The 72,089-nt window shown below is 39.1% G+C and overlaps 1 protein-coding gene and 1 non-coding gene across 2 annotated transcripts; both read right to left on the bottom strand.

Moving 5' to 3' along the window:
* Positions 1-25,151: 25,151 nt before the first annotated feature.
* LOC141647828 (protein FAR1-RELATED SEQUENCE 5-like) lies at positions 25,152-26,159 on the bottom strand. The gene has a single exon (XM_074456179.1). It carries the CDS (start codon positions 26,157-26,159, stop codon positions 25,152-25,154), a length of 1,008 nt encoding a protein of 335 aa, XP_074312280.1.
* Positions 26,160-55,994: 29,835 nt separating this feature from the next.
* LOC141624284 (small nucleolar RNA R71) lies at positions 55,995-56,101 on the bottom strand. Its single transcript, XR_012534096.1, has one exon. It is a non-coding gene; the product is annotated as a small nucleolar RNA R71 (small nucleolar RNA).
* Positions 56,102-72,089: the final 15,988 nt, after the last annotated feature.

The raw sequence follows: 72,089 nt of genomic DNA on the forward strand, positions 1-72,089 counted from the left end.
ACTTAAATGTAATCGGTTATATTTAATCAACAAGATGAATGTGTCATAGTGGTAATAGTGAGGGTACTCAAACCAAGAGGTTGTGGGATCGATCCTCACTAGATGACAATTTATTTAACACATTTTATACATTTTATACATTTTTGGAATAACCGAAAATAAGGAAATTATACTCTCTTATTTTCGGATATGGGCCGGAAATTAAAAAAGAAAAATCTACCCTAATTGCTCAACCTACACGGTTTATAGGAAGATTAGGAGTAGCTTTTTCTAACCTAATTTTTCAACTCATTCTTGCCTCTCATCTCAACAAAACACAAAAACCCTATTTTTACAGAAAATTTGAGGGATCGATTCTAGCAAAATCAAAGGGCATTTCTCATATCGTCTTGGGTGCAACTGATAGGAGAATATCATTGCGATATTGTTCATAGGCCATAAAAGCTAGGACCGAAGGTTATTTCTTAATCCTTTATGCTTTTGTTTATGCAATTTAGTTTTATGACTCGTAATCATCACTTTATAATTCGTTATAATCCTTAATTTAAAGGGATGCATAAAGATAAATCCCACAAGTGGTATCAGAGCCAAGGCCACGAATTTTATTTTGATGATTTTCATAAAATTGTATGTAAACACATATTGGGGTTTCGAAAAACAAAAAAAAAAATTTATTTTTTACACGGCTGAATTTTTTTTGCCGAATAAAATTTTTTTGCGCCGTGTTTTTGTTCTTGTTTTTGATGCGATATTTCCATTTTGATTTTTCATATTGTTCTTTTAATCAGTTAGAATGATTATATGAAGAATTGGTAGATGCTTTGATTTAATTCGGATTAAATTAAATTGTAAATGGAATCGTCATGTTGATGATATAAAAATTTGTTTTTGCTATATAGTTTTGGCATATAGAGTTAATCATGTTTCATTAATTCATATGCTAATCTCGTTATAATAGCATCTATAAACGATTTTTGTTCATCTTAATGTTTTTGTTTAGGGCATAATGCCGAATTAAAAAACTTGGGGCTGTTTTAATTTTCCAGCTGAGACACAAAAGGGAAAATAGGGTTTCTGTTATTTTGTTGTTTCGTTTTTTTCAGCCAGAATTAAAAAAAAAAAAAAATTTACTGTTCACGTCTCGGTTACTGTTCACGTCTGGACAGATAAAAAAAAAATAATAATTGTTTTGTTTTTTTTGGTTTTAGCTGTAAAACCGAGAAAAAAAAAGTCTTCTTATTGGGTTGTTTCGGTTTTTACCGAGATAATTTTTAAAGAAAATTTTTTTGTTTGATTTTGGCCAATTAATTATTGTGAAGCGGTTCATAATTAAAAGATACCTAATTATTTTAAAGCAGTTTAAAATATTGATGGAATAAATTCATATTACAAGTTTAATATGAATTAAGATTGAAATTAATGTGATTAATTGAGGAATTGTCACTTAATTTGATCATTTAAATATGTGGTTTGGATAAATTAATCAACATAATTAAGGAATTGTGTCATGTATGTTTAATTTATTTAGTTGATGCTTTTATTTTTGTTGAATAAATCGTTTGAATGGTTTAATTTACGTATTTTTGCAATCGGTTGTAATTTGTAATACTTAGTGTGGCCTTAGTCAAATTATGTTTTCGTAATGAAGAAAACATAATTTTTATGTAATTATGAGATCTCGAATCTCCTTTAATTTAATTTAGTTTTTGGGTTTTGAAATTAGAATGTAATAAACAGGTTTATTATGTAAATTTATTTATTGTAATTTTCAAAGAAGACTAAAGATGGAGACTGGAGCTCACTCCCGCTACATGGATCAGGATGGAACATCGAGACAAGCTTCTCGGGTCCAAGGATGGATTCCAAATTTGTATTTAATGTTCATTTTGATAGGATAGGCCACACTAGGACTTTTTATTGTTTTTACGTTTTTCATTCCTATTGCTTTTCATTCACATGCTAGTTATTGCATCATATTCCGCCTAAAACCAAACCACCTACTACCAAAATGCATGAAAATTGACACATATAGGTTGTATGTTAGTTTTCATAGACATACAGATGTCACATGTTTATTAAGCCATCATCTTAGTTTATTCATTCACACATGCTAGATATTAGTTCACTTAAAATGAATTAAAACAAAGTTGATGGGATCTTCCTCTAAAACGGAAATTGAGACTAGTCTTTATAAGGGCAAACAACTATGAATCCCTTCTTCGTCGGTAGGCATAATATGACCCCTTCTACGTTGGGTAAGTAGTTTGTGTTGACTTAGTTTATCTCAACATTATAGTCCGAAGAGTTTCTCGTGATTATGATGGACTAAAGATAGAATTTACAGAAATTTATCGACCAAGAATTCTAACGATAGAATTAGCTAAAAGGTTAGCTTATTAATTTACAGATAATTGAGTCTTGGGATCATTTATATAATTCTTGAGGAAGGTCAATTGTATAAATGTTTTGAGTCTTCGCGTTATGACACTAGTTCATTAGACTTAAATTAAAATCGATGCACATGCTTATTATTTATTCTTCTTTTCGCAGTGTAGAACACGTTTATATTACTGTTACAACAAATGGCTGGAAATAACGAAATCCCAATGCCGAGTGTCACACTTGGACGCGAGTCCTGGCTTAAAATTTTTATGGACAACATGAATCAGTTCACACGTCTGAAAAATGACGGGTCCAACTTTGCGGACTAGGAGGCAGCACTACGGAATGCTGCCATTGCTGACGGTAAGCTCAAGTACCTAACTGAGCCAATACCGCCAAACCCAGGCACAAATGCAAGAATCAACGATATTGATGCTTATAGTGACTTCGCTATGGAAGCGGGTGCGATAAAGAACGTACTCATCTTTGCAATGGAAACCAATTTGTAGAGACGCTTCATTGCCCAAGGTGCAAACAAGATTTTCACCACGCTCACTAACGAGTTCTCAAAAGCACCGAGAATCGTTACTTATGAGCATACATGTCGCTTCTTTGATGCGAAACTCCAGAAGGGCCAACCGGTTAGCCCACACATTCTTCACATGATTGAGAATGTCGAGAAGCTGGAGGCACTTAATTGCAAAATCAGTGAGAGCATTGTCATTGACCGAATGCTTCATTCTCCTCATGATGGTTTTGCCCTTTTCAGGACGAACTACTACATGATTGACTTGAAAAAGAGTCCTCATGAGCTACACTCCCTTCTCGTACAGACCGAGAAGGATATGAAATTGAGTGGGAGCATGAAGCAGGATGTTCTCACGATTTCCAACAAGGGTAAAGGTAAGGGCAAGGCTCGTGGCGACCTAGCTGTAGGTAAGTCAAAGTTTAAAAAGCCAGGAAACGGTAAGAGTGGGCCCGGTGAGACTAGTGGCTCACAGGGCAAGGCAAAGAGCAAGGGCGGTGACATTGAGTGCCACCATTGTCACAAGACTGGACATTGGAGGAGGAACTGTCCCGTGTACCGTGAGGACATTAAAGCAGGCCGCGTCGTTCCTGTTGGTATGTCATCTTATATTCATATGATTGAGATTAACCATGCAAGTTTCGGAACTTGGGTACTTGATACTGGATGTGGTTCTCATCTGTGTAATCATTTGCAGGGCCTAAAGAACATCATACCTCTCGGAAAGGGTGATGTGGACCTGCGAGTTGGAAATGGAGCACGAGTTGCTGCAGTCTCCAAAGGAACATCCAGCTCCCTAGTGGGTTTGAGTTATTTTTAAATAACTGTTACTATGTACCAAGTTTGTCTAAGAACATTATTTCAGTTTCCGTACTTGATAAAGACGGAATTCATTTTTAATAAAGGATAATAGCTGTATTTTCTCTTTCAATGAAATGATTTATGGCAAAGCGGTTTCCATGAATGGAATTTACATCTTAGATCAAACCACGGAAGTATTATACATGAATAATAAGAAATTAAAGGTTGGTGACAAAGATCAAACCTATCTATGGCATTGTTGAATGGGACACATAAATGAGAAACGCGTAAAGAAACTCGTCGATAATGGGACTATTCCCGTATTCGAATTTTCTGCATATGGCACGTGTGAATCATGTCTCATTGGCAAAATGACTCGAATTTCCTTCAAAGGTGTTGGAATGCGCGCTAGTGACCTATTAGGACTCATACATACAGATGTTTGTGGACCTATGTCAATTACCGCTAGAGATGGCTATAGATATTTTATCACTTTCACGGACAATTTGATTTGATACAGATATGTCTACTTAATGAAGCATAAAAGTGAGTCCTTTGAGAAATTCAAGGAATACCAGAACAGGGTTGAGAACCAACTGGATAGAAAGGTTAAAGCACTCCGTTCAGATCGGGGTGGCGAATATCTTTCAAATGAGTTTGTTCAACACCTTAAAGACTGTGGAATCGTTCTACAGTTAACTCCACCTGGAACATGTCAGTTAAATGGTGTGTCCGAACGGAGAAATCGAACCTTACTCGATATAGTTTGATCCATGATGAGTCACACGGTAGTGCCTGATTCATTATGAGGTTTTGCTCTTTTGTCAGCTGCTCTTATACTTAACCGAAGTCCGACTAAAGCTGTCGACAAGACTCCATATGAAATGTGGAAGGGAACAGTCCCTAACTTGTCCTTTATTCGGGTTTGGGGCTGCGAGGCTTATGTCAAGTGGAGACACGAGGATAAGCTCGGCCCGCGATCGGTCAAGACATTCTTTATAGGTTATCCAAAAGGAACATTTGGTCATTACTTCTATTCGCCTACCGAACATCGAGTTTTTGTTGCGGCTAGTGCGACGTTCTTAGAAAAAGAATTTCTCGAGAACAAGATGAGTAATAGAACCTTCGAGTTGTCGGAGATTCCAGAACCAACAACCGAGGAACAGATGGAGGAAGTTGTTCCTCCAACTGATGATACGGTTAATATTCCTGAGGAACCTAGGAGGTCGGGTAGAGTCTCTCATCCACCGGACAGATACATTGGTATGGTCGAGGAGAATGACGTTTTACTCCTAGAGAGTAATGAACCCACTACCTATAAAGGTGCTATGGCCTGTTCCGACTCAAAGCTATGGCTCGAAGGCATGCAATCCGAGATGGACTCCATGTATGAGAATAACGTATGGGATCTAGTTGATTTACCTAATAAGGTAAAACCTCTACAGTGTAAATGGCTTTACAAAATAAAGCATTTTGTAGACGCGCAACCAGATACCTATAAGGCACGACTTGTGGCAAAAGGTTTCACTCAAGTGCACGGATTGCATTATGATGAGATTTTTGCACCTGTAGTCATGCTACGTTCCATTCGGATAATCTTAGCGATTGCCGCTTTTCATGATTATGAAATTTGGCAAATGGATGTGAAAACCGCCTTCTTAAACGGTTATTTGGAGGAAGAGTTGTACATGGTGCAACCCGAAGGTTTCATAGATCCTGAACATCCTAAGAAAGTAAGCAAGCTTAAGCGTTCCATTTATGGACTTAAGCAAGCTTCTCGGAGTTGGAATCATCGTTTCGACCAGGTGATAAAAGAGTATGGTTTGACTCGATCGGTCGAGGCACCATGCTTATATATCAAGTCGAGTGGGAGAAAGATTGTTTTCTTGATATTGTATGTCGATGACATACTCTTGATTGGGAATGACATTCCTCTCTTATCTTCGGTTAAAGAATGGTTGAAGAACCATTTCCAGATGAAAGATCTGGGTGAGGCACAACGCATTTTGGGAATCCGTATCTACCAAGATAGATCATGACGGACGTTATCACTTAGTCAGGAGTCTTATTTGGATAAAATTCTTGAGAGGTTCAGCATGACCAACTCCAAGAAGGGGAACCTTCCAATGACGTCTGGGATGCAGTTGAGCAAGTCTCAGCCACCAACGACGCCTGAAGGGGTTGAACGCATGAGTCGGATTCCTTATGCATCTGCAATAGGATCGATCATGTATGCCATGATATGCACATGTCCAGACGTGGCATATGCATTGAGTATGACGAGTCGGTACCAAAAGAATCCATTTACCTACGGAGGACTAAGGATTGGGTATTGACTTATAGAGGAGATACTAAGCTATGCGCAATCGGTTACGCATATGCTAGCTTCCAAACGGATCGAGATGATTAGAAATCTCAGTCTAGATTCGTTGTTACTCTTAATGGTGCTGCGGTCAGCTGGAATAGTGCCAAACAGGAAGTTGTAGCAGGTTCTACTACTGAGCCATTAAAATATGATAAGCATAGAGGGCATGCTATTTCCATGAGAACTAAACGTGTACCTGAGTTATAGTACTTGATTATGAATTCGATACGTTATCTTTTTCATATACTATTTATAACTTCATCAATTTTATAATATTTTGTTTTTCATGTGGATTGTACTGAAAACATTGAACGCCACAAAGTGAACTGAATTACATTATATTTTGTTTGGTCCGTAATCGCCTTAAAGAGCAGATAACTCTGGCTATTATATTGTGCAGTCGATTGATGGTGGGTTCAACGAGCCATAAGTCAAACGGTTGACTGATCGATCACAGATGCGAGATTATAACGATACCTCGTGGGACAAATTTTTTGTGACAACGTAATGGAGTCCTAAATGTTTAAAAACATTCGGTGCCAGGTCGTGGATAGGACATCCATTGTGTTCCTAGAGTCGATTCTTTTGACTATCGACTGTCTCTTGAGATTAAGGCAGTTTTTGGGTGACTTTGGTTTCTTTCTCACGGTCTGCCGTAACTGGAGGCTAAGTAGATTTTTTCTGGGTCATTTCATACTGTGCTTACATCTGCAAGATTCGAGTTGAGGAAAATATCCAACCCTTATCAGGTATAGTTATTTCTCAGGGCCACTCGAGGAGTTGTAACTGAAATGCATGGCCATGCTCAAATGTTGATTCGTTTATCAGTTAAGTTACTCTCTAGTCGGGGAAACCACTCTTGATGCTGATCGCTTGTAAAATACGACCTTTGTGAATACGGATTTTGCAAATTGTTTTACATTGAGTGGGAGAAATTTTAGGATATGAGAATCGGTTATCGCACATACACTTGTGAGGACAAGTGGGAGTTTGTTGGAGCTTGTGTCCTCCACAAATTAGTGTGATAACATTTGTAAATCTCTTACAGGTTCACAAGGGTATACTTCGTATTTTATCAGTTGATTAACGATTACCTAATAACGGTTGGCTTACTAGAAAGTTTGACGTTATTATCATACAGATGGCGGTGATCAACTGGTCCCTAAAGGTCACACCTATAGGATGTGTTTGAGAGATGTGGTTATGGAAATGTAATCACATTGATGCCTTATATGACTAAACAGTTAGTCAATGTGTTGATGAGACAATTATTTAATGAAGATTAAATAATATTAGTTGAGACGAATTAAATGTCAATTCGTAAATTGAATATAATAAGTTATATTTAATTAATGTATATGATGTTAGCTTGGACGAATTAATATGTTAATTCGTACTTAAATGTAATCGGTTATATTTAATCAACAAGATGAATGTGTCATAGTGGTAATAGTGAGGGTACTGAAACCAAGAGGTTGTGGGATCGATCCTCACTAGATGACAATTTATATTTAACACATTTTATACATTTTTGGAATAACCGAAAATAAGGAAATTATACTCTCTTATTTTCGGATATGGGCCGGAAATTAAAAAAGAAAAATCTACCCTAATTGCTCAACCTACACGGTTTATAGGGAGATTAGGAGTAGCTTTTTCTAACCTAATTTTTCAACTCATTCTTGCCTCTCATCTCAACAAAACACAAAAACCCAATTTTTTTACAGAAAATTTGAGGGATCGATTCTAGCAAAATCAAAGGGCATTTCTCATATCGTCTTGGGTGCAACTGATAGGAGAATATCATTGCGATATTGTTCATAGGCCATAAAAGCTAGGACCGAAGGTTATTTCTTAATCCTTTATGCTTTTGTTTATGCAATTTAGTTTTATGACTCGTAATCATCACTTTATAATTCGTTATAATCCTTAATTTAAAGGGATGCATACAGATAAATCCCACAAAACGAACCCTAGTTGCCTCTCAAAACCCTCGACAAAACCGACATACAAAACTGAGAATCAGTTTGTGTGTCCTCCTTTCAACCCTTCGTTCAACCATCAAACCTCCATTAAAACTCGAGTTTCTTGCTCCTAATTAACCATATAACATCCATCTACATCTTAGACAAAGATTCACGAGCCAAATTGACCTTGAGAGCACACTCATTCCCTCGAAAAACAGAGTGTCATACACTCTGTTTTCGCGGCTTTTCTTGTCTGTCCAGTTCTGTTTATGCTCGTTTTTCGTGCCCAATAACTCAGAACGAGCGTGGTTTGTTTTAAGATCTCTGTTCGACTCTCTTTCTAGTTGTCAAAACATTTTTCAAATCTAATTTTCATCGAGAAACGAGTGATAAATTGCAGTTTGAAAGTTGCTGTCCAGGTTTACCAAAAAACGCGTTGTTGCTTTGTTGCTTCGTCGACGACGGCCCCTCGAGATAAAATCTACGATCGATTACGACCCAAGACGGTGTCAACGATACATGTAGGTTGAGGGTAAATAAAAATCTCTCCTTTCTCCCTTTTAATTCCGTCTTTTAATTATGTTTATTACATCGTATTATTATCGTATAAATTGTTAATTATGAAATAATTAGTATAGATACGAGTATTATTTATAGTGCTAATTTGAATACCCGCGTTGACTTGAGTTGGGGCAAGAAAGCCGCAAGATTGGTCGGTCGTTTCCCCTTCTCATTTACATATCCTCGTATTCAGATTCAGACAGAACTAAAAACCAACTAATTTGTTTTAATAAACGATGTTTATTGTATCTTGTTGTTGTTGTTGAATGAAGGAGAACGGGATTAGTAGTATGGATGTGCCGATGGATGGCCTTTGTATGTTGGATTTATCTTCTGTTAGGATAAGAATTATTCTATGTTTATCGCATGACGAATTTAACATGTTTGATTGATTTAATTGATTTAATTGATTTAATCTTGTTTAAATTAGTTTGATTTGAGCATGATGATTGAATTTATGAACTACACTTGTCTTAATTTGTTAAAGTTTATGTCTTTGATTATTAAAGCATGTTAATTTGATTATTTTATCATGTTTTATTTAATTAATTCACATGTTTGTTAATCTATCTTATGCTAAAGAGTAAGAATATCTCTTTCCTTCTTCTCTTTGTTTGTTTCTTGCTAGAATAGCTAAATGAACTTCATATGCTAAAATAACTTGACGAGTTAAATGCATTAAATCGACATAGAATGAAATTCACATGTTAGGGTTTAAAACAATGATTGCATACTCGCATGAGATACGTATCCAAAATAGCCATCGTTTTATTTAATAGAGACCGTTATAGTTACGGGCGGGGTTGGGTGTTAATTAATGAAATTAAAATAAACTTCCCAACACGTAATCTCACAAGAACTTAAAATCTCTACAATTTGGTTTCTAAATTCCATTTAAAAATTTAGTGGCGACTCTTTCAAAATCAAAAGTGTTTAATATGAAATAACATAAAGTGGATGTAAATTTCCTTGTCCACACAAGGGACGTCTTCTGACTGTTGAAGTGTTTGTAAGATGGTTTGAAAAGAGGGTGTTTGAACCCGTCTTGGTTTGAAAAGATCGTTTGGACCGCTTTTGTGTTAATGTAAGGAACGAGACTTGAATAATCATCATTGTATTGACAATATTCGATGTCGGGTTCGGTTTTGCAAACTTGACATGAATAGTTTTGAGAAATGATTATGAACTAATTGTTTTAAGTTCATTTGTTTATAATTAGCCAATGTTTATCCTCGTACTCGGGTTAAAACCGACATGGTATGTGGAACCAAGGATGACTTTGTATTTGTGACTAATATGTTTGTTTTGAAATGTAAAGAAATGAAATAAAAGGTTTTAAAATACCCTTTAAAATGTGATTAACCAAATATTATCACCGAAACACGGATTTAAACCATCATGGTATGAGGAACCAAGGGTGAAAATGTTTTATGGTTAAAAGTTTATCATGAAAATGATTTGTAATATTTGAAATGGTAAAAACCGGTTACAAATAAGAAATGAAATAAAAAGGAAAGATGAGATCAAACACGGCTGGATTAAGGCCTGAGAGGGGATTGAGGCGCGAGCCCTCGTGCTATGCAAGACGCCCCTTTCTCCGGCCAAAATCCAGTTTTGGCTCATCTAACCTATATTTTAATCATGTTATACATGTTTTAGCATGTTATAGTCTTAAAACAGATGAAAGACATGAAAGAAGAGGATTTTTACACCCTCATACTTACATGCTAGGCTTGAGACGAGAAATCGACGAAATTGTATCAACTTGTTTGATCGGAAAACTCGGTTTGAAAACCGTTTTAGCAATGTAAAAGAGTGTTTTATTTAAGTTTAGTGATGGTGTAGTTGGTCGAGATGGTCAGTCAAGTGATTTAATGCAAGATGATGGTACTAAACAATGTGTAAGGCTTGTATTTTCGATTGGTAGGTCGAAAACACGTGTCGGTTTGTGACTTAAGAAGTCGAGTCTAGAATTTTAAGGGACAGATGAGGGGGCGGACACTCGCGTAAGGATTATGGTGTGTGAAGGTGGGTATTTATAGAGAAATGGGTGGTTGTGTGCGTTTTGAGCGACGTGGCCGCATGGGCTACTCGAAGAGGCGCGAGCCATTTCACGGGTCTTCGAGCTGTCTTGTCACTATCACGTAATTGAAATCATGATTTATTCTATCCTATGTTTTGGATGACATGATTTGTACTTGACCATTCAAGTATTCCGGGAATACTTAACATGGAAGTTTTGAGAAGTTTGTTTTTTGTGTTTGACTCGATTTGACTCGTTGTTGGAGTCGAGATTTGAATTTTTGAGCCGGTTTTTGGTCCGGTGTCGGCTTTGACTCTAGTTAGTGTCATTGCGGCCCCGTCGTCGTGCATTAAACACTCCAGATACTTTTGAAAAGTTTTGAAATGTTTTGTTTTCGAAATCATTTTAAGTTTTCCGACGTATAGTTGTACAAAACTGTCGATTAAACGTTGCGATTCCTAAGCATGTTGTAGTCCGATAATCATCGGATGTTTGTTGGAGACTCGACAAATACTTGATATCTACAAGGCCACGATAATTGAATTAGACCGACTTAATAATAGCGATTGCATGTTAAGTTTAGATCTAAAAAGACATATTAGAATCGACCGATCATATGACTTTCAACAATATAAATTGCTCAATCAATGAATTAAACCTTACCCTTGAATGACTACCTAGTGAACCCGATCCCTAGACTCTTTTAATATATTTGACATCGTCTTATTTATCTTGAAATTAGTTTAGAAATCAAACAATCAAACCCCATAAAATTCTTACCTTTAAGACAAACATAAATATTAGCAAACTAGATTAATTAACTCGCCTCCCTGTGGATTCGACCCTTTGTTGCCACTAGCTACCAGTTAGTAGTAATTTAGGATTTATTTTGATAGGGCACCGACTGAAAATAACCTTATCAAATTTAGCGCCATTATCGGGGAGGCAACAATGTTTCTGTTTGTTTTTGTTTATTTTTGTCTTTGGTCTCAGGGAGCGACAGTTCCTTGAGACAATTTGATATTTTCTTGTTGTTTTCGTGTATGGGCAGGTCTCACAGGTCCGAGATTGTACCTTTTGATCCCGAGCCAGAGAAGACTTTTCGCTATAGACGAAAATTTCAAAGAGAAGTCAGGTGGAAGACTTGAGTACACTTGACTACGAGCGGTTTACTTTCACAGAAGATTCGACCTTTAAAGAGGACACACTTATTTTTGCACCCGTGATTTCTACAACATCAACGATGCCGACCTTGGCAAGTCATTCTGAACCCACCGTTGATTCCATTCCTAAAGGCTTTAAGCTCCCTACCACTGACAAAGTGATTTTTGAGATCAAGCCTTTTTATATAAGCCTAGTAGAGAGATATTTATTTGGAGGAAAAGCTGGAGAGGACCCCGCCAAGCACATGGAGAAATTTGTCACATATTGTTGTTTTATTCCTTTGACAACTGGGGTGACTCAAGATCAAGTCAAACAAACTCGTTTTTTCCTTTCTTTCTGAGAGATGATGTTGCAGAGTGGCTATGTGACTTAGATATAGAGACCGACGCAATCACTAACTGGACTTCACTAGCTCTTGCATTATACAAGAAGTATTTTCCACCGCAGAAGACTAATGCTCTTAGAAGCCAGATTACGAGTTTTAAACAAGGTCCTACTGAAGACCTTAATGAAGCCTGGGTTCATTTCAAAAGGATAGTTTGATCTGTCTCCCATCATGGTTTACATATTTGGTTTCTTTCCAACCAGTTTTACAACGGGTTGTATGACGATCACAGAGCTTTGCTTGATTCCGGTGCCAATGGGAGATTCCAGGATAATACTAATGATGGTAATGTTTGGAAGTTGATTGATCAGATAGCTACTTACACTGCTGAGTATGGTAACCCAGAGGTAGTAAGAGAGGAAGTGGTTCAGACAATGTTATTACGGCACAGCTAGAGGCCTTAACGGCTCAAATAGCTGAATTAAAGACATCTCAGTCTTTAGGTAATAAGAAAGAAACGGTTCATATGGTTCAACAAGAGGTGTCCTGTGAGAGATGTGGGATAGATGGCCACACTGCGGCCAAGTGTATGAGTACCATTGAACAAGTTCATGCTTTCCAGCCTTTCAAGCATGGTACTCCCTATTCTAACTTCTTCTCTGAAAGGAGTCAGAATGTTTTTGCTCAAGCTCCGCAACAGAATGCTTATATCATTCCTCCAAATCGTGGTAATCAACTACAAGGAAACTTTGTTCGGCAAAATCAAGGAGGTTTTCAACAGATGATGCAACCTCCTCCTCAAGCTCCAAGTAATGAGATTGCAGAGCTGAAGGCTCTATTGCAACAAAGTTTGATGATTCAACAAAAGCAAACGGCTCAGATTTCCGAACTAATGGCTCATAACAAGATGTTGGATACTCAAGTTGCTCAAATGGCGGCTCAAAATCCTTTAAAACAGTCCGTCAATCTTCCTCCTCTAGGTAAACAAGCAAATGAACAAGTTAATGCTATTTCTTTGAGGAGCAGTACCACTTTTCAAAGTCCGGATGTGCCCATTGTTGAAGATGAGGTTCCTTATATTCATCCTAAGGGATTGGGTAATCTCGAGTTGAGTGATGAAGAGAGAGAAATTTGCAAGGATCAAATACGGTATAAGCAAAAAGACGAAAACAGGAGGAGTATCGTGAGTACTCGATCGAGCCAGAGCAGGATTGATCGAGGAACCACGGTGATCAATCGAGTACACCACGGGCTCGATCGAGGCACCCCCCAATTGATGAGTTTTCACGTGTTTCAGCTACGACATTGGAAGAAAATAGGTTCTTCGATCGAGTGACTACTGGACTCGATCGAGTCACCCCTGTAACTGACGATGATAATTCCAAACGTACTTATAAAGCAAAAGAAGTCGAGTCAATTAAAATTCGACTACCTTTTCCACAAAGATTGCAAAAGTCTAAGCTCGAACAACAGTTTGGGAGGTTTATGGAGGTAGTGAAGAATTTTTAAGTGAGTGTGCCATTTACTGAGTTGGTCACTCAAGTGCCGGCGTATGCTAAGTTTTTGAAAGAGATCTTATCCAAGAAGAGGTCTTTTGATGAAGTTGAGACAGTAGCATTCACTTAAGAGTGCGCGGCCGCATTGCAAGCTAACTCACCACCAAAGCTAAAGGATCCAGGGAGTTTTTCTATTCCTTGTCATAATGGTATTATAGTTATTGATAAAGCCCTTTGCGATTTAGGGGCTAGTGTTAGTGTTATGCCGTATTCTATATGCAAAACGTTAAGTATGGGTCAACTACGTGTCACTAATATGTCCTTGCAAATGGCTGATAGATCTTTAAAGAAGCCTATGGGTGTCTTTGGCGATGTGTCAGTTAGAGTAGGGAAGTATTTCATTCCAGTTGACTTTATTGTTATGGATATGGCTGAGGACTCTCAAGTACCCGTGATTCTTGGTAGACAATTTCTTCACACTGCGGGAGCACTCATAGATGTTAGGGATGGTAGTCTGACACTAAGGGTTGGGGATGACACTATTAAATTTGTTCTTGATAATGCTTTAAAGCGTCCTCATTCAGTAGCTCCTTATTATATGCTTAATATTGTTGATCCAGCTATTCATAATTCCTTTACTTTGTATGACAGGAATCCGTCTGATGCCCCTGCTGTTACGTCAGGAAAATGGAGCAAGGAAGTAGATGATATAGAGAGAATTTATGGAGATGAACCTCCTTCTGAGATGGTTTACAGCTGTGATGAAAATGTTGACTTGGAGGCCGAATGGGATGCTTTGGAAGCAGAGATATTCAGAGAAGCGCCCGTCGGAATTTATGAGATGAAGCAAGCCCCTTTGATAGATGAAGAGCCCCATCTCCTTCCTCATGATGATGACTCGAAGAGCGATGAACATACTTGCTCATATTTTATTTTAGACTTTGAGTTTGATGAGCCAAAACTTTATTCATTGCTTATTTTATTTACTTGGATTATTTATTGGTGCTACTTATGTCTGTGTGTAGCACATGCGTTACTTTTTTATTTACTATTGCGTGCTTTAAGTTGTATTGATTGTGATTTGTATGGGCATTTGTTTTAAATGCAGAAATTTGCTTGCCAGGAAGAGTACTCGATCGAGTAAGCATGGGCTTGATCGAGTACCCAAGTGCTTTGGGTCAGAAACGTAGCCGGATGATGTAGGAATTGCGCGGTTGGTGATTTTCCCCTATTTTTGCAGCTGGTTTGGGGGAACTCATACGCTCTTACCAGGTATTCTCTTCCCTTCTATCTACTTTTATTGTATTATCTCTAGTTATTTCCCATTCCTTTTGTTAGATGTGTCCTTTAGGTTGCTGGAAATTTTTGTGTGATTGCTATGATGTAGGCGTCACAATGAGGACACTGTGACATTTAGGTTTGGGGGAGGAGTCTTTAATTATGTTGTGTGATTTACTTATTGTTGTGTGCATTTATATCAAAAATCCATAAAAATTAAAATATTTCAAAATACAAAAACATGTTTTTCCTTTGTTTTAGGTCGAGTCTTGGTGAATTTAATAACAATGATGTTAAATTGCATTATTTTTGCATTTGAATCCCATATAGTTGTCCATGTACTTCGTTTTGACCCGTTATTTATGAAAACAAAGCTCATAATTCAAGTCTTGACCGTATTGACATGCCTTATACTAACTAGATTTGACACAATTATGTTGGTAAACTACTTAAATTCTGAGATCTATAGAGTTTCCTAGGCCAGGAACATCAATAAACCGTTCTCATTTGTTAATTAGGCTTGAGTGTGGTTTCTCCTTGTGGAATATGTAATATCAAACTGCATAAGTGTGACATTGATTTCTTGATACTTTTATTGCTTTCATTTGACTAAGTACATGTGGATAGGCGGTTCTTACCGTTCAAATAAACCATACATTATCCTTTTTTATTAACCCGTTTGAACCCTTGTAGCCAACTTTAAATTATATCCTACGAGCTACAATCCAAGAATTTGCCTACCTTATCGAGACATTCGCAGTTGCTTGTTTATCATGTCTATTTTGCTATTATGGTTGGGTTGGGACTTATTATTGTCATGTGGGTATAGCAAAGTACTTTTTAGCAATTGAGTTGTATCCTTGTGTTTGGAAAAGGAAAAATATGAAGCAAAAGAGAAAAAAAAGGAAAAAAAAAGAAAAAAAAAAGAAAAAAGAGAAACAGAAAATCGAAAAAGAAGAAGAGAATTGAAAAAGAAAAGGAAAAGAAATTGATTGCTTCATTTGGTTTTGTCAAGGATCAAAAGGATGTTACTAGAGTCTAATGCATATTTGGAGAGTACCTCATAAGCTCTCATGTGTTGTAAAGTTGATATGATTTCTCTAGATGGGTTGTATTCAAGTTAACTTTATCTAGAATTGGTTTTGGTTTAGCGTTGCGACTACCGTCTTAGCTGCACATATCCATAACGTGCTTTGGCACAAACCATTTTTATCCCTTTAACCCATTTTCCACCCTTATTGTCCTTGATACATGTACTTTTGTATACATATTGGATGCATACTAGTTGGGGAAATCTCTATCACATTAGATTGCATGCATGTTTCATAAGTTGAGTGAGTGTTTCTACTTCTTTCTATCTTCACATATAACTCACCCTTACATACTTATGAATACATGAGTGAATCCGCGAGAATCAGACTAATTTGTCTTGCAAGATCGAAAGGTATTTGGCATTTGTCTATAGTATGTTGACATGAGACTTGAGTTGCGCTTTTTATTTCCCGTACCTCTAAATTTGTTTTATTGGTACACTTTGGTCATTGCTTTGTTACAGATATGGATAGCTTGGGATTTGTATGTGCATAAACATTAGCTCTGAGTTATTTGTTTGCCATTTGTATGATTGCCTTATATAATGTGTGATGCTTTGCTTGAGGACAAGCAAAGAGATGGTTTGGAGGAGTTTGATGAGTCATAATTATATACATACTTATGCCTCCTCTTAATTACTTTTGGTACGGTTTTCGTGCTAATTTATATTAAATACATGCATTTTATGTTAGAATGTTGTTACTTCCGCTATTTGATGTTTAATGCAGGAATGATGCATTTAAGGAGCAAAGGAATGAAATGGGCATCGCGGAGTGGGCATGAAGGAGTACCCAAAGTATGGCACGGGAATCCATAAGAATAATGGACGAGAAGTAAAGAAGACAACACGAAGAAAGAAGCTGAAACAGGATGGTTCCTCGATCAATCTTGCCTAGACTCGATCGAGGAAGTTGTGTTTTCGATCGAGTGCACCTAGGCTCGATCGAGGATCCTATAGTTTCTAGAATTTTCCGCAATTTCTTTAAGTCGGTTACGTTTTACTATAAATACCCAATTCGTACCCTAAGTTTATTTATGTCTTATTTTTTCCTAGGGACGTATAGCTTCTCTAAAAACTCTCTTAGAATACTTTTAGTTTAGTTTAGTTTATTGTTCTTATTTCCGGATCTAAGCATTCCTCTATTACGGTATGAATCATTCTTCAATAATTATTATTCAATGGTTATTCATCTTTTATTGTTGTTCATCATGTTTCTTATTATTACTATTGTTGTTCTTCCCTTTAGTATGAGTAGCTAAGCCTTTAATCTAGGGTGAAAAGGGATATAGGTTGTTAGAAAAGGGTTAACTTATGAATTGATTGTTAAATTGCTTTTGATTATTGTTTAATTATCGTCTTACAACTAGTTAATTATTTACTGATCAGAATTGATTAATTTAGTATTGCATAAACTAGGATTTTCACCGACCGGGTTGAGACTAGTATAGGCCACGATAATTGAATTAGACCGACTAAATAATAGCGATTGCAAGTTAAGTTTATACCTAAAAAGACATATTAGAATCGACCGATCATATGACTTTCAACAATATAAATTGCTCAATCAATGAATTAAACTTTACCCTTGAATGACTACCTAGTGAACCCGATCCCTAGACTCTTTTAATATATTTGATATCATTTTATTTACCTTGCAATTAGTTTAGAAATCAAACAATCAAACCCCATAATATTGTTACCTTTAAGACAAACTTAAATATTAGCAAACTAGATTAATTAACTCGCCTCCCTGTGGATTCGACCCTTTCTTGCCACTAGATACCAGTTAGTAGTAATTTAGGATTTATTTTGGTAGGCCAACGACTGAAAATAACCTTATCAGAAAACTCTCCATATCTCGATGCCAGTTATCGAGCAAGTGAGGCGCTACTGTGCCCTCATAGGTAGGGGATCAAAGCGCAAGATAGTGGTACTCATCTTAGTGGCGTGAACGACCACTTCCTTCGCCTTTCCCACATTCTTAAGAGCCTCAGTAAGAGCGTCTTGTTGCTCGATAAACCAAGAAACCTCATCTAAAGTCTCTGCCTTAAGGTACGCATGAGATCTCTTTGGCGGCATTTTTCAGCTGATATAAGAAGATAAACGTAAGCATGTAGCCTACGGCTCAAAACAAGAACGCAATCGCCCACAGCAGTACTCGGTCGAGTACACGACGGTACTTGGTCGAGTAAAGCCTACTCGATCGAGTACATAGACTACTCGGTCGAGTACCTAAACTCCAGAAGCTTATCAAAATCCCACATAAAGCATACTCGGTCGAGTACACGGAGTACTCGGTCGAGTAAGCCCCACTCGGTCGAGTTTCCCTATTACTCGGTCGAGTGGTCATATTCCACAAGCTACTGTCAACTACACACACACCCACACTCAGTCGAGTGACCGATACTCGGTCGAGTACCTCCCCCACTCGGCCTAATCATGCCGACACGACGTCCCAACCACATATATAGTTAACCAAGTAAGGTACTGAAACACAACAAAACATCTTATCTCATATTACTACTACAAGTAAAACAAAACTTATGATCATACTAATCATGCCATATTATCACCTCAACTATTCCACAACACATAAGCTAACTCATCTCAACCATAACATGCACATCACTTGATAGAGCACACATATAACATAAGCATACACGATCCCCACGACACACCCTGTAGTGACCAGTTCGAACTTGTAAGGGACATAATGCGGTCTTAGGACATCTCCCAAATATTTGCGGTAGCTCCAAACAATTTCTACCCGGGTTCATTTTATTAGACGCCCTATGTTCATTTTGTTCATTGGTTTTAGGTTCCAAAATTGTCGCTCTGATACCACATTGTTACACCCTCATATACCAAAGTGTCTTACAAAGGACCACCTTAGGATATAAGGGTGCTACCATCTCGGTTACCCGAGATAGTACGCATCATAGAAACCATAATGAAACAATTCTTATTAAATCAACTTGAATAAAAAGGGTTACAAGTCTCAAACTCCAAAACGATAAAACCAAAACCAAAAGTCATAAAACTAAACTCATCTACAACTAATCAACTCAACAAGTGATGACTCCGCCCATCCATGTTCCGCGAGCTATCTCAATATCCATCACGTGCTAGTCAACTGCTCACCATCCTCGAATGGATCACCACAGTTTTGAAAACATAAAACGGGGTCAGTCAACTGTATAACCAAATCAACATACGCAGCGGAAACAAATACAACGACACAATCATCCCATATCCAACTCCAACAATTATCAATCACTGACTACACACTAAAATGTGTAGCCGTGCCAGGTTACCCATCGCAACAGGTAACTCACACCGCCAGTGGGGACCGCATCCGTACCACCTAAACCCCGCTCATCACAACGAGCGATCCTAGCTCCTTAATGTGCACATCCCCATTGTGATAAGGGCGAACATGGGTATGGAACCATCTCCCGTCATTATCCCACCACAACAACCAACCACAAATATAATCCAATCAACCTCCATCAATTCCAATAAAAGATAACATACCAACAATTAATCACAAGAAATTAATCAATTACACAGCCAACTGAGTAGGGAAACTCTACCTTATTTGCAATCCAATCAACCATAGCAATTAAATCAGAAAGGCTCCTCTACGAACTCGTCACCTATAACCACATCATACAATCAAAATATACCCTAAACCCCCCAATAAATTCGATTAGGGTTTATTAATTACAACATGACAATAATTACAAGAGTACGATGCTTACCGATGAAATTGACGCGAATGAAAGATGTAAAACCCTTCAATCAAGCCCTAGCAGAGATTAGAATAGTTCGAGAAGTTATACGTAATTTAGGTTTTAAAAGAATGATTAAGAAATGATTAAGAAACTATTAACACGCCTTTATATACTTCTCCAACTATTTTAATCAAAACCGCGGATTTTAGCCCGTCAGACCGAGTACTCGATGTACTCGACCGAGTAAGCCCAACTCGACTGAGTACCAACATGCTCGGTCGAATACTGACGTTCCAGAATCCAGCCTCAGCACACACGACAGCCTGCTCGGCCGAGTAAGCCTTACTTGACCGAGTGTCCCATGGTCAGAAACCTGTGGTATCACATCGGGTATCCTCGGATTCTGGATCGGGTCACTCGAGTGGGGTCAGACTTGCCACCTCTAGTTTAATGTGTGTTGAACAAAGTTCTATGTGTCTTTTAAGAGTTTTAACCTAAACATAACAAGGGCGGTGACATGTTGTTCAGGTTGTCCGTCTCCTTAGGTTGTTATTGGAAGGTATATTGTATAGGTTGGATTTAATTGGAATTGTTGATAGGATGGAATAATTTAAGCAGGCCGCCTATATGATGGATTATTGTTATGAAAGAACCCTTATTCTTAAAGAAAATTCCTTTTTATTTCACGTGTTCTATTTAATTGTATTTACTTTCAAAGTTAGGGAGAAAAGTTTGAAAAATATATATACAATCAAATGAGATTGAGGAACGAACAATTATTTACTGAGACGATATAAAAACCTAAAATTAGACTTGTTAAAACTGACACGACACGACACCTTAAACTAATGACACGAGATTGACCCGATCAATACGACCCGCCCCGAATGTTTTTGTTATAAATAGTCCATAATTAACTTAATGATAATAGACTCAAAAATGACCCAAATCGAAATTAACCCAATTCGACTTAAATTCAGCGAAACCCAAAAATGACGCGGCCCAAAAGGTTGAAGATGTGGATCATAACCATTTATATAGCCTGTCTGCTAAAGATCGGCTAAAGATCGTTGATACATTACTAATTATCGTCGACAATTATTAATGAACTTCCTAAACTACCCCTCCCTCACACTCCCCCTTATATTTTTCATATTCTCCAAAAATAACCATTCCACACTTAAAAGTTAAAGGAAAAAAAACCCGACACACATAACAACGAAAACACCGTCTTCAACCACATCATTTCCGTCATCAAACTCAAACATTCAACAAGGTATGTGTTCTTTATTAATTTTTTTTTTAAATTTTCTTAGTTTATATGTTTGTGACGGAATTAGAATAGATGCCTTTATTGTAGACGGAATTAGGATAGATGCCTTGATTTGAGACGGATTTAGTCGAATTGCAACATTTGAATCGAATTTTTTTCAAAAAAAAAAAAAAAAAAAAAAAAAAAAAAAAAAAACCGACGGTCTGGACTGGACGAAGAACATTTTCGTCCAAAACCTGGACCAGACGAAAATGTTCTTCGTCCAGTGTGGGCTATGGACGAAAAATATTTTCGTCTGGTCCAGGTCTTGGACGAAAATGTTCTTCGTCCAGCCCAGACCGTCCGTTTTTTTTTCTTTTTTTTTTGAAAATTTATTTTTCCGTCTTTTTTTTCGTTAAAAAATAATTAATTATTAATAATAAACCCCGTCCGTGCCTAATTCGTTGTATTTTTATTTTTTTTATTTTTAAAATTTTTTAAACTTATTTTTCCGTGTTGTTTTATTTTCGTAAAAAAATAATTAATTATTACTAATAAACCCTGTTCGGGCCTAATTCGTTGTATTTTTATTTATTTTATTTTTTTAATTTTTTAAAACTTATTTTTCGTCTTGTTTTGTTTTCGTAATTGTATTTTTATTTATTTTATTTTTTAAAATTTTTTAAACTTATTTTTCCGTCTTCACGACAAATAAAAAGAAATAGTGAAGTATAACATTATAATTAATAAATTTTTCGGTTTTATTAATTTAACTAATCAACGCCTTTTTGCTATTTTGTGAATAGATGGTCGGTGGAGGAAAAAACCATCACGTTCAACCTCGAAAGGGGCTCCAGTTTGAGCCTGAGGTAGCACCGGTGGTTGGAGAGGGTAGTACCCAGTCGTGGACTGCGGAGGAGTTAGAGGAGGAGGTGTTTCGAGCTCCTGATGAGATAGGTCAGGATGAGACGGGTGCGGAGCGAGTGCGTAGGGGGCCCCGTAGACGGGATGACGAGGGACGTTTCCAGCGGATGTCGGATGGTAGTTCTAGTAGTGTCGTGGCTCCGAAGAAGAAGAAGTCGGCTAAGGATGTCTCTTGGTTGGTTTCCGATCCTGTTCCGGGTCGTCCGTTGGTTCCCCACGTGATTCCCAGCTTTGGGGGCCACATTGCTCACACCTTATGGCCGACTCCTAATGAGGTCGGTCGACCAGTTTTGACGGGTTACCACCGGTTTGGTAGGACAAAGTTGTTGAGTAGCTGGAGACTACCTTCGGCCGTTCGGACTATTTATGATGGTAGTGGTCTTTCCCACCTTACAGATTCCATGGCCGAGCATTTTAACATGCCCCAGTGGGGGCTCGTAAAGGCAAGTAAGTATGACTACTACCCCAATGTCGGTGCCCTTCTTGATCTACCCATGAAGAAACGCAACATATCACCCAATTGTACATCGTAGCATAACCATATAGATCGAAACCGTCCATCCAATGAGCCGAGCCGCACGGTACCTGATCCATAAATGTAATTCTAGCTACCTCCGCATCAAATTTGTCTGGGCCATAGATATGATCACTGATGCGGTCGTTTCTGCACCAAAAATAATTTACCTAAGAACTACTAGCAGAAGCTAGTGGCAAGTAGGGTCGAATCCACAGGAAGGCTATTGTATCTGTTCTAGGTTCTCTTATTCGGTCACAAACGGGATTTTGAAAATGATTTCTAAACTACAGCAAGAAAAGGGAAGAGAGAAGGGCAAGAGAAATAAAGAGTAGATCAAGGGAAAGGAAACAGCTAAGACAGTCGGTTCACCATAATTAATCAAGTCTAACAATCTGGTCTCAGGTCAAAACAAATACGATCTATGGGGTAGCGAATATCTCCTTTCGGTCTCAATTCACCCTAAAGCGACAATAGCTTAGCTTTCGCCCTCACTATCGTGCCCTAATGTATCGCTACGAGTCTCACCCTTTCCAACCTTTCGGTCCAGGTCAAGGTTTACTACGGTCTATAGGCTAATTGCGTCGACTCAATTAAACTATAGCAATTAAATGCAACAATTAATCAACATAGATTATAATAGCATGAGCCTGATAAGGTGATTACTATTCTATCATAATCGCGGATCCCCTAAGTCCTAGCGAGGAAATTAGTTACGCATAATAAAGGACCAAAGCATAAAAGAAGAAAAGAGAGAAGGAATTAAGATTAATACCGATAAATAATGATTGCAAGAGTTTAGATCCGGAAAATAAATAAGAATGGAAGACGGAGTTTCCTCCGTTTCCTCGCTACAGGAACAGTGATAAGGCGTGAGAGAGTAAGAGCCCTTAATTCTGACTTCTCGCCTCCTATTTATACTAAAACTAAATTAAACAAACCTAATTACAAAACGGAATTAAAGCCCACGCGATAACCCCTCTCGATCGAGTCACTAGACCTCTCGATCGAGCTCAGCGCGTAACTCTGCTTTGCGCACCAAACTTCAAATGGCCGTCATTTCTTCGTTACTTGGACAAATAGGGCGTGGTTGGTGGCGTTGGAAAGCTAAGAGGATAATATTTCACGTCCAACTAGAATCATCTTAATAGCTGTTGTAGAACTAGAGATATGGCTCTTACAAACAGGAACTAGCAAATTGAAGTACTCTCTTGGCTCGCCTAACTTCCTTACTCCAATGCGCATCTCAAAATAGCACTTTCCAAGCTCTGACTCAACTCATCTCCTAAATGCATGCGTAGGGACATGTTTTAGGCTTGATTATGATCTTCTCCGGCTCATATCTGCAAATAATACAAAACAAACCAAAGTAGACTATTCGGGGGATATTTGTAGTAAAATTACTATGAAATAAGCATGGAAATGCGTGCTAATATGGCCTAAAAGGTCTATATAAAATGCACGCATCAATCACGGTAAATTGAACTACGGATTTCCCTAAGTAAATCTGTTCTAGCCATCGTGAAATGAGATTGGTCACCCCGAACAGCATGTGAGAGAACTCGGTAACCACAATGACCGTCTCCGGAAGGATTATACCACGCTTGTAGATACTGTGTAAACCAGGAAGGCAAAAACTCAAGATAAGGAAAGTACCTCCAATGACCAATAGTATAGTTTACCTCTAGAGGTGCGCAATGCGATGTGCTAAAACTTCCCGTACTCGTGGTAGCGGTGGTAAATGGTGTGCCGGGACCCGTTTGAGTGGAACGGGGGTAGTAGACGGAGTAAAATGAACCGTCGGAGTGGAACGGGGAGTACTAGACGGAGTAAAAGGAACCATCGGAGTGGAACGAGGGGTACTAGACGGAGTAAACGGAACCGTCGGAGTGGACCCGGGGGTGGTAGGTTGTTGTGAAGACGAGTTTCTTTGGGGCGTAGCTGATCTACCTCTACCTCTGCATAAGCTAACCCGAACTCGTGCATGCTCAACGGCGGACGGTTCTCTACGAGTTCCCCTACTCGGACGTCCTCTAGGGTTCTCGTTCACCCGAGGCTCGTATACATCCTCCTCATCCGGATGTATCTGAGAGTAAAGGGCATCGAACATGGATGATCTCATACTCGGATCTGCATTCCGAATTTCATCAAATAACTCTTCGAGTCGATCATCGTCACAAGCCGGCATTGCCTCCGAACCATCGTACTCCAACTTCCTCCAAAATACATGTAACACATCAAGAGGGACTCGAGATCCGTTTCTAGAAATGCGATGAAGTGAACAAGAACATAACAAACCAAGTGTAGTAGTAGTCTTTACACAACCGCAATCGATCATCAAGGCATCTTCCGTCATCTTGGCGCCTCTTTCGAATTCTCCACGCAATTCAATGATGGCATTCTTTGAGATTTTATAAGAAAGTCTGGAGAATAATCGATGAATCTCCGTCAACCGTCTCGATCTAGATAACTCCAACAAGTGTCGGATCTCAACATGTTGCGTTTCCAACAAAGAATGAAAACGGATCCAGATGCTATCAATTGTCAGTTTCGCGCTATTCAACCATTTCTTCAAATTGGCATGAGCCGACTCAACCCGGGATGTAGAAGTGTTCTCAAAATGAGTTATCTTGTTCGTTCTGTACTTGGCCCATTTCTCCACGTGCGGGAACCATTGACCCTCAATATAAGCCGCCACTCCCGCCCATTGCCTTGCCAAATTGGCCCACGCCACATTAAACTCATCTCAGGTCTCCGCCTCGACAACCGCTTTAAACAAGTTACAAGTTATGAACTTATCCCAACTATCCCGACCCGTGATATGAAGTGCTCTCATCTCCACGTTAGCATATATATGCCAAAGACATAGCAAGTGAGACGATTCCGGAAAAACAGTGGGAATCGCGTTCAACAACCCTTGCTCGCAATCAGTAACAATAACATTAGGTTGAACGACATCATTGAGAAGGGCCTTCCGTTTCTGTAAGACCCAACGATATCCATCCTCGGACTCATGCGTCACAAGAGCATACGCGATCACAAAGGTCTTCCCAACGGGTGTGACTCCAACCATCTCAACAAGCGGAAGACGGTATAAGTTTGTCTTGTACGTGGAATTGATTAAGACCACATAATAGTATGATCGAAACATCTTAACGGCTTCTGGATGAGCCATAAACACGTGGGTTAGCTCCTCGGTCTCCCGATCAGTGACCCAATAATGAACGTACTTATGCTGAACCGCAAGTGCTATCATGTGTTGTACCGGGTTTCTCCCATCTCTTTCCTCGGCCCTTACTTTCTGAGAACGATTGTAGATTTGTCGCCGATTAGGTCTTGACTTTTCCGGATTCCGCTGATGCAAACCCGCACTAATAATAGCCGGTCTTACGTGAGCTCTAACTTGGGCGTCGATATAAGCCAACTCTTCTTCATCAAACTTTGCAAAGTATCTATCGCCGTCACAATACAACGTTAAAGCATGATTATGAAACCCGAATAGCATGACAAAATTCCACTTATTCTCTTGTATTTCAACAATTTTCATTTGAAATTTGCAATTGCACCACGCGGTTACCGTGTTAGCCCTCATTAAAGCATCGGCATCATTATTTACGGGACATCTTCCACCCATCGGACAAGCAAAATAATCCTGTTTCAAACTCGTGTGACGACCAACTCTCTTGTTGCTTGCTCTTTTTACACCAAACCCGAGTTTAAGTCCGGTCTCAAATGCCCAAGTAAACCCTTCCATACTTGACGAAAAACTTTTGGAGGTCATAAAATGATTAGAGTAATCAATACCGTCGCCACCAATATTATCGTTATACACCTGCTGTAACACCCCCATACTCCAAGTGCCTTACCAGGACCACTCAGGTATGAAGACATTACTATCTCGGTTACCCGAGGCAATGATGATCAAATAAACAATGAAGAAACAACATTTAAATATAAATACTTAGTGAAGAGTACAATTCTCAAAACCAAACCAAAATGCAATACATGTTCTCAAACTGACTGTTCTAACTGAAATGTAAATAACTAATAAGCTACAAATGGAAGACTCCTATCATCATGTCGTGGCCATCCCAGCTATCCCAGTACTCATCTCAATACCTGCTCAATATCTGCTCACCATCCCCGAATGGATCACCGCAGGTTTACAAAATAACACCGGGGTCAGTACTAATCACACAATTCAATATATATACTAACAATACGATAAACAGACAGCTTAACTGTCACACACACACACACAATCACGCCAAACCCAATCATCTCAATCACTAATCGTCCACTTTGGACCAGCCACCCCGATGGGGGACAAAGAATACCCACCAAATCCCCGCTCCACATAGTGAGCGATAACCCTGTCCATTAATGTGCACATCCCTTCTGTGGCGGGTTCCACAGAAGGCGAAACTAGGGCGTGAAGCCACTCCTGCAAGTGACCCCACTCAGCCGAGGCCACGCCTCGCGAACCACGGACAACGATCACAACCACAATCACAATACAATTACTATATCAAACAACCAATCACAATACATCAACCAATATCCCATTATGGGACTAATACGAGTAGGAAATCCTACCCGTAAGCACACAATCGTACGGTCTCTTTCTTTGAATCAAAAGCTTCCTCTATGAACCCTCCTCCTATCATACAACACATAAAGGCTACCAAATCATATACTACACATAAACCCCCAAATATCTAAATTAGGGTTTAACAAAATCAAAGGAAAGACAATAAAAAGGGTACATAGATCTTACCTTCGACGCAAGGAACTCAACGGTATAATCAACGCTAAGAACTGACCTTCCAAACTCCGGGTATTGCTAATAATGTGATTAGGATGAAGACTTGCTTGCTTTCTCTCTTAAACAGTAATTTAGGTTTTGCAAAAGTGATTTAGAATAATGACGACAAAGCTTAAATACCTTAATCGCATAATTAACAAAACCCGAGAAAACTCCCCGTAAAACCGGCTACTCGATCGAGTACCCGAGGTACTCGATCGAGTACCCCCTTACTCGATCGAGTGCCCCTACTCGATCGAGTACCCAACAGTCGAAACTTTTCTAAAACACAACTTACCCTTACTCGACAGAGTAAGGCCTACTCGATAGAGTACCCCAAGACTTATAAATACGGAGTATTACAGTCTTCCCTCCTTAAAAGGAACTTCGTCCCCGAAGTTCAAACCACTACTAAACAAAGGTACTCCCATAACATTCCCGACTCCACAACCACAACAAAATTCAACATAAAACATGTTACTAACCCAACTCATCCCGACAACCATTCCGACACAACATATAAAAGGGGTATAAAACTCTTAAAAACTGTTCGCGATCATCTCCTACCCCCCTAAAAGAAACAAGGTTACGTCCCCGTAACCATACATACCTGATCAAAAAGGAAAGGGTAACGCTCTTTCATAGCCTCCTCTGGCTCCCATGTAGCTTCCTCGGTCTCGTGGTTAGACCAAAGGATCTTGAGCAGAACTGTCTCACCACTCCTAGTCTTTCTAACCTTTCGGTCTAGAATCTGTTTAGGCACCTCAAGATATGATAAGGACTCATCTAGCTCTAAGGTCTCGGCCTCTAATACATGTGACGGGTCACTCACATACTTCCGCAGCTGCGATACATGAAACACATTATGCACTCTCTCTAATGCAAATTGTAAAGCCGGACGATATGCAACTTCCCCAACCCGCTCTAAGATCTCATACGGCCCTATAAACTTCTGACTTAGCTTGCCTTTCTCCCCAAATCTCATAACCCCACGCATAGGAGACACTTTCAGAAGAACCTTATCCCTAACCCGAAACTCTATATCCCTACGATGTAGATCTGCATAACTCTTTTGTCGATCTGAGCCGCTCTCATCCGTTCCCCGATCATCTTAATCTGTTCCACCATCTCATGCACCATCTCTGGTCCTAAAACCACTGCCTCAGCACTATCGTCCCAACAGATTGGACTCCTAAATCTTCTCCCATACAAAGCCTCAAACGGTGCCATACCAATACTAGTGTGATAGCTGTTATTGTAAGAAAATTCTATCAAGTCCAACCTCTGCTCCCAGCTACCACCAAAATCCATCACACAAGCTCGCAACATATCCTCAAGAGTCTTGATTGTTCTCTCAGTCTGCCCGTCTGTCGCAGGATGAAATGCTGTACTCATCTTCAAAGTTGTTCCCAACGATTCCTGCAACTCCTTCCAAAACCTCGATATAAACCTCGCATCTCTGTCAGACACTATGTCCTTAGGGACTCCATGTAACTTAAGCACGTTCTTTCGATAGGCCATAGCCAGTTGTGCCTTAGTCCATGTATCTTTCATTGGAACAAAGTGAGCTTACTTGGTCAGTCGATCCACTATTACCCAAATCATGTTGTTACGTTGTTGACTCTTTGGCAAACCCACAATGAAATCCATGGAAATGGATTCCCACTTCCACTCAGGTACCTCTAAAGACTGAATCTTACCTTGTGGTCGTCGCTGTTCCCCTTTAACCCTCTGACATGTCAAACAACGGGACACAAACTCAGCTGTCTCTTTCTTCATCCCAGGCCACCAAAACGTTTTCTTCAAATCCTTGTATAGCTTGTCTCCACCGGATGTCTTGAATATGGTGTGCAATGTGCCTCTGTCATGATAGTCTTTTTCAACTCCTCATCATTAGGAACACACCACCTACCATCAAACCTCAAACTACCATCTGTATGAATGGAAAACCGGGACACTGTCCCTTTCTCTACTCCAGCTCTCCACTCCACTATCTTAGGGTCCAAAGCCTGCTTACCTCGAATATCATCATAAAACTCAAGTCATCTTTGTCATATCACCCATGGCATCTCCTTTCTGCATCATATGTATCCCAAAGCTCGCTACCTCATCTCTCAACCTCATCAAAGATAGAGCTGTACACAGAGAATGTACACTCTTCCTACTCAAACCATCAGCTACAACATTGGCCTTCCCTTCATGGTAGATGATTTCCATGTCATAATCGCCAATCAGCTCCATCCACCTCCTCTGTCTCATGTTCAACTCCTTTTGAGTGAAGATGTACTTGAGACTCTTGTGATCAGAAAAATACCTTAAAGATTGCTCCATAAAGGTAATGTCTCCAAATCTTGAGAGCAAACACCACACCCCCAACTCCGGATCATGAGTAGGGTAGTTCTCCTCATAAGGCTTCAATTGCCTAGAAGCATAGGCAATCACTTTACCATTCCGCATCAACACACATCCCAACCCATTCTTCGAGGCATCTGTATAAACCTCAAAGTTCTCGGTCCCTTCAGTAAAGCTAAGACAGGAGCCGTGGTCAAACGCTCCTTTAATGTTTGGAACGCCGTCTCACAACTCTCATCCCAACGAAACCTGTTCTCTTTCCTCATCAACGCTGTCATAGGTCTAGCTATCTTGGAGAAATCTTTCACGAACCGTCTGTAGTATCCAGCTAAACCCAAGAAACTCCTAACCTCGGCAACATTCTTTGGTGCTTCCCACTTTGTCACTGCTTCTATCTTCGCCGGATCCACAGCTACCCCATCTTTAGAGATCACATGCCCCAGAAAAGCAACTTTCTCTAACCAGAACTCACACTTGGATAGCTTAGCATACAACTCATGATCCCTCAAAGTTTGCAACACGATCCTCAGATGCTCCTCATGCTCCTCCTTAGTCTTAGAGTAGACTAAGATATCATCGATAAATACCACTACAAACTGGTCCAAGAACTGTCTGAAGATTCTATTCATCAAATCCATAAACACTGCTGGTGCATTAGACAACCCAAACGGCATCACCACATACTCATAATGGCCATACCTCGACGTGAAAGCTGTCTTTGGTATGTCCACCTCTCTAATCTTCACCTGATGGTACCCCGACCTCAAATCAATCTTAGAAAAGACTGATGCACCACTCAACTGATCAAACAGGTCATCTATCCTTGGCAAAGGTTACTTGTTCTTTATCGTCACTCGGTTCGGCTCCCCCGTAATCTATGCATAACCTCAAACTCCCATCTTTCTTCTTTACGAAAAGAACTGGTGCTCCCCACGGCGATACACTAGGTCTAATGTATCCCTTCTCTATCAGATCATCCAACTGCTTCCTAAGCTCCTCCATCTCCTTAGGACCCATACGGTACGGTGCCTTAGAGATTGGCCCCGTCCCTGGTTTCAACTCAACGGTGAAATCTATCTCCCTCTTTGGTGGCAACCCCGGGATCTCCTCTGGAAAAACATCTGCAAACTCTCCCACCACTGGTATCTCATCAACTGTCGGACTCTCTATCCGGTCATCTCTCACATGGCACAAGATCAAAGGACATCCCTTCCTCGGATAAGACTTCAAGGTGACAACAAGCAATCAACTTAACTTTGGGTTTGACTAGAAACCCACGGTAAGACACACTAACACCCTTAGGACCTCTTAAAGACACTTTCTTTTGATGACAGTCTATCTTAGCTTTATACATTCCTAACCAATCCATCCCGACTATCATCTCAAAACCGTCAAAAGGAAACTCTAGCAAGTCTACAGGTAGATCAACTTGCCCAACTATCATAGATACATCTCTAAACAATCTCCCACATGATACAGACTCACCCGAAGGTATAAAAACTCGCTCACTAACAGACTCATATACCCTCAAACCCAACTGTTTAACATGACTCGAAGACACAAACGACTGAGAAGCCCCCGAATCAAACAAAACAAAGGTAGGAATACCATTTACAAGAAAAGTACCGGTGATAACGTGCGCATCTTCCTCAGCTGCTTTCTTCTCCATCATGAATAACTTGCCACTGGTCTTCTGCCCACCTCCCTGGACAAGATCTTGGCCGATGTGGTCGGCTTAGCACCCGATCCTTGATTGTTGTTGTTGTTCGTTGGTGGTTTCGATAAAATTACCGCCGTTGCGGTTGCCTCCACTCTGGTAACTCGACTTCCCGGTTTGGCCATGATCCAGCCCGGTGCATTGCTCGCGAAGCTCACGCAGTCTCTGCGGAAAGATCCCGGTGCACTTGTGCACTCATGTCTCTTGTGGCCTACACCACCACAGCTATAGCAGGTCACTCCCCAACTATTACTCACACTTCCACGGCCACGCCCAAAGGAAGCCCCAACGCTCGAACCCGACCCAGAAGAAAACCCCTTAGACTGATTGTGGTTGCCTTTCTTGTGATTAGATTGGCCACCACCCTCGCTCTCAGACTTCCTCTTCTCACCACCTAATCTCTCCTGAGCCATCTCCACCAACCTCTCAGCTCTCCCAGCCCTCTCATAAGCTTCCTTAACATCAGTAAGGACTCCCACGGGTAACTTATCCATAATCTTAGGGGTCAACCCCCTCTCAAACCTCAACACCAGGTTCTCCTCACTCAAACCCATATCCTCAGCATACCTAGACTTCTCATTGAATTGCCTGTAGTACTCGGCCACAGACATCTCAGCGGTCATCTTAAAGCTATCAAACTCTTCCCGCAACTTACTCCTCACATGTTCCGGTACAAACTCCTTCCTCACAGCCCTACGGAACTCCTCCCAAGGTATAGCAGGTAACCCTTGGTTTGTATATATCTCCTTAGCACTCACTTTCACCAGTATCCCACCACTTGCCACCGCCTCCCTCGGATAGAACGCACTGTTCCACTCTCATCTCATCGGGACAAGAACCAAATCTAATATGTTCTCCATCTCTCTCGACCAACTATCAAGAAGGTTAGGCTCCCCAACTCCCTTGTACTCTTTCGGGTTAAACCTCGCGATATAGAGGCTGATTTTAGAATGATCAACCTCCTTCTCCTTATCCTTATCCTTATCTTTCCCCACAGTCTTTAAAGCCTCAGTGAGAGCATCCTGATGCTCCAACATCTTAACGATGTCATCTATGTTCATAAGCTCTGCTCTCGTGTACAAAGCAGTCTTCTTGGGCGGCATCTTGAAATTATATATAAGAAAGGGTAGACATAAACACACGTACTAAACCTCAAAACATGAAAACACGCTGCCCAGAACTTACTCGATCGAGTTCCCAAACACACTCGATCGAGTAACGGGCTACTCGATCGAGTGCCCAACATACTAGATCGAGTACCCAAACATAAGACCCCAAACAGACCTTCTGATCTCTAACATACTCGACCGAGTAGCCCCCCTACTCGATCGAGTGACCCCCTACTCGATCGAGTACCCCTAGTTACTCGATCGAGTACCCAAAAACATGATTCTGGACTCAAAATCGTCAAAAACCCACCCGATCGAGTCAGTCCCACTCTATCGAGTCATGCCAATTCATAAAAGCTACCCGCATGCTACGCCATGTGCTAACACGCTAAACTTTATAAAACCACATTATATCATAACTAAACATGCTACGTATCTTTTCATACGATCTACGAGATCACTTCCTCATGTTATTAAATGCCACATTGTAAAACATTCAACATGCTATCATACCATCAACAGTTTCCACACATCTCCAATTTTTCTTTCACATTCCTAACTTTCTACTTCAACATCCAACAATCACACATTTCATCACATTCTTACACAAGTAAACCAAACACACATACGACTCGACAAACACTTCCCTCCATGTGACCGGTTCAAAATTGTAGGGCGACTTCGTGACTTTAGGACGTCTCCCAAGCCTTTGCATTAGCTCCTACAACTTTTACCCCGGGTTCATTTTAATTGACTCCCTACGTTCATTAGGTTCATTGGTTACAGGTTTCAGGATCGTCGCTCTGATACCATTTGTAACACCCCCATACTCCAAGTGCCTTACCAGGACCACTCAGGTATGAAGACAGTACCATCTCGGTTACCCGAGGCAATGATGATCAAATAAACAATGAAGAAACAACATTTAAATATAAATACTTAGTGAAGAGTACAATTCTCAAAACCAAACCAAAATGCAATACATGTTCTCAAACTGACTGTTCTAACTGAAATATAAATAACTAATAAGCTACAAATGAAGACTCCTATCATCATGTCGTGGCCATCCCAAATATCCCAAGACTCATCTCAATACCTCGCTCAATATCTCGCTCACCATCCCCGAATGGATCACCGCAGTTTACAAAACAACACCGGGGTCAGTACTAATCACACAATTCAATATATATACTAACAATACGATAAAAGATAAATGACTTAATCACACACACACACACAATCACGCCAAACCCAATCATCTCAATCACGACCGTCCACCTTTGGACCCACCGCCATGGGGGGACCGCACTGTACCCACCAAATCCCCGCTTCACATAGTGAGCGATAACCCTGTCCATTAATGTGCACATCCCTTCGTGGCGGGTTCCACGATAAAAACTAGGGCGTGAAGCCACTCCCGCAAGTGACCCCACTCGGTAGAGGCCACGCCTCGCGAACCACGATACAACGATCACAACCACAATCACAATACAATTACAATATCAAACAACCAATCACAATACATCAACCAATATCCCATTATGGGACTAATGCTTTGAGTAGGAAATCCTACCCGTAAGCACACAATCGACGGTCTCTCTTCTTTGAATCAAAAGCTTCCTCTATGAACCCTCCTCCTATCATACAACACATAAAGGCTACCAAATCACATACTACACATAAACCCCCAAATCTCTAAATTAGGGTTTAACAAAATCAAAGGAAAGACAATAAAAAGGGTACATAGATCTTACCCTCGACGCAAGGAACTCAACGGTATAATCAACGCTAAGAACTGACCTTCCAAACTCCGGGTATTGCTAATAATGCGATTAGGATGAAGACTTGCTTGCTTTCTCTCTTAAACTGTAATTTAGGTTTTGCAAAAGTGATTTAGAATAATGACGACAAAGCTTAAATACCTTAATCGCATAATTAACAAAACCCGAGAAAACTCCCCGTAAAACCGGCTACTCGATCGAGTACCCGAGGTACTCGATCGAGTACCCCCTTACTCGATCGAGTGCCCCAGCTACTCGATCGAGTACCCAACAGGTCAGAAACTTTTCTAAAACGCAACTTACCCTTACTCGACAGAGTAAGGCCTACTCGATAGAGTACCCCAAGACTTATAAATACGGAGTATTACACCTGCGCACGCATTTTGATAATTTAGTTAATAATAATTAATTATTTTAATTATTTTATACGACAACAAAACGAGTCGGAAAGAATTAAACAAAAAAAATTTAATACAACGTACGAAAACTAAAAAATACGGAAAAAATAAGACGGAAACAAAAACAAACAAAAAATTATACGAAATGGGCTGTTGGACGAAGAAATTTTCTGTCCAGGCCTGGATTTGGACGAAAAATTCCTTCATCCAGTATGGGCCTTGGACGAAGGAATTTTTCGTCAAACCCCGCACTGACGAAAAATTTCTTCGTCAAAGCCCATCTTGACGACGAAGGAATTTTTCGTCCAGGTCTGGGTTTGGACGAAAATGTTCTTCGTCCAGGTCTGGGTTTGGACGAAAATGTTCTTCGTCCAGCCCATTACGCATTTTTTTTTTTTTTTGAATCAATTTTGGACTAATTCCATCAACAAATCTATCCTAATTCCGTCTGAAATCAAGGCATCTATCCTAATTCGGGAATCAATCGATAATAAATCATAAATTTGAGACAAAATTAAATCGTAAACTCACCTCGTTACTAGCTTCATGGTTGAAATCGTTGTTAAAATCGTTCTCGTTCATGTTGTTAATTACAAAACCCGTTTTTTTTTTTTGAGAAACCGTCTTTTTTTTTTGGAGAGATTTTAGTGAGACGGAAATTGAGTTGTGTTCATTGCAAAACCCGTTGATTTTTTTAAGAGAGATTTTAGTGAGACGGAAATTGACTTGTGTTATGAAGGGCAAACATGGAAATTTACATTAAATGTCGACGATAATTAGTAAAAGTGTCGACGATCTTTAGCACGACCCTTATATAGCTATAATTTTCTGTATCACAAATGACCGTTGTTTCATGACTTCCATCCCTACAAACTCACGCAAATTCTTATTTGTGACGGGTAGTATTCGTCTCAAATAAGAGACGGGCCAAATGTGACCATTTTATGAGAAAATGTGACCATTTTTTCATACGTAACATTTTATGAACAGTGTATGAGTGGTTACATTTTATCAAAAAGTGGTCACATTTGCCCGTCTTTTATTTGTGACCGTCACAAGGGAGACTTGTTGACAAACTAAAGGTACCCTCTGCCAACTGCAGAATGTTGATGCCATCCTTCGTTTCACCTCACCTTAATCACTGTACCATCATGACAGAATCCCTTTTTTTTCTCCCTTTTTTACTTTCCTTCTTTAGTGGGTGGGTCAAATTTTGGATGGATTCATCAAAACTGATTCACTGCCTCAAAAAGTAAGAGACTTTGCACAAGTTTGGTGATTATCACTGTTAACAATCACCTGTATACTATACTAAATAATTGCCTTGCAGAAATAAGCATTTCAAGCTTTTACTAGTTTCAGGTAAAAAAATAGAAAAACCTACTTTAATACCCCATTATTCTCGATTAAGATGGATATATATTTATTTGATAAACTCGAATATAATTGACTGCCACACGATGATAAAACGACAAACTTTCTGGTAGTCTCTAGACAACTTGTGTTATCAAATGATATTTGTTTGACGTGCCTTTACTTTAAAACAGATGTAATTGTCTTGAATAAGCTAAGAATATTGTTTTTTCATAGATTGTTGACAAGAAATACTTCCTCCATTCAACTCCATTCTACCACTTTATTTTTTCACGTGTTTGTCAACTTGTGTTTTACGCGGTAAATATCGTTAGCTACGTATTTTCAAAAATTATAAAAGTTAAGATATTTTTAATGTACGCGGACATGAATATATTTTCACTTATATATTGAGAAAAAATTGAAAAATAATGTTTATTGTGAATAGTGTAAAAAATTAAAAGCCGTAAAGAGGAGTTGAACTCATTAATATATTTAGTAAGATCCGTCGTTTCAGAAATGTTTTTGTGGGATTATTAATGAGTGGAATGGAAGTGCTACATAAAGATAATCTGCTGTACTTGTGACTAGAAATGATGTAAAGTCAAGTCCAAGTAACAGGGGGAAATTGGGTGTTTGCTTTCACTTCCATGGTCTTGTCAGAAGAAAAAACCCATGATCCTCAGATTCCTCTTCAACAGTAATATAGATCCTACTAACCACTTTCTTTAATATTAATGTCCATTATTATAAAGGACTTTACTCTTTTCACAAAAATTTTATATGGGTTTTTAAGAAAATCAAAATGAAAAGAATCTCCCTTATTACTAAGAGAATAAAAATTCTCTTAGTTTTTCCTCCAAAAGATATCTAGCTAAATAAGGTAACAAGTAAAAAATTCATTACATTATTATCTTTTCAATCAATATATTCTTATAATTAAACTCTAATCTTTTAATTAAAATTTTCATATTTATGACGTTTTCATTAAAATCTATAATTTATTATGCAATCATTTCCATTTCCATAAATATTATTTTTCATCAGTTACACTCTAAAATTACGCAAACCTGCTTCTTATGCAGTCTTTAACATAATTATTGTCATCACTTACACCCTAAAATTACGTAAATCTGTTTCTTATATAATCCTTCATGAGTAACACTCTAAATATTGTGTATATTTTAAAGGACGTAACAATTTTTATGTATTTTTTTATTAAAACTAAAAAAAATACGGAGTCTAATTATTCGTAAATCGTCTTTTTAAGTGCGTACTCCGTAGTATACTGTTTTTACCTGTTTTTGTTATAAGGTTATATGCGTTTTAATTAGATTTTACATTTTTACATCGCTTAATTGTAATTTAATGCCATAAATTAGTTTCATGCAATGATATATCATTACAGAGTTAATTTTTATAGTAAAGTAATAATAGTTTAAGACAAAAATAACTTAACTTAAAGTGTCTTTTGATGGTAATAAACTTTCATTTCTAGCTCTTACTAAAGATTATATTAGTACATTATAACATTAAAGGTACAGTTAATTTATACAATTAATTTAACGAAAATGTCTCTTTATAAAACATAACTAAAAAATACCGTGCTGTAGCACGGGGATCTACACTAGTTAAATGATTGTTTTATTAGTATGGATCCGCACATACGTGTGCGGTATTTATAAATTCTCTAAGGTAGCGTTTGGGAACCAAAATTTGATTTGGAATCACTTATTTCAATTTAGGATTGTGAAATTAGGAATCATAAATCCAAATTCTTTATTTGGGAAACTAAGAATTTGAAATTATGGATTTTGAAATCCAAATTTTTTGTTTGGGAAACACGGAATTTGGAAATCCAAATTTGTACTCAGATTTATTTTTAAAGGCTTCAAATTAAATTCTAAGGCTAAGGCAAAAAGTTTCCATTTTCAACATAAAAATAAAATGCTTGAACATAAGTTTTCAAATACAACCAGTAAATCTGAACATAAAACTACTAATGGTCAAGTTTTAACAACTATTGCTTATAGATTTCAACTACAACCCTCGACTACGCTCATCAAGGCAAAGGATTATCCAATCCAACTTTTGATCGTCTGGAAGATCATTGAGCACTTGAAACTTTACTGGAGACTCTATAAACATGCTCACGGCTTTCAACACTTCAGGACAGAGGATGTCAATCACATTAGAAACTTCATCATAGACTTCTTTTCCTCCCAAAGTCGGAGGAGTGGCTTTGAGTCTAGCTTCAACGTAACTTTTGAGTGTGTGTGCAACACTAGTCACGACTTCAGCTAAATTATCCCGTTTTCTCTTCTTGTTGGAGCTAGTTGAAGTAGTATCCATGCTTGAACTCGCACCATCGCATGCCTCTTCGTCCATCATAGTAGCACCCTCTTTATGATGCTCTACCCCATTACCAACAGCCTGATCTGGTCCAACCAACAGACATATGTCATCCCAATGCTCAATAGACTTATTTGAATAAACCGCAGCATTTGGGTTAGCCTGCAATAAAAACACGACAATTGATCTTTGTTGTCACTCATCAACGATGCTATGAGAATGAGACACATTTCATATATAACGATAAAGCGCACGACTTTTCAGAGTTCTGACAAGGTCCTCTAGAACCGCAAAACAGTTCGGACTGACTAGGTCCATTGTAAGAAAAAATAGTAGAGTAAAAAGCTTGGTATTTTGCCTGTGAACAGAAATCTGAAATACGAAATATAAGGATGGTGAGCTATGTTACTCGAACTTGGCTACAAGTACCGGATACAGTTAAGAACTAAGCAATTATGCACAATCTCTTGGTTAAGACTGTCATAAGTTATGACGATCGATTTAAATAAGGCAAAAAAAGGAAGGTTTTGAGAAGTCGTAACTTAAGATAGTCTTAAACAAGACCTACCGATAAATCTCAATTTTAAAGGGATCTGACTGAAATCACACAACTGATACCAGTCACATGAATATACATGATTCTGGTGCACTTTTTGCATAAAGGTACAACAATTAGCATCATAGGGAAACAACTAAGGATCTAAACAAGCCAAGAAAGGCACTCTTTACATTCAAACCAGTGTTCTGTCTGAATGCGTATTATAAGATCAAAGAAAAGTCAAGAATAGACTCTATACTAAAAGGCTTGTCTTCAATTGCTATTACTACATAGTGGTTTTTTCAAATTTTGACACGATTTCTCACATTTTCAATTGTAGGAGACATGTCCAACTTGCTTCTTAGTTCATGTACCGCAGCTTGGTAGGCTTGAGGCTTCCACTCAACATCTTCTTTGTTCCCTTGAGCTAGTTGATTATACAACACTGAGATTAGAATAGTATCCATTTGGGTATACCAAATAATATAGCCTCTTTTCTTGGGTTGCGTAGAGGCTGAAACTTGCTTTCGTTTTTCACTCATCTCCTATAAAAAAATATGGATTAGAAAAAAAGTCAGCAAAAGCAACTTGAACTATCCCATAAGAAAATGGAATTCACCAGCCATATGTGAGTTTACTGAGTCATTTGTGACATTACACTATACTCCAAACTCAAAATTTTCAAAAAAAAATCATTCCTGCCGCAAACTGAGAAAAAAAAAGCACCAGTTCATAAGTATACATCAGAATGAGAGGTGAAGCTGAAATTCTAAATCAAATCAGAATAATGTTGAATAAGTATATTTACACATCCAACAAAACGCTTTCGTTATATTGTAAAACTCTTGCATCTGCTGATTAGGCATCAAACAAGATGTAGATTGTAGATATGACATGGAAACTTCACTGATCTCAACAGCATACATTGTACAAGCTGACTGACATATTACATATTAACCAATTCTAATCCCATAAGAAAACTGTAGAGTTATCAGTTATAGAACAGTAATAATAATAATTACAGTTCTAGTTGGTCTCTTATGATACCTTGCTCTCCTAGCTTGATAGTTATTCCACATATTTTTTGCAAGGTCGTCCCTAAATTTAGTCCACTCCTATGTTTGTAGAGCACTAACAATATAATTATCTTCTTCCCCTTCTTCTACAGGCGCATTTTGTAGATCTTGTTCTACCTCAGCCATAAGAACCGTCTCGACTATCTTTTCAAAGTGTAAGAAGTTGTGAAGAATAAAACAAGCATTTATGATTCGAACTTGAGTTTTTTTATCAAAAAAAACTACTAGTCCTCAAGATAGCCCAACGTTTCTTCAAACACCCAAAATTTGTTTCAACTGTGTTGCGAGCTGATAAGTGTACCAAGTTAAAAAGCTCTTTAGAATTTGTGGGTTTGTTCCCTCTCCATAACTTCAAGTGGTACCTAGTACCTTTGTACGGAGCCAAAAAACCATCACCATTAGTATACCCAAGATCAACAAGGAAATATTTATTCTTTGGTACTTCTAGACGATATTGATGTCTTTGAAGGGCATCTCTAAGAATGCGAGGATCAGAAGCGGAACCTTCCTAACCGGGTAGAACATAGGTAAAGCAAAGTTGTCGATCACATGTAGCTAACACATTTGTACTGATGAACCCTATTCTATTGTGATACCTAGATCGATCCTTAAGAGGGACCGTCATATCTATATGAGTACCATCTAGTGCCCCAACCACTGTTGGGGTTAGTGTCCTTAACAGTTAGTGCAAGGACTTATAAACCTCTAAAAGGATCAAAGGGTATACTTTGTATCATAATCAGTTGATCCACGTTTATCAATAACGGTTGGCTTGCTAGATAAGTTTGACGTTATTGTCATACAGATGGCGGTGATCAACTGGTCCCTAAAAGTCACACCTATAGGATACGTCTTGAGTGATGTGACGGTATGAAAATACAGTCATATAGATGCCAAATTTGACTAACCAGTTAAGTCGAGTTATTTGACTAATAATTAGTCTAAATGTGATGTTGAGATATTATATTTAATACGGATTAAATATCATGAGCTAAAGGCGAATTAACCAGTTGATTCGTAAAATTAAATATAAGCGTTTTATATTTAAATTAAATGTATATTGAATATAATTATACAATATTGTTTTGTCGGACATGTATTAATAATTCAACTAACCCGTATTATTAGTTGATGCCTTAATTTCCGATAACCGATAATAACGATTTATAATTAAACCGCGTCGTATACACTTAGCAAGTTTTGGACCGGACCACGAGTTTAAGTGAAGAGGAAATGGAAGCCCATTTCTCTCTTACTCACTCGGTTTGGCCGAATGATACATAGAGGGAGTCCCTCCTCTTTGTAACCGAATATTCATTTTGACAAAAAGAATTAGGGTTTTTGGGAATTGTGCCTCCTGAATTCCGGATCTCACATCCAACACAACTCACAAAAACTATCCTCTCAATATTGCAAAGGCAATTAGAGGAATTGATCTAGCACAAGGGCATTACTCGGACTATCTTGGGTGCATCGTTTAGGAGGAGATTTGCTTTAATCTCTCATTGCCTTTTGCACTAGGACCGAAGGTTATTTCTACATCTTTATCGTCTTCATCATGTTTTTGTTTTATGACTATAAACTACATATAAATTTTACGTTATAATCCTATAATTAAAGGGTAGTATACGGATATTAACCCACAAGTGGTATCAGAGCGAGGCCACGTAAATTTTTATATGTGTTTTTCATCAAACGATTGTTGAAACGATGAATTTTGTTCAAAAAAATGCTCTCGGCTGCCTAATTTTGGTCTCGGCATTTTTTTTTAAAAAAAATTTGCTGCGTTTTTTTTGTGATTGTTGGAAACCGTGTCTAGTTTACACGGTGTTGTTTGTCTTGTTTTAATTTTGATCTTTGCATATTGTCTATGTAATCGATATTCATCGCTATATGTTAAAGATCGGTTAAAATCATTGCATAAAATTTCGTGTGGCAATTTTTATTTCGGCAAATCTGTTTTTTTTTTTATGAAAACCGTGTGGCCTTTACTGTACACGGCCTGTTTTCTGTTTTTATTGCATTGATTTGCGTGCCACACAATTTAGTTAGATCGTTCGATCTCTTGTTTTCATGTTGTTCTTAGCGATTTGTTGTTTTAATCGATAATTACAACAAAATGTGAAGAACATGTCAATTGTTTTTTTTATTTTAATCCGGATTAGAGTCAATTGCAATTGTGTTTTTATCAAACCGTTTTGTTTTGATCTTTCTTTGCTCACAAATTGAGCCGTGTAAATTTTTTTTAGCCTTTAGAGGCTCTCGGCATTTCTGCCGTTTTTTAAAAAAAAAAAAAAATTTTTTGGCCCCATCTTTTTCACGTCAACAATCTGAAGAAAAAAAAAAAAAAAATTTCTGTTTTTTTTTTCCGGCCCCTTTTTATGCATTAAATGTTTTTATGCTCTCGCTTGTTAGTGAAACGGTTCACCCACGTAAATAAAGTTACTTTAAAACGATTTATTGTAACGGATTATCTCGGATTAAAATTAACTTGACTAAAGCGGTTTTGTCATGTAATTTTAATTATCTTTGGTGGTTTGGATAAAAATTAAACATAATTACGGAATTATGCCACGATTAATTTTACTTTTAGTTGATGCATTTTATTTATCGTTATTGTTAATTTTGAATGTTTTTGAATGCCTTTTAATTACGTATTTAATTATTTTGCAAACGGTTGTAACTTAGTGTGGCCTTAGTAGAACGTGTTACCGTAATGATGGAACACGGTCTTGGTTGTATTTTGAGATCTCGTATCTCCATTTTATTTCTTTTAATTACAGTTTTTATTTAGAATGTAAATAGGTTTATATTTGTAATTTTTAATTGTAATTTTTGAGAAGACTAAAGTTGGAGACCGGATGCTCACTCCCGCTACATGGATCAAGATGGAACATCAAGACAAGCTTCTCGGGTCCAACGGTGGATTCCAAAGTTGTTTTATGTTTTAATTTTACTAGGATAGGCCACACTAGGAATTTTTATTTACGTATTGCATTCATTTTATTTATTTTATTGTAACGATAGTATGCATCATATTCCGCCTAAAAACCAAACCACCTAATTATTGCATGAAAACTGACACATATAGAGGTCACGAGTTAGTTTTCTATGACATTCGCATGTCACACGATTTTAAGCCATCACCCAAATTAATTCATTCACGCAAACGCTAGTTATTCGTTCACTTAATATGAATTAGAATTTAGTTGATGGGATCTTCCTCGTATAAACAAAAATTGAGAATAGTCTTTATAGGTCAAACTCCAATGAGTCCCTTCTTCGTCGGTAGGCATAATATGACCCCTTCTACGTCGGGTAAGTTGGAACTGATTGACCTATTTTATCTCAACACTATGGTCACTCGTACGATCCTGTGACTATGGTGGACTATAGATAGGATTTACAGAAATCTATCGACCAAGAGTTCTTCCGGAAGAATTAGCTAAACAGTTGGCTTATCAATTTACAGAAATTGAGTCTTGGGATCACTTGTATCATTCTTGAGGGAGATCAATTATGCAAGTGCCTTGAGTCTACATGTTTAAAATGAATTTTAAAATAGACTTAAATCACCTCGATGAGTTGCTTATTTCGTTTTGTTTTTCTTTCTTTTTCAGTGTAGATCACGTTCTTTAAACTGCAAATAACAAATGGCTGGTCACTTGAACGACCCAATGCCTAGTGCCACATTGGACCGTGAGTCCCGGCTTCGGATCTTCATGAATCGGATGAATCGACCAACTCGATCAAGAATGATGGATCAAACTTCGCGGATCGGGAGGCGGATTACGGAATCTTTGCCGCTGCGACGGGAAGCTCGGTTACTGCTTGAGCCCATGCCGTCACATCCAGGCCCCACGGCTGGAGTAAACGAGATCGACAAGTATAACGATTTCGCCTTGGAAGCGGGTGCGATTTAAAACGTACTCATTTTTGCAATGGAACCCAATTTGCAGAAACGCTTCATAGCCCAAGGTGCAAACAAGATTTTCACCACGCTCACCAAGGAATTCTCGAAAGCACCGAGAATCGTGACCTATGAGCATACCACTCGCTTCTTTGATGCGAGACTCGAAAGGGCCAACCGGTTAGCCCACACATTCTCGGATGATTGAGAATGTCGAGAAACCGAGACCTTTAATCGTAACATCAGCGAGAACATTGTTATCGACCGCATTCTTCACTCACTCCACGATGGTTATTCGCAATTTAGAGCGAATTACTATATGAATGATCTGAAGAAGACTCCCCATGAACTGCACTCCCTCCTCGTACAGACCGAGAAGGACATGAAGTTCAGTGGGAGCATGAAACAGGATGTTCTCGTTGTGTCAAATAAAGGAAAGGGTAAGGGCAAAGCTCAGGCAAACCTAGCAGTAGGTAAGGCGAAGTTCAAGAAGTCAGGCTCAGGTAAGAGTGGTCCTGGTGAGTCGAGCAACTCATCAGGCGCGACAAAGAGCAAGGATGGTAATATGGAGTGTCACCATTGCCACAAGACTGGGCATTGGAGGCGTACATGTCCCTTATACCATGAGGACTTAAAGGCAGGTCGTGTTAAACCTGTTGGTATGTCTTCTTCCTCTACTACTTTTATTCATATGATTGAGATTAACCACGCAAGTTACGGAACTTGGGTACTTGATACTGGTTGTGGTTCTCATCTGTGTAATCATGTGCAGGGGCTCCGAAACATCGAACCCCTCGTAAAGGGTGAGGTGGACCTGCGTGTTGGGAATGGAGCAAGAGTAGCTGCCATCTCAAAGGGGACATATGTGATCCAGCTTCCTAGCGGATTTCAGTTATCATTATATGATTGCTATTATGTTCCTAGTCTTTCCAAAAACATTATTTCAGTTTCTGCACTTGACAAACTTGGTTTTTCATTTGTAATAGAAAATAATGCTTGCATTTTCTCTTTACACGATATGATTTATGGCAAGGCAGTCTCCATGAACGGAATCTATGTTTTAGATCAGACCACGGAAATATTACACGTAATGAATAAAAAGTTAAAGGTTGGTGACAAAGATCAAACGTATCTATGGCACTGCCGTATGGGACACATTAATGAGAAACGCGTAAAACAGCTCATCAAAAATGGAGCTATCTCGGCCTTTGATTTTCAATCATTTGGCACGTGTGAATCATGTCTCATCGGTAAAATGACTCGTATTTCCTTCAAAGGTGTTGGAATGCGCGCTGCTGACCTATTAGGACTCATACACACGGATGTATGTGGACCTATGTCAATCACCGCACGAGAAGGCTATAGGTATTTCATCACTTTCACGGATGATTTAAGTAGATATGGCTATGTCTACTTAATGAAGCACAAAAGTGAATCCTTTGAGAAATTCAAAGAATACCAAAATAGGGTACAGAACCTACTTGGTAGAAAGATAAAAACACTACGTTCAGATCGTGGTGGCGAGTATCTTTCTCACGAGTTTGATCAACACCTTAAAGACGTGGGATCGCCCTACGCTTAACTCCACCGAACACCTCGGTGAATGGTGTGTCCGAACGGAGAAATCGAACACTACTTGATATGGTTCGATCCATGATGAGTCACACGGTTTTACCGATTCATTATGGGGTTATGCTCTTTTGTCACCGCTCTAATACTTAACCGAAGTCCGTCTAAAGTCATTGACAAGACTCCATATGAACTATGGAAGGGAACGGTCCCTAACTTGTCCTTTATACGGGTTTGGGGCTGCGAGGCTTATGTCAAGTGGAGAACTGAAGATAAGCTCGGCCCGCGATCGGTCAAGACATACTTTATAGGTTATCCTAAAGGATCACGTGGTCATTACTTCTATTCGCCAACCGAACAACGTGTTTTTGTTGCGGCTAGTGCGACATTCTTAGAGAAGGAATTTCTCGAGAATGCAAAGAGTGATAGAACCTTCGACCTGTCGGAGATTCCAGAACCAAATACCGAGCAACTATTGGAGGAACCTATTCCTTCAATCCCGGCTGCGGTTAACATTCCTGAGGAACCTAGGAGGTCGGGAAGAGTCTCTATTCCTCCGCATGATACATTGGTATGGTCGAGGAACATGATATAGATGACGTTCTACTCTTAACGAGTAGTGAACCCGCAACCTATAAAGGTGCCATGACTAGTTCTGACTCAAAGCTATGGCTTGAGGCCATGCAATCCGAGATGGACTCTATGTATGAGAACAACGTATGGGATCTCGTTGACTTACCTCGCTAAGGTTCGTCCCCTTCAATGCAAATGGCTTTACAAGATAAAGCATTCAGTGGAAGGTCAACAAGATATCTACAAAGCACGACTAGTTGCTAAAGGTTTCACCCAAGTGCCAGGTTTGCACTACGATGAGATTTTTGCACCCGTAGTCATGTTGCGTTCCATTCGGATTATCTTAGCGATTGCCGCTTTTCATGACTATGAAATTTGGCAAATGGACGTGAAAACCGCCTTCTTAAACGGCTTTTTGGAGGAAGAGTTGTACATGGTACAACCCGAAGGTTTTATCGATCCAAAGACATCCTAAGAAAGTGTGCAAGCTTAAGCGTTCCATTTATGGACTTAAGCAAGCATCAAGGAGTTGGAATCATCGCTTCGACCAAGTGATAAAAGAAAATGGATTTACTCGATCGGTCGAGGAACCATGTCTATATATCAAGTCGAGTGGGAGCAAGATTGTCTTCCTAATATTGTATGTTGACGACATACTTCTAATTGGGAATGACATACCTCTCTTAACTTCGGTGAAAGTATGGTTGAAAAACCATTTCCAGATGAAAGATCTGGGAGAGGCACAAAGAATTCTAGGCATCCGTATCTATCGAGATAGATCACGACGGATGCTATCTCTCGATCGAGTCTTACATAGACAAAGTCCTAGAGAGATTCAGCATGACTAACTCCAAGAAGGGGTTCCTTCCTATGTCTTCAGGGGTGCATTTGAGCCAGTCTCAGGCACCAGAGACACCGGAAGAGAAAGAGCGCATGACACGGATTCCTTATGCTTCGGCCATAGGATCAATCATGTATGCCATGATATGCACACGTCCGGACGTGGCATATGCATTGAGTATGACAAGTCGATTCCAACAAAGATCCGGGTGAACCACATTGGCTGGTCATCAAGAACATTCTTAAGTACCTACGGAGGACTAAAGATTGGGCATTGACTTATGGAGGCTCTCAAACGCTATGCGCAACCTAAGTTCTGCAGATGCTAGCTTCCAAACGGATCGAGATGACTCGAAATCTCGAGTCCGGATTCGTTTTACTCTTAATGGCGCTGCAGATCACCGGAAGAGTTCGAAACAAACTGTTACAAAGAGATTCTACGATCGAGTCCGAGTACTATCTTTGCGTCGAAGCAACAAAGGAAGCGATATGGATGCGTCAATTCTTACATGGGCTCTCTGTAGTGCCTAGTTCGAATGACCCGATCACCATCTATTGCGACAATAGTGGTGCCATCTTCCAAGCTAAGGAGCCAAAGTCTAGCAACAAGTCTAGACATGTACAACGGAAAGCTCATCTAATCCGGGATTACGTGGAGCAAAAGGAAGTAGTGATAGAAAAGATTGCTACAGATGATAACATAGCAGATCCTCTCACTAAAGCATTACGACAAGATAAGCATGAAGGGCACGTTAATTCCATGGGAATTAAACGAGTTCCTAAGTTGTAGTACTCTTTTATGGATCAGATTCATTCTCTTTTGTACTCTATACGACATCATCGTTTTGATATTTTACATATATTTTGTTTTTCATGTGGATTTGTACGACAAATTTTGAACACCACAAAGTGAACTGAACAAACATTATATTTTTGATCCTTAATTGCCCACATGAGCTGATAACTCTGGCAATTATTTTGTGACGTTGGTTGATGGTGGGTTCAACGAGCCATAAGTCAACCAGTTGACGACCAATCACGAGGCGATTTATACGGATATTTCGTAGGACACAATTGTGACATCGACGTGGAGTCCTAAATGTTTTATAACATTCGTTGCCCGGTCGTGGATAGGACTTCCATGGTGATCCTAAGAGTCGATTCTTTGACTATCGACTGTCTCTTGAGACTAAGGCAGATTTTGGGTGACTTTGGTTTCTTTCTCACGGTCATCCGTAACAGGGGGCCAAGTAGATTTTTTCTGGGTCATTTCATGCTGTGCTTAGATCGGAAGGAGTTCGAGTTGAAGGAAATATTCAGCCTTTATCGGTACTAGATATTTCTCGGGGCCACTCGAGGAGTCAGAATCGAAATGCATGGCCATGCTCGGATACGGATTCGTCTTATCGCTTAAGTTACTCTCTAGTCGGGGAAACCACTCTAGATACGGATCGATTGTAAAATACGACCTTTGTGGATCCAGATCTGCAAATTGTTTTACATTGAGTGGGAGAAATTTTAAATGAATATGAGAATCGGTTATCGCACATACACTTGTACGGACAAGTGGGAGTTTGTTGGAGCTTGTGTCCTCCGGTTAGTGCGGATAACGTCATTGCACATACACTTGTACGGACAAGTGGGAGCTTGTTGGGTTAGTGTCCTTAACGATTAGTGCGGGGACTTATAAACCTCTAAAAGGATCAAAGGGTATACTTTGTATCATAATCAATTGATCCACGTTTATCAATAACGGTTGGCTTGCTAGATAAGTTTGACGTTATTGTCATACAGATGGCGGTGATCAATTGGTCCCTAAAAGTCACACCTATAGGATACGTCTTGAGTGATGTGACGGTATGAAAATACAATCATATAGATGCCAAATTTGACTAACCAGTTAGTCTGAGTTATTTGACTAATAATTAGTCTAAATGTGATGTTGAGATATTATATTTAATACGGATTAAATATCATGAGCTAAAAGCGCGAATTAACCATTGATTCGTAAAATTAAATATAAGCGTTTTATATTTAAATTAAATGTATATTGAATATAATTATACAATATTGTTTTGTCGGACATGTATTAATAATTCAACTAACCCGTATTATTAGTTGATGCCTTAATTTCCGATAACCGATAACAGTTTATAATTAAACCGCGTCGTATACACTTAGCAAGTTTTGGACCGGACCACGAGTTTAAGTGAAGAGGAAATGGAAGCCCATTTCTCTCTTACTCACTCGGTTTGGCCGAATGATACAAAGAGGGAGTCCCTCCTCTTTGTAACCGAATATTCATTTTGACAAAAAGAATTAGGGTTTTTGGGAATTGTGCCTCCTGAATTCCGGATCTCACATCCAACACAACTCACAAAAACTATCCTCTCAATATTGCAAAGGCAATTAGAGGAATTGATCTAGCACAAGGGCATTACTCGGACTATCTTGGGTGCATCGTTTAGGAGGAGATTTGCTTTAATCTCTCATTGCCTTTTGCACTAGGACCGAAGGTTATTTCTACATCTTTATCGTCTTCATCATGTTTTTGTTTTATGACTATAAACTACATATAAATTTTACGTTATAATTCTATAATTAAAGGGTAGTATACGGATATTAACCCACAACCACACCCTCAAACCATTTCCATTTTGGGTCATGAATAACACTAGTAGAATCAGTTTTTTTAATGTAGTGCTTCCCCATCCTTAACACTGCTCGAAGAACGACATGAAATTTGCGACTCACAGTTTCACCGGATTGAGCAAAGAGCACTTGGATGGTTCTATTTTTCAAATTATAAGCAAGAATATCAAGAAAAATGCAACGACTTCTTCATCTGTCACATTTCTAGACGTCACTAGCCCACCCTTGATCTAAGAACTCTACATAACTTTTCAAAACAATGTCTATCAAAATGTAATTGCTCTTGACACTTCGTGTTATTTCTTAATGTATCTAACCACACAGACCTTTTTTGTGTACGTTCATATTCATTCCAAGATAATTCCCTCACTTTATGGCTTTGATACGATTTCGCAACTACAACGATAATAAAATTCACAACTAGGAGCAAAAATCCAAAGTCATCATCTTCCTCTTCTATCCTGAGATGTTTCCTTGATTCAATCATATCTACGAAAATTGCATGGAAATATGCTAGCATTCAGATAAAAAAATGTGAAAATATGTAATACCCGTCCTTTTAGAAACCCGTTGACTGACCTTAGACACCTGTCTAGACCTTCGGAAACCTTACGAGCCGACCTTGTGTCATTATAACCCTTTGAGTGCTGGTAACTCAATCTAGCATAGGCTACTCGATCGAGTATCTTAGTCACTTGATCGAGTAGAGGCCACTCGATCGAGTAAGTTGCTTACTCGATCGAGTAATGGGAGTTCAGCGGGGAAATATAAATCGCGATATCGTGAAACCTAAATCATTTCTTTTCCTTTTCTCCTAAACCTAGATTCCGTCATATCAGTTCTCCTTCACCTTCAGTCACCCATTTGGAGCCTTTGAGGGTGGAGACACCATAGGGATAGGATGCTTGAGTCGGGTAGCGGTCTTGTCGCCGGAGTGCTATCAATAGGTATGTGTCATCATCATCATCGTCTTCCTTGGTTTCAGTTGTGATTATGGTAGTAGTAATAGATGGTTATACTGTTTGTTATAGGTGGTTATAGTGTTTGCTTGTTGTTTTATGGTCGTGCGCAAAATTGCTGCGGTTTGCTAAAGGTAAGTTTTCCTACTCAATATTGTTGGTTGTCTAGTGTGTCGATTGTATTGTACGATTGGTTTTAGTATCTTTGTTGGTAGTGTGGATTGGTTGTTTCTGGTTGTTTTGTTTATTTGTCATTGGTTCGCGAGGTGCGCCCTCGGCTGAGTGGAGTCACTTGCGGGAGTGGCTTCACGCCCTTGATTCGCCCTCTGTGGAAACCGCCACAGAAGGTGATGTGCACATTAAGGAACATGAGTTATCGCTCGGATTAGATGAGCGGGGCTTAGGTGGGAACGGTTGCGGTCCCCCACTGGCGGTGTGGATTACTGGTTGCGATTGGTAATCTGGCAGGACTAGAGCTTCGGGCAGTCAGAGGTGTGTGGGTGATTGGAGGAGGTAGTGTATGTATGTTGGTGTGTTTTGTTGTGTCTGCTTTTGGTGTGTTCCTTCAGTTACTGACCTTGTGTGGTGTTGTTGTGTGTCTTCTTATGTTTTGTCTGCCGTGATCCACTATGGTGAGCAGTCGGTCTTAGCAGGTTGATGTCTCGATCATAGCTGGGTGCTTGGAGGGACGAGTCTACCACGAGTCATGGTAGAGATAGTTTCTCATAGTTGATAGTTGTCACGAGATGTACCTTTTATTTTGTTTAATCACATGTAATTTAATATAACTGTTCTTTTATCGACTTTTGATTATTACTGTTCCTCGGGCAACCGAGATGGTAACGTCCATATCTACTAGGGAAGGTCTTGTTAAGGCACCTTGGTAGATGGGGGTGTTACAAAGTGGTATCAGAGAGACGATTTTGGAACCTGTAACTAATGAGCCTAATGAACGTAGTGAGTCTAATAAAATGAACCTGGTGTATGTATGTTGGGAGCCCCGGCAGATGCTTGATTTTGGGTGAGAAGGCACCCTCATTTCAAAATCATGGCCCCAATATGCTTAAGCCAGTCACCTTGTATGGGGATATCGAGTCGGGAATTACGTACATAGTTGTGTATGATATATAGATTAGATATAGCTGTGATGGAGTCTATGGTAATGTCTAGTGCGTGTAAATAAGAATGATGAATCGTGAAAGGTTGAGAATCGTTGGAAGTGTGTATGTGGATGTAATAGAGATGGTGAATGTGCTAATAGTTACAAACGAGAACTTGTTAATGTGATGGTGATCATGAGTTGTGAATCTTTATATGCGTTTTAGTGAGTATAGGGTGGCATGTATGCAATGGTTGAACGATGTTTCGTACTCTTGTGAATAGGCATAGTTATGTGAGATATTGATGTGACCATTATTTGAGCATAATTAGTCCCCGAATTAGCCTTGTTCCCATGCTTTTTAGTGCATATTTGGGTCATTTATTGTCTTTAGTCCTTTGTTTTGCATATTTTTTGAGGTTTTGATCCCTTGGTAGGAAAGGAGTGCAAACCTTGCATTTTCATGGCAAAATGGAGCTAAATTGATTGAATTCAATGACCAAGCATCAAAGAGAAGACAATACTAGAAGGCCTTTGTACATATTATAGTAGTTGGGCAATGATGAGAAAAGATCCTTGCATCTCCGAGGAAATCCTCAAGGATTGTATGAAGAGAAAGGAAGAAAAGAAGAAAGAAGGAAGCTGATCTACAATCCGAGCGGATTGCCCACAATCCGCCCGTCCAAGATAAGCAATTCGAGCGTCTTCCTCAGCTGGACGCTCGTCCAAAAACCACCACAATCCGCCCGTCCACCCCAAGAATCCGCTCGCCCAAAAGACCCACAATCCGCCCGTCCCGTGCCCTGGACGCTCGGATTGTTTGACAGCTAATCCGTCTTCTACTTGTTCAATGAAGGATGCGCATATTTTTCAAAGACCGGCGAAAAGGAGACCAGAGTCTCTCTTGAGACCGGCGATTCCTCAAGGACTTAATCGTCATTTAAGCCCTTAGTAAACCCTAATTTATGTACCTAATCCCCATTATAAATACCCCATTAGTCTAATTAGCTAATCATGTTATTCTTATCAATCTTTAGTGTAGTTTATATCATTCTAATCTCTCTTTAATCTTGTAATCAAATTTTAATCAAGTCTTAATACAAATCTCATTTCCTTAATCTCTCTTTTGTTCATCTTTCATTTTGGGTAATTGAAGATTATTTGAGTTATTATTGGGAGATTGACAACCTTCCAATCAATCATCAAGTACTTCTATTATTCTTTGCTTTATTATTGGAATCATTAATAGGTATAATTCTCTTAATCCCTTTTTAATTATTGTTAATTATCTTCATTTATTCATCATGTTTCACTTTGTTGGTATGATTGACAACCTTGCTAGCATGTTCAACATGATAAAGAGTGAGTAGTTTCCTTAGCTAGGGTTAATGGGTAATTAGGGGAAACCAACATGGGGGATGATTCATGCTTAAATTAATATGTTTTCATAGTGTATTTGCTTGCTTGTTGTGATCTCAACTCATGCACATGTTATGTTTGATGAAATGCGAGCCTATGAATCCTTGCATTTTTTTACCCATCACCTATCTTTTCAATGAGACTTGTAAGACATAAACCAACTCGAGTCTCATTAGACCATGCATGCACTACTACAGATACAGGCTATAACAACGGTCAAAAACCATTGTTATATAAAAAAGCGGACGTTGTTAAAGCGTCCGTTGTAGAAGGTTTTAACAACGGTTGATTTACTTAAGGAAACCGTTGTTAAAACTATTAACCACGGTTTTATGTATAAAAACCCGTTGTGGAAAGTGTGACTCAATTTTGGGGGGAAAGTTATAACAACGGGTTTTAATATACAAAACCGTTGTTATAACTAAAGACAACGGGTTGTTTTAAAATAACCGTTGTTGTTTGTTCTTAAAAAATAAAAAACAATTAAATTAAATATTACTAGATGCATGCATAATTACGGCTGTTAGAATTCGATGCATGCATTATTACCGACATCACTTTGTACATATGAACGGATAATATGGAATGAGAAGGGTTAGTAATAGGATTTGAAGCAAAGATTATTGAGAGATATGATGATGATTATTATGGCACAACTTCCTAACATATATATTAATTAAAAAGCAATTAACTCAACCCACACATTGCTTAGTATAAATACATTTCATATCTCAACTAACATTTCCATTATCTCATATATTCATCTCCAAACTCTAACTGCTAAAACAAACTCCACTTAATCTTTCAAATCAAACTCAAAAAACTCCAACAAAATGAATGATTTCATCCTTAAGACTCTTACCATGATCGAGAACAACAACAACTTCATCCGCCGGTTCCTCCATATTGAGGAAAGTTTCAGAGCTACCTTGCGGATGCTCGATCCGCACCAAGCACGCCAAAGAAGATGGCTTGACGGAGCAAAGCAGAAAGCGATTGCAACTGTATGATGATATAGCAACTGCTGAACGGAACCTCCAAATAGCCAAGGAGGAGAGGACGGATACGATAGAGCAGAATAAGATCCTCTATGAAAATATAAGAATTGCATTTTTACATATGTAATTTTTTTTTTTTAATTTATGTATTTATAAATATATATATATATATATTAATTATGTTTATCTTACTTCTTCATCTTGCTTCTTCATTGTTTTACTAACTAATTATGCGAACAATACTTAAACAAATAACATAATGGTCGATAAAAACACATACATGCAAAAGAAATAAATAGAAAAAGAAAATAATGACGATGAAACTAACAGTGACGGCGAGATTTACCTGATAAATACAGAACGTAATAGACGATGAAATCACAGTGACGGCGAGAAGATAAAGCGACGATGAGAAAGAGAGAAATAGAGAAAGAGAGAAAGAGAGTGTGTATGTGTTTTGTGTTTGTTTGTCTGTTGTGTTTGTGTTTGTGTATTAAGGGTTGTGTTTTGTGGTCGCAGCAGACTTCTTTGTTTGTGTGGTTTATAGTATGGAAGGTATTGACAACGGTTATTAAACAACAACCGTTGTGAAATATGTTTTAACAACGGTTGTAAAAAACACCCGTTGTTAAATAAGTTTTAACAACGGGTTTCAAAAATAACCGTTGTGATTACTTTTCACTAACTTTGCGCCAATTTTGCGCCAAATTATTAACAACGGTTGTGCATGTGTGACCCGTTGTTAAAACTAATAACAACGGTTTTTATAACCATACCCGTTGTAATTGATTTTAGTAAAATTCGCGCCATACATTCTACAACGTCTATTGTGATTTTCGTGAATAATCGTTGTTAAAGGGCCGTTGTGGTTGCCTGTATTTGTAGTAGTGATGTAGTTGAGTAGGGAAGATTAAGTCGACTTGTAGGTGTTGTACAATCTAATCGATTCGGCTCCGGGACCCAAACTTTCCTAGGATTGTAAGATATAAACCAACTCGATCCATCACAACAATAATTGCTTGCTTATAATTTGAGAATATGTTTGTATGATCGATTCCAATGAATCCCCTATGACCCCATGACACCCTAGTGCCTTTTATCAATTGTTTACATCCCTTTTTAATCATCTTGCTTGTTTACTTTTATTGCTATTTAGTTTAGTGATCTTCTATTCCAACCCCAAATTGTGACACCCCTAGACACCGCTAGTTGCAATTGAAAATCTCATCTCAATTCCCGTCCCTTGGGATCCGACCTTTACTTGCCTCTTTACTAATTGTAGAGTTGTTTGTGAAGTTATAAATAGTGTTTTGGTCTAGGTGCTCCTAACGACAAGTACCGAAAACTAAACCTCTCAAGAGGTCACGACCAAAAATGGCGCCGTTGCCGGGGACGGTGTTAGGTTGATTTAGATTTTCTTGAATTGTTATTAGTTGTGTCTTTCTTTGCCTTGGGGAAGTAAAACTCCTCAAGGTTTATTCTAATTGTTTTCGAGTTGTTTGATATTTTGCATGTCTAGAAGATCACAAGGTAACTTGTTACCCTTTGATCACGAAATTGAAAGGACTTTGACAACCAATAGAAGACTTGCTAGAAGAACTTTGAGAGGTATTGGTGAGGTTGTAGATATTCAACCAAACACTATTGAGTTCATCAACCCTTTTGCAAGAGAAGGTGAGGAGAACCCAACACAAAATCCAACACAAAATCAACCCACAATGCCTAAATTTTCATCACATTCCGTACCAACCGAGGAGAACCTACCCAATAGTACTCCCACACCACAACGCTTAACCGGAAAATTTATTGCCAAATCCGCATTTATCCAATTAGTCGAAAGAAGCCAATTTGGGGGAATGCCTAGTGAAGACCCTCACTCTCACATGGAGACTTTTTGTGACTATTGTGATGCGATCTCACAAACCGGTGTAACTCAAGACCAAATTCGATGGGTCTTATTTCCTTTTTCTCTCATTGGAACCGCAAAACAATGGTTAAAAGGCCTTGATAAGGCTACTCTCGGAATTGACTCTTGGAAGAAGCAGGCTCTATCTTTCTACAAAAAGTTCTACCCACCGGAAAAGACTAACATGCTAAGAGCTCAAATTACGGGCTTTAAGCAAAGAGATGAAGAATCCTTGTATGAAGCTTGGGAGCGATTCAAGGGAATTTGTCGCTCATGTCCTCATCATGGACTTAGCGAGTGGTTCTTGATACAACAATTTTGGAATGGTCTCTATGAAGACTCAAGAAACATTCTCAACATGGGATCAAATGGTATGTTCACCGAAGTTGACGACAATCAAACTTGGAACAAGATTGAGGAAATGGCGGTCCATAATTCATAATATAGTAGACCTCACAAGGCTACTAGAGGGGGAAAGCATGAAGTGGACTCCATTACTCAATTGGGTGCTCAACTTAGTGCTCACATTGATACCATCAACTTGAAGTTTGAAAAAGCTATGGCTAGACTTGAAGAAGCCTCAAAATCACCAAAGCATCATGTCAATGCCATGACAGCATCTTCATCAATCCCAAGTGGGATATGTGAGAATTGTGGAACTTTGGGACATGACCAAAGTGAATGTAGGGGAATAAATGAACAAGTGAATGCTTTTCAAGCATACAAAAGTGGTACCCTTTATTCCAATTATTACAAAGAAAACACCAAATTCCACCCAAATCTCTCATACAAAAGCCAAAATGTTCAAAACCCTCAACCAACATACACCCCACCTCCTATGAGAAACCAAAATCAAAGACCCTTTTACAACCAAAACCAAGGTTACCAAAATCAAACTCCATACAATCAAAAAAATGACCAAGGTTTTGATGTTCAAAAAGCGGTCCTCAAAATGCAAAAGAATCAACAAGAGTTTTTCACTCAAATGCAAAAGGATAGTCAAGCAAAGGAAATCACCATCAACAACATCCTAGCCCACACCAAAATGTTTGAAACCCAATTGACTCAACTAGCATCCTCAAGCTCACAAAGACAAAAGGGGCAATTACCATCTCAAAGTAATCCCCCAAGACATGAAACGGTTAGTGCCATTCACTTGAGAAGTGGTACGAGATATGAAGCACCGAAGAAGCAAGTTGAGGAAGAAGTTGTGGAAGCTAGTGACAAAGAAGAAGTTGTGCAAAACTCCAAGGATGGAGAACCGTCAAAAGAAGAAGTTTCAAAGAGAAGTGAAGACAAGGCCAAGGAGAAGGAGCCCATTGTGATTAGACTTCCTTTTCCAAGTCGTCAAGCCAAGCACAAATTTGATGACCAACTTGGAAAATTTATGGAGATTGTGAAGAATTTGGAAGTCTCGATTCCTTTCACGGAATTAATCAATCACGTGCAGGCCTATGCAAAATACATGAAAGACATCCTTACGAAGAAGAAGTAGATCCGGAAGCTTGAGACTATCGCCTTCACTAAGGTGAGTAGTGCAATCCTTCAAGGGAGTTCACCTCTGAAACTTAAAGATCCGGGAAGCTTCTCAATACCATGTACCATTGGCAACACCACGATCAACAAAGCCCTATGTGATCTAGGGGCTAGTGTGAGTGTTATGCCGTACTCGGTGAGTAAAAGGTTAGGGATGGGAGAGCTTAAATGCACCAATATCACACTCCAAATGGCCGATAGATCGACGAAGACACCATTAGGGATATGGGAAGATGTTCCCGTAAGAGTTGGGAAATTTTTCATCCCGTTGGACTTTGTCATTGTTGACATGGAAGAAGACTCCAATATTCCAATCATTCTAGGCCGACCTTTCTTGCACACCGCGGGTGCGGTGATAGATGTAAAGCATGGAGAGCTCACTCTAGAAGTGGGAGATGAGAGCATAACTTTCAATCTTGACAAGACCATGAGAGCTCCCCGTTTGCATGAACCATGTTTTATGGTTGATCATTATAGCCGGAAGGATGATAGGAAGAAGTCAGAATTCCAATGGAAAAAGAAAGTTGATGATGCTCCATTCAAAGAGCAAGAGAATAGCAACAAAGAGAGCTTTAAAAGCTCACCCATGACAAGTGAAGAAGATGGCCTTGTTGGCCAAAACAATAAAGAAGGAGAGTTGTCTCTATCAACTCAAGAGATCTTTAGTGACCAAGTAGATGAAGTTTGCGGTCTTTGGGACGATGAGTTTGAAGGGATTTTCAATCCCTATATTGGTAATGCTATCGATCAAGACCAACATGAAGGACAACAAGTGCAAAGATCTATTGAGGATCTTTATCATGATAATGAACAAGCTTTTGACTACTTCTTCAAGGTGTTGAGTAACATCAATAACACCTTAAACATGCCCACATGACATCTCACTAAGGATGAGAGTTTGGTGGAGTCCTCTCCAAACCACCATTTGTAAATATTTCTAACTCCCTAACTTGGATTTTAATTCTTACATTGCATTTTTGTCATTTTTTGATTTTTATGCCTTGATCAAGATATTCATCATTTTTTGAGAGAAGTGAGGGAGGGACTAATAATTTTAATGATGTGTAGTGCTTTAGCTTAGTGTGGGGATAGCAATTGCCAAGGCTATTCATGCCTTTGTAGTGCCCCTACAATGAAGAACACGGGATTTGAAGAATGAAAATGACACGGGATATGCAAGTACACGGATGGAACTGAATCCGGGTAGACCAGGAGGAATCCGAGCGTCCTTATGGGTAATCCGCTTGTCTTATAGGAATCCGAGCGTCTGTGGAAGAATCCGTCCGTCCAAATGAGCTGCAAAATTAAAAAATTTGGTCTGTTAGAGAATCCGAGCGTCCAAGCTGAGAAGACGCTCGTCTGAAAGAATCCGCTCGTCTTTTTGCCAGTGCAGAATAAGAAAATTCGATGTAACAGAATCCGCTCGTCTTTAAGGAAATCCGCTCATCCTGAATTACAGAATCCGCTCATCTTCTTTGAAAGACGCTCGTCTTTAGGCGAGATTTCCTGAAGCCAAATTGAGCAGAATCCGAGCGTCCCGAAGGGAATCCGCTCGTCTTCCCCCTGCAGTTTTGAAAATTTCGGGTGTTTTAATACTCCTTCCCACATTCATTTCATTCATTCATATATTCAAACACTACCCAAAAACCCCAAAACCCCAAAACCCTCATCCTCTCCATCACCAATAACAAAATTTCCTCAACCAAATTCAACAAAATCAAATTCAAACTTCCTTACAACAACAATTAATCACTCCTTTTGCAACAATAATCAATCCAAGCACCAAAATCTTCAAACTTTGAGTCGATTTTTGAAATACAAAGACAAATACTTTCATCTTAAAATTAATTTGGGTATAATTGGAAATTGAAGATTTTTAACCTTTTTTTGGTGTAATCATCAATGGCAAGAACAAAAGGAGCAACAAAGGCACTCAAGGCAAAGGCACTTTCGAAAAGGCAAAAAAGCCTTCAAGCAAAGAAAGCTTCAATGGCTATGGTGGTTGCTAATGCAAACTTGGAAGTTCAACAACAACAAGATCCTCCCTTGGAAGCAACAACATCAACAACTCCGGAAATTGCTCAATTATCAAACTATCCGGAGGTAATTTTTATTTCCGACTCCCATAGAGATACATTTGCCAAGTATGCTAAGAAAGCCATTCTACCCACCAAATTCATATGTGAAGATGCCTTGAACAAATTGGGTGTCCTTGAACAAACAAAAGCCTTCTTTGAAGCCATGTGGTTGGGAAAATTGTTTACTACAAGAGAATTGACATACCCCTCCCTTACCTTGGAATTCTTAAGTTCATTGAAAGTGACTAAGGTAGAGACTAGAACATACATCGAGTTTCGCCTTGCCAATGTGAATAGGCGCATCACCTTTGATGTTTTGAGTAAAGCATTAGGCCTTAGTGATAAACCATTTTATCACAAGATGCCCGAAAAGTATGACCCCGCTCCTCTTTGGGAGGCGATTTCCGGGAAGAAATTTGTGAGCTTTCATGCTTGTCGCGCTCTATTAGTCCACCATCCGGGCATTAGAGTGTGGCACAAGGTCATCGGGAATACTATAATAGTAAGAAAAGACACTAACCACTTTCTAAAGCTCGATTGTGTTCTACTTTAGTCGGCCTTAAATGTCGGAAGGGAATTCACTAAGCCTTACAATGCTCTAAGGCTTTTGGTGGAAAGATGGCTCAATATTGATGTGGAAAGGAAGGCACCGCTTTTATCGTAAATGGAGGTCTAGTTACTCTCTTGGCCAAGCACTTTGACGCAAATTTCAACAAGGATAACACCTATGTGGCAATCAAAGGTGGTCATCTCATTGACATGGATGCCATGATTAACAAGTATAAGTGGGTCAAGCATAATTCTCTTGACACCAACTATGGGTGGCTAACCAATGATGCTAGATCTTTCACTTTGCCTTCCAAGATTTGCCGCTTGAGTGTCCATCGAACAAACTACCTTCTTCCACTCTCATAGGACGCCGAGTACATCATCCGTCAACAAATGGGCGAGATTGAAGAGCCCTCCTCCTCCATTGTCACACCACCCTATCCATTCAAATATCAAGAGTTCAAGCCCGAAGATGTTGAAGTGGGCAGTCACTACATGACTCTCCTCATGAGATAGATGCACAAACAAGCTTATAATGATCGAGTAGATGCATACTTAGCCCAATATCCACCCCTCCTTCATTTAGCTAGGCAAGGACTACTTGATCCTTCATGTCCTTTACCTAGTTGGGCGGATAGGGAAGCCTTCTTTCCAAGCACATCTAGGGGTGAAAGACCGGGTGAAGATGAGAATGTCGATGATGAGGTTGTTGATGATGAGGGCGTTGATGAAGAGGTAGATGAGGAAGAAGAGGCTAATGAAGATGATGAAGGAAGTGAGCAAGGAAGTGAAGAGGGGAATGGAGATGAGTCCGCTTCTATGGAGGAAAATGATGACAATGATGATTTGATGGAGGACTAGCAAACTTTGGAGGCTCCTACCCTCTTGAGGTTTGTCTACTTCTTTCTTTGTTTTCTTTATTTTATCTTGATCATATTTTGGAGAGTCCTAGCAAAATAGAGGACTAACACCTCGGCTCCATTGAGGTGTTCTTTTATAGTTCCCACATGAAAAATCCAAAATGACAATATATAGTTTCATGCATCGCATCTTGTGTGCATGAACTACCCCAAAATTTAAGACATTAGAAATAATGTCTATTTTGGTTTGGGGTAGTACATGCATACGCAACGGGAGGTAATCTAAATTACGCTCTCTGTCATAAACAAAAACCCATGCATCATGTAGTGTAGATTAGTATAGCTTGCAATTAGAATAGAAATCATGCATCATCTTTGCATAATTTCTTATCACATTGGCCATTGAGGACAATGCCCATATTAGTGTGGGGATGGGAAATTCTAACTTAACTTTTATTCAAAAATCCAAAAAAATCAAAAATTTCGAAAAAATCAAAAAAATTAAAAAATTGAAAAACCAAAAACAAGTTCATTTTCTTTGTAGTGTAGTCTTGTAAATATTGTTGTATATATTGTGTTTGTTCTATCCTTGTTCACATTGATCGACTACGCCACATCCGAGACATGACGATATTGAAGACCGCATGGTATGATCTTTCCAATCTCCTTTTTCCTCTTTATGTTAATGACTATGTGGCTTTATTTTGATTGATGCGGTATAAACAATGTGAATCTAGGACTTGTATTTAGATTATTTGGCATACTAGTTGGTAGAATCATATGCATTAGGATGTATAAATGTTAGTTGCATCATGGCATGTAGTTGCATGTTAGAAAATTTTTGTGAAACCGTCTACTTGGGAAGCTTGACAAGTGTATATAGGCCCTAGTAGATGCTTTTTTCTCCTTAAGACTTTGCTTGTTAGAATACTTTTAAAACACCCTAGGATGTGTCATGTTATTATCCTTTGACCCATGGATTAAGGCCTAGTCAAGAGTACCTTGTGGTGTGATAACTCCTTGGCTACCGTTTATTCCAAGGTGACACTTGAAACCATGCAACCATCATTCATCCATGTTCTACCATATTTTGTCATCAAAGGGAATGGGCACAAAAAGAAATTGATTTGAGTTCAATGAAATGAAAAGTAAAAGAAAGTTTGCAAAATGCATCAAATGAAAAGAGGAGCAAAAATAGACTCCTAAAGCTTCAAATATAAGCCACCCTCACTACATATGGGGTGACTTTGAAAATGTTCAAAAGAAAAATGCAAAAAGTTGAAAAGTTGTCAAGTATTGAATTGCCAAAAATCAAAAGAAATGGCAAAAAGAAAGTGTTCTCAAATGTTATATGCCACAAGAAATTGGGGGGAAAAAAACAACAACAAAAGCAAACTCCCAAAATGAAACTCAAATACTATCGATCCCTTTATCCATTGTATCCATTTTTGTGCATGGTAGAGAGGGGACGGCCCTTCTTCTTGTCTAGGCAAGAGGGGAAATTCCGCGATCCTCCAGTGTTTCTAACACCATAGGGAGTCTATTCTTGACGAAAGCATTTAACGATTGAGGACAAAGGTACCCTAGCTTGACACAACTTGGAGGTGATTTATTGGTATCCTTCTAGGCTTAGTAGTTTGAAGAAATTGCATCTATGAAGGAGTGTGTACCCTTGAATTGCTTCCCTTGTAGATAATTTCCGCCACTTAGATGAGGAAAGTGGCCATTCTTTTGTAGATGCATCCATTACTTGATTTTATGTGCTTTAATGATTGGATGTGTCGCCATTTTGGCAAGACCAACCTTGCCTTGCAAGAAGGCATCCTACCTCATGGTTATCTTGTTGTGAGTTGAAGGGGCGGAGTGAGACCCGCTAATTGTCTCATATCGGCTATGCTATTAGGTTAGTTTAAATAACGGTCCTAGTCTTTGTCACCTCTTTACTCGGGACGAGCAAAGGTTCGGTTTGGGGATATTTGATGTGACAATTATTTGAGCATATTTAGTCCCCGAATTAGCCTTGTTCCCATGCTTTTTAGTGCATATTTGGGTCATTTATTGTCTTTAGTCCTTTGTTTTGCATATTCTTTGAGGTTTTGATCCCTTGGACGGAAAGGAGTGCAAACCTTGCATTTTCATGGCAAAATGGAGCTAAATTGATTGAATTCAATGACCAAGCATCAAAGAGAAGATAAGACTAGAAGGCCTTTGTACATATTATAGTAGTTGGGCAATGATGAGAAAAGATCCTTGCATCTCCGAGGAAATCCTCAAGGATTGTATGAAGAGAAAGGAAGAAAAGATGAAAGAAGGAAGTTGATCTACAATCCGAGCGGATTTCCCACAATCCGCCCGTCCAAGACAAGCAATCCGAGCGTCTTCCTCAGCTGAACGCTCGTCCAAAACCACCACAATCCGCCCGTCCACCCCAAGAATCCGCTCGTCCAAAAGACCCACAATCCGCCCGTCCCATGCCCTAGACGCTCGGATTGTGTGACAGCTAATCCGTCTTCTACTTGTTCAATGAAGGATGCGCATATTTTTCAAAGACCGGCGAAAAGGAGACCGGAGTCTCTCTTGAGACCGGCGATTCCTCAAGGACTTAATCGTCATTTAGGCCCTTAGTAAACCCTAATTTATGTACCTAATCCCCATTATAAATACCCCATTAGTCTAATTAGCTAATCATGTTCTTCTTATCAATCTTTAGTGTAGTTTATATCATTCTAATCTCTCTTTAATCTTGTAATCAACTTTTAATCAAGTCTTAATACAAATCTCATTTCCTTAATCTCTCTTTTGTTCATCTTTCATTTTGGGTAATTGAAGATTATTTGGGTTATTATTGGGAGATTGACAACCTTCCAATCAATCATCAAGTACTTCTATTATTCTTTGCTTTATTATTGGAATCATTAATAGGTATAATTCTCTTAATCCCTTTTTAATTATTGTTAATTATCTTCATTTATTCATCATGTTTCACTTTGTTGGTATGATTGACAACCTTGCTAGCATGTTCAACATGATAATGAGTGAGTAGTTTCCTTAGTTAGGGTTAATGGGTAATTAGGGGAAACCAACATGGGGGATGATTCATGTTTAAATTAATATGTTTTCATAGTTTATTTGCTTGCTTGTTGTGATCTCAACTCATGCACATGTTATGTTTGATGAAATGCGAGCCTATGAATCCTTGCATTTTTTTACCCATCACCTATCTTTTCAATGAGACTTGTAAGACATAAACCAACTCGAGTCTCATTAGACCATGCATGTAGTTGAGTAGGGAAGATTAAGTCGACTTGTAGGTGTTGTACAATCTAATCGATTCGGCTCCGGGACTCAAACTTTCCTAGGATTGTAAGATATAAACCAACTCGATCCATCACAACAATAATTGCTTGCTTATAATTTGAGAATATGTTTGTATGATCGATTCCCATGAATCCCCTATGACCCCATTACACCCTAGTGCCTTTTATCAATTGTTTACATCCCTTTTTAATCATCTTGCTTGTTTACTTTTATTGCTATTTAGTTTAGTGATCTTCTATTCCAACCCCAAATTGTGACACTGCTAGTTGCAATTGAAAATCTCATCTCAATTCCCGTCCCTTGGATCCGACCTTTACTTGCCTCTTTTCTAATTGTAGAGTTGTTTGTGAAGTTATAAATAGTGTTTTGGTCTAGGTTCTCCTAACGACAAGTACCGAAAACTAAACCTCTCAAGAGGTCACGACCAGATATCTTGTTGTCGAATTCTTGTGATATGTTTAAAACTTTAAGCAAACCTGAGTAGTAAGTGGTAACTATATTGCTAAATGGATGCTTAGTGTAGTGCAATCACATGTTGAATGATTGAATTTGAATATGCATAGGCGGGAGTATAATAATGTGCTATTATATGTAAGTATATTCATGTGAATTGAAACAAATCATAGATGAAACGTTTTGTATAATGTTTCGTATATGAGAGAATGACATGTGCAATGTTCGGATGAGATAGTTGTATGGCATTTGAGTTAGTATTAATGTGTCGTAATTGGATGAAATAATCAGTGACGAGTTCCAAATATACTTTGGAATCGACACGAGTTGTTATTTTGCAGGAACCGTTAACCAAACTCGTAACTTTTGACCTCGTTCCTAACCTTACTCGACCGAGTACAAGTGCCTACACGACCGAGTAGACCCTGCTCGATCTAGTTGTGGGGTTATAAGATCGAAAACGTTGGAACTGCCAGCGAAAACTCGATCGAGTAGCTACAACTCGATCGAGTAGAGGCCACTCGATCGAGTACCCGAGTTACTCGATCGAGTAAGTGCTACAGTACCCATGTTTTATCGGGATCCTTATACTTTCACAAACTCATTCTTCTTCTTATTTCTTCACACTTCAACCCTAATTCTCTATACTCATCTTTTCTCTCAAAACCTTGGTGAAGTGTGTGCTTGATTTCTTTGTTTTCTCCTTGATTAATTCGTTCAATCCCTTTGCAAATCATTCGAGGTAAATATGCTACCCTTTTTCTTGTTCTAATCAATTAGAAACATATAAAGGTGTTAGTTTTTCTGAAAAATTCGATTTATACTCATGGATTTCTGTTTATAGTTGTTGTATTTTGGTAGAATTGCTTTAGTTTGTTGATTATTGATGCTAGAAGTTTCAAAATCAAACCAATTTGGGAGTACATATGGACCGAAATTTCTAGGGTTTGGGTTATAAATTGAATTTTTGCTTGTCTTTTGAGTATGTAAAAGGGGAAATTGAGTAATGTATGTTGTGGGCATCATATTTGGTGTTGATTTTGACTAGTTTCACCCAAAATTTTGTCTTAAAACTCCGTCTTAAAAGTGCCCCAAACTGAAATTCGCCCCAAATCTTTATGATAATTACCCTTTTTGTGAAGCTATTTTGAGGGGATTAATACCCCAATTTACTAATTATTGTTGCAATTTTTGTATTTTGGAAGCCATAAGACCGTCTTTTATGAGATGTGGGAGTACTATGTTTTGGAAATTGTTGGTTGTTTTGTGAAAAACTATTTCGAATTGTTGTCTCTTTATCCATGAGTATACTTTGAAAAGTTCTTTTGTTCAAGTAAGTGTCCGTTTTGTGTGCCTAAACATATGTTGAAACAGATGCCGAGAGCAGCTGGAGTGACCCGTCAGAGTAAGAGGGGAAGAGCCTCTAAGCCCGAAGTTGGGGAGGGGAGTCAGGGACCCATTGTTCCACTGGTTCCCGAGTATCCTACCGTTGTCTTTGCTAACTTTAAGCAAAGAGAGGCTTTTGTTGAGTTACAGAAACACCGTACGAAGCCTACTCGATGTATCGACACCACAATCCTCGAGGACCTTAAGATAGAGACGGATGTGGGGCATATCTTTGAAACCTTGGGTTTGACGAGTTTGTATCGTCTTAGGAAGCACTCCTACCATTTCTTAACTTTGAAGTTCATGAGCTCTTTTTCTTATGATGCGGCAGTTAAGGTCGTACAGTTTCGCCTGATGAACACCACCTTTCTCTTGTCTATGGACTAGTTTGCTTCACACGTTGGCCTTGCTCGACCGGAGAAGGGATCCCTCAGGGATATCCCGACTGAGTGTGGGGCTAGTAGCTATATGCTCTGTTTTACCGGCAAGTCCGCCCCCACTTCGAGTAACATGTTGATAAATGACGTTCAACATGTCACTTTGAAGATTTTTCCTCGTGCCTTAACCTGTCTGCTCTATGATAGGAAGGATGTGAGTAAGTTGAACTCATATGAGGTGATGTTGCTAGTTTCCTATCTCAACACCACCCGAGCCCCGAGAGTTTCTTTTAGTGCCCCGGCCATAGTTTGTGCTAGCCTAGCTTTGATGGCCACCTCTGCGACCCGGTACTTGAGTTGTGGTGCCATTGCCACACGGTTAGCTGAGCGGTTGACCACCTTTGAGGCCTCCTCGACCCTTACACCTATGGCCCCATCTGTGCCTACCTTAGACCGAGACTACTTCATCGACCAGAAATGGTTGAGGACTTTGGAGGTGATGCGTGTCTTTTATATGTTGTTTTACACCCTATTTTACACGCATTTCAGAGCTCATTTGTGTAGTTTATGCTACTATTTGCTCCATTTCGTCTACTTTCGTATTTTTATGTAATATTGCAGATTTATGCGGAAATGAGTAGAAATTGAGCTAAATCCGTCCCCGAGAACCTTGCATTGCATTTTACGTGAAGTATTTACTCGAGAAATGAACTTGGTGCGCTTTTCGAGGCCTGAAAGACAACTTTATGAAGAATTAGAAGCGGACTACCAGCTACAGCAGTCGATCGACTGCCTCCTATGATCGATCGACCACAGCACGACTTACAGAAGCTACTGTTCAGCGATGACCAGTCGATCTACTGCCTTGCATGGTCGATCGACCAAACCGTTTATTCTGACGCAAGTTAATAGAACGAGAAGTTAGAAGCCCATTGTATATTAGGTTTAGGAATAAGTGTTACGTTATATTCCTATATAACGTAACCTGATGTTATCAAGGATTATCAAGTCTTTCATCATCAGAATTTATTAGGGTTCATTCATTAGCTTACAATATTTTCCGTCAATAAAAGTTTATTTTCCGCATCCGGTTTTTATCTTTATTCATGCTTCCATTCGGTATTTCTCTGTTCTATTATTCAGTTTTCGCTGCTTATTCTCGTTCATAGATTAGAAATTGCTAGAGTAGTATTCCCAAAGCCAATTATCGTTCGTGTTAATCGTTTGTTTAGTTAATTTAACCATGAATTCAGTATCTTTATTTGTTAATCTTCTTGTTGTTTTTTATCGTAATCATGAGTAGCTAAATCTCTTGTGCTAGGATGTAGGGAATCTGTAGTGTAGGCGGCATAAGTTTTGTATGACTTGAAATCGCGCCATGGTCAATCGACCGACCTACCTGGTCGATCGACTAGCCTCGTGAGATTAGTTTCGTTTTAATTAATTTAATTGCTATGTTTGACGAATCGAGTGTGATACCCGTCGTTGTGAGTACCAAAAATAAATTTATAATTCCTATTAAAACTAACCTAGGCTAGTGGTAACAGGGTCGAACCACAAGGAGGCAGACGTAATTTCTAGCTGTCTAATAAAAGTCTAAATTAACAAAAGTGGGGGTTGACTTGAATTGGTCTATACTAAGAGTTAATAAAGGCAATAAACTAAAAAGATGGATTTAACAGATAAAGAAGGGGTACTAGGATGATCGGTTCATTATAGCTTCGGCGGCAGCAAACTAAGTCGGTCTGAGTCAACACAGGTGAGGCGGGAAATAAAGAGGTCCTCTCGGTCCACTCTTAACAAATAGCATCTTTCGATCTCGCTATAGGTCCCTAATATCACTAAAACTGACTCTCGTCCTGAAAAGTGACTAACGGTCTAAACTATACCTATCTTTCGATCTTAGCACAGTTTAGTCGATTCAATTGATGGTCTAACAACTTCCCCTATCTTTAGATCCAATGGGTCAGCCATAAAAAAGATATCTAACTGGTCGCATGCATTCGATTCGTTAAATACAACATTAAAATCAATTAAAACGAAACAAAGCTCACGAGGTCAGTCGATCGACCGGATAGGGTGGTCGATCGACCAACACGCGGGTTCAGGCCGTGTATAATCTAATGCCGCCTATGCTACAATTCGCCTACATCCTAGCACAAACTATTTAGCTACTCATGCTGAAAGTGATAACTACAATAACACTAGGGCATAAAAGAGTTGAATTCATAATTAAAGTGATAAGGCAAACAATTAACATGCAACAATAAAGATGGTTTCGGGAAGCTACTAGCAATTCTAATCTAATAACGAAACAGATGAATTGAAATAGGGCAGAAGAATACCGAGAATAGCAGAAGAATGATTAAGAACAAGAGCGAAAATTCCAATGCTTACAATATTCCAAACGCTAATTCTTCCTAAAACCGTATGTAAACTTAATGTAAAACTGATAATAAAACTTAGGTAAAAACTTGATGATAAAAACTTCATAAAAAACTAGGTATTCTCAGTTACGTTATATAGAAAGTTCACGTAACAATTATTCCAAAACCTAAACTTTACGGGCTTCAAGTTCCTTGGTCTTTTAATTCTCGTCTGAAACAGCAGTTTGGTCGATCGACTAAGGTAGGTGGTCGATCGACTGCTTGGCAGTGAACAGTAGCTTCTGTAACCCGAGGGTTGGTCGATCGACTGAGGGTGATGGTCGATCGACTACTTGAGCTGCTACTTGACTTCTTAAAACTCGTGGACTTGTCTTTTGGGCCTTGAATTGCGCACCAAGCTCGTTCCTCGGATGAATACTTCACGTCAAAATGAAATGCAGGATACTCGGGGACGGATTTAGCTTGATTTCCGCTGGATTCTTCACATTTCTGCAATAATGTACAAAATACGGAAGTAGACGGAAATAGGGCGAAATGCAGCATAACCTACAAGAATGAGCTCTAAAATGCGTGTAAAATGGGATGTAAAACATCATATAAAAGACACGCATCAAACTTCCCCAAACCAAACCCTTGCTTGTCCCCAAGCAAGAACTAAACTCGATCTAATGACCTAATGGAACGAGTTCAATCTCAGAGCGAAATGCAACCTGTTAAGCCTAAACCATTTTAATGCAACAACCAACAATCAATTAGAAAATGAATCATGCAAACGAGTTATGTAGTCGTTAAAAACATGCTGAACCGCCAACTATAGAGACTTATCAAATTGGACTCTCACGGGTCGCTCAAATCACTCAATAAGTACAGGTGAATATATAGGAGATAGAAAGAATTCATTTTGTAGTGACTCTCACCTAACTACGAACTATGAAGACATGCCAACAATAAAATATGAAAATGATCTCTATGACCGTACATATGCATTCCAACCAAACAGATGACCAATGACACATGCCGAGGTATATATGGGATATGTGAGGTATGGGTAAGAAGAGGCAAAGCATTTTATGGTAAAGTGGAGGTACAGGTGATCAAGCTAGCACCAAAACGGAACCAAATGGCAACATCCAACTTGTAACACCCCCATACTCCAAGTGCCTTACCAGGACCACTTAAGGCATGGAAATGCTACCATCTCGGTTACCCGAGGCAATGATTATCATAAGACAATAAAGAAACATATTTAAATAATAATTAACGTTTAAAGTGATTACATGCCAAAAACCAAAACTGATAAAAGGAAATACAAGTTCTCAAAACTATCTCGCTATCGAAATACTATCAAACATCGAGCACAAATAAGACTTCTAAACTGCAACGTGGTGACTCATCCCGGCTATCCCATACGCATCGTCTCATACCTGCTCAATAATCGCTCACCACCCCGAATGGATCACCACGCTTTTAAAACATTTAACGGGTCAAGACTAATCACACAATTCAATATATCAACAATAAGATAAACAGACAAATTAACCGTCACACACACACACACACACACACACACACCACCAACTCCCATCATCTCAATACGACTCGTCCACCGGACCAGCCACCAGCTGGGGGACCGCAGCCGTTCCCACCTAAGCCCCGCTCATCATACGAGCGATAACCCCGTCCCATTAATGTGCACATCCCCTTCCGTGGCGGGTTCCACGAAGGGCGAAACTAGGGCGTGAAGCCACTCCCGCAAGTGACTCCACTCACCGAGAACGCATCTCGAGAACCGTAGACAACAATCACAACCGTTACAACACAATTACGATATTAATCAATAATCACAATCAACCACCGTCACAACACAATTACGATATTAAACAATCAATCTCAACACATCAACAATCATCCCATTATGGGACTAATATGAGTAGGAAATCCTACCTGGAAAGCACAACACGCAGACGGTATCTACAAAATGTCTCAAAACGCCTCCTCTATGAACTCTCCTCCTACCATACAACACATAGATACTACTATTCAATTACTATTCATAAAAACCCCCAACTCCTAAATTAGGGTTTCACTATTCTTAACAAAACAAAGATATAAATTATATTAGAAGCTTACCCTCGACGCAAGGAATCCAACGACACGAATTACGATACGATCCGACCGTCTGAACTCCAGGAATTGTCAAGAACGCGATTAGGAAGAAGACAAGTTGCTTTCTCTCTTAAACAGGTTTTAGGTTTTGTAAAAAGTGATTTAGAACAAAGACGAATTGGTTTAAATACCTTAATCGCGTAATTAACAAAACCCGAGAAAACTCCCCCGTAAAACCGGACACTCGATCGAGTACCCAAGGTACTCGATCGAGTACCCTACTCGATCGAGTGCCCCACTACTCGATCGAGTGCCCAACAGTCGAAACTATTTATCTTCGCAACTTGCCCTTACTCGACAGAGTAAGGGCTACTCGATAGAGTACCCCCAAGACATATAAATACGGAGTATTACAGTCTTCCCTCCTTAAAAAGAACTTCGTCCCCGAAGTTCAACCCTTACATAAAAACAAACATGCTAACTCGATCAAGACACAACAACGTAACTAAGAACTCGAAACAAAACTCCAACCCAAACATGAACTCGTAACACCAACTCCACTAACTATTCCTACCTCCACAGCATGGCTCACGATATCGTATCAACTCCATTATATCTCTCTCAACACTAACTCCATACGCTACCAACTACCATCCTTTAACGCTGCTAGCTCCGTAATATATCATCCCCTACCAAATCCCATATCAAGACACTCATAGACATCAAACGGAATGTTACATTCTACCACCCTTAAAAGGAACTTCGTCCTCGAAGTTTACTCAGGCTCATAACATCATCCTCCAACTGTCAACACTATATAAAATATCCTCACACTCTGAAGCATCACACTTACTACAAGCACGGCCATGGCCTTTTATCACTATCAACCACAACATATACAAATCCATATCTTATGCTACACCAACACTCTACTTTCAAATATACTACCATATGCACACCCATCAAAATCTCTTTTATCACATCCTACTCCTCTTAAGATAAATGTTACGTCCTCGTAACTCACTAATACTAAATACTAAATACATCTCATTACTCTCTTTACCACCACATGTGTAAGATAACCGCTTATAATCTAAACACTCGCCATGCATATATCCAAGGCTCTCTTACTTAAACATTCCTCATATCTCAACTCATTCGTCACACCATCTAACCTATACCTCAAAACTCGTAGTAGAATCACCATACTAACTCTCCATTATTTCTGC

The sequence above is a fragment of the Silene latifolia genome, chromosome 1 (genome assembly GCF_048544455.1).
Source record: "Silene latifolia isolate original U9 population chromosome 1, ASM4854445v1, whole genome shotgun sequence".
NCBI classification, from domain to species: Eukaryota; Viridiplantae; Streptophyta; class Magnoliopsida; order Caryophyllales; family Caryophyllaceae; genus Silene; species Silene latifolia.

Coding starts and splice junctions, on each gene's coding strand:
- LOC141647828 (XM_074456179.1), bottom strand. CDS start 26,159: ATGGAAGGGTTTACTTGGGCATTTGAGACCGGACTTAAACTCGGGTTT.